Raw genomic sequence first — 72,089 nt, forward strand, 5'->3', positions numbered from 1 at the left:
ATAATATTCCATAAAATCATGTTTTCTTCGTTATTGATGACGGAATATATATTTGTTCCTTGCAGGGGGAGTATAGAAACATATTTGCAATTATTATATTTAAGGTGCATGTATGGTTGAAATTTTTCTTGAGGGAAAATGAAAATTTTAGATTTTTTTAGTACTGAGCAAATGGAAGTTGAGCTCGCATGATACGTCATAGAGTTGCCAATTTGTGTTTGATTGATCACAACTTCAATAATTCATAACTTTCTTATTTTCATTCAGAATTTGCTCAAACTTTCACTCACCTGATTTTCTTATTATTCTGCCTCTATCGAAACAAACTTATTTCGGGGGTGGACTTTCCCTTTAATTGATTTGAATTGAACACTTTTACCGAATTATTCTGTTTTGGAAAAAGAAAAGGTAACAATATTTTGCTCTATTATTCATTCCTTCATTTTTTATTTCGGACATTAGAAACTTCGTATTGCTAAAGAGCATCTGTGTACACAACTTTCCTCTCGTTTTTCTTGTTATTTTCTTACATTTCAATGAATGAACATATTTGTGGTAGAGTACTTGGAGAGTACTCCAATCATTGAAAAATTTGATCAATTTATATAGAATAGACCATTAAAACTTGGTCAGCTTAAAAAATACCCCTCCCTACGATTACCATAATAAGACTATTCCCGTGATTTTGATACATTTCGATGGATCTATTTCAATTCATATTTTATTTTCCATCAGCATTTTCCGTCAGCCTCTCATCCGGCGATCCTCCTTTACCTTGTGTTTATCATGGAGTGCCGTATCTTCACTCCGAAGTGTGGCGCGTTGACGAATGCACAACCTGTTCGTGTGATAACAGCACTACAACATGCGCAATTGAACCTTGTCTACCGGCATTCTGCGTTGAACCCCTTAAACTGCCAGGAGGATGCTGCTTTATCTGTCCGTACCGTAAGTCTTCTGAGAGTCCCCTCCCCACTCCTACCCGCCCTCTCATATGACCACACCTATGTAGGACTGTGTCGTAAATTCACTACTACAATACATACAACAAACTCCAAAATGGCAGCAGGATTTTTAATTGATTTAAATTTGCTAGTTTGCCTAAAACCGGCCTATTCAACTTTTACTGTCTTACAAATTTGGGGTTTCCAGGTTGATCCGGGGGGGGGGGGGATACGAAATTATCGCTTTTTCCCTTTGTGATACTCTCTAACCCCCCTTTCTCCCCTAATTTTCTGCTATCTTCTCTTAAGTTTTTGTTGGCCTCTCTTTTTCAAGATTACGTCATCTTTTTTCCCGAAGTGCTGCGTATAATTTGAGAACTCAAATGTTTCAGCATCCAACGTTTATTCACCACCCCCCTCTTTCCCCCCTATTTTTTTGTATTATGATATTATGACTAGTCATCAAATCTTTTTCTTTAATCCTGATTCATGTCAGACGTGACACGTTTTAACGTCACACCCACCATACAAACTAAACACAATGTGACGACTAACGGTGACGCAACACTAGTTCTTGCAGTAGAAGTCAAATTTAGAAATGCCCAAGACAGGACAGGAGTGAGAGGTGAATCTCTCTGGGAGTTGTCTGCCTGGATTGCTCCTGTAAACACTACTCACAGGTATATGAATACGACCTCCTTATAACAAAACTATGAAGAGTCATAACCTGCGCTAAAAAAAAGTTTCTTTTGTTACCGTAATGTACTTTTTGTTTTGCTTTTTACAACAGTATCTCCCATGTGTTTCAATTCATAACTGTATATTAAGCGTATGTAATCTTACATATTCAAATCAATGTTTTATTATATTATTGCAAAATTAAGTCCCGAAGTAAGTTAAACTTAAACTGATGTGTATCTTGCCTACCTTCTTTAATTCATTGATAGACGTTTGCCCTTCAATCATGCAATTTTCTCACAACTGCGCCAGGAGTATTAATTTTGACATACAGGGCGCATTACAACTGTCTAGTATTATTAGGTGGTCTGTTGAAAACAGATCACCTATTGTTTTCGTCAGAATTTTCTTTATTAGGTGGTCTGTTGAAAACAGATCACCTATTGTTTTCGTCAGAATTTTCTTTATTATTATTATTATTCTTTATTTTTATTTATTTCCTACACTTTTTTGTGCCTAGGATAACTCAAGTTCGGTTTCGTCAATTTCATTCAATTTTGGCACAGTCATAGGTCATTGTCATGAGACGTGACAGGAACCTTTTCAAGGTCATCACGTCATCGTGACGTCATCCAGGCGCCATTTTGTGAAATCACGTTATCCATCATATCTTCATGATGCATAAGCAAAGGTCATTCATATCCATATCACATATATTTCAGGTCAAGGGTCAAAAGGTCATGTCATCAAAGGTCACATAAAGGTCATGACGCGCGCGTACGTGCGCGTCAAAATTTTAAAATGCTCAAAATCACTTAACTATTAAAGGAGAGTACGAATCAGGTCATTTTAAGCATTTCAAAATTTTCCGTCCGTAAGTGTCACCGCGCGCGTTGCGCGCGCTCACAACGCGCGGAAAAGGTCAAATTCAAATTGTTTACATGATTTAGATTCCTCTTACCGTAAATGACAATTTACATTAATTTCAGTCACCCTTGACCTTTCAAAAGGCCGTGATCGCGCGTCAAAGTTCAAAATCCGCGCGTGCTGCTATGGGCAATATAATGCAAATTTGATCAAAAACATGACATTTTAAAAATCAAAATAGCTCTTCAGATAATCAATTGTTTCCATTTTTTATATCATGGTTGGAAGAAGCATGAGTTGGAGATATGATTTCATGTGTCATTTGACCCTCAATTAACTCATGACGTCATCATAATGGCCTCCAAACTCAAAATTTCAATTTGCATATTATGACGTCAGCAGATTTTTGGAAAATTGATTGTATCTCTGTAAATATTGATCAATTTTCTTTCAAATTTGGATATGTTCTACCTGAGAATATTTTCTACAAATGCAGTCAACACGCTATTTCATTTTGACAATGGTATCATGGTGTATTTATGCGATTAAAGGAGGCATGTCAATTTTTCACATTTTGCGTGTATTCTCTATGGGACATGACTTTTTCTCAAAACTGGATTCTACATTCTGGTCTTTCGCGAGCCATATCTCCGTTGTTTTATCTTTGTTTACGCTGAGCTTTGAGTATGTTGTAGCTGAGACAATAAGCTATCACAAGTGTGCCCTTTATTTTTCGATCAGATGCCGGGATCATGCTCATATTTCACTTACAAAGTGGGATTTGATAATTCCATTTTCCGTTTACGTGTAATCTCTATGGGAAATGTTTTGGTATATCGGTAACGCACTTGACTTCCGACCTCGAGGTCCCTGGTTCGAGTCCGGGCGTCTCCAACAATTTTTTTTTTTAACTTTTTTTTCTTTTTGACCTTTCACTGTACCATCTCCTTTGAATATTAAAACACGTACAATCGCAAATAATGTAATAAACAACCATATTTACTTTATTATTACCCTATTATCACTTGATCCATTACTTTTTGCGTGTAATCCTTATGGGAGATGACTTTTTCTCAAATCTGGATTCTACATTCTTGTCTTTTGCGAGCAATATCGCCGTTATTTCAGCTTGATTTTTGTTGATTTTTGAGTGTGTTGTAGCTGAGACTTTATACTATCTAAATGTTCTCTCATTTTGTTCAGTCTGATGTCATCATGGTCTGTTGATGATAATCATCAACATCATCATGATCATCATCATCATCATTATCGTCATCACCATTACTATCAAGATCATCATCATCATCATGATCATTGTTTACATGTCTTTATAACTTCTCCCTTTCTCAATACAGTAACTATTTTAATCTATCATAAGACTTGAAGACAGACCACCTTATTCGTCTTCGTGACGAATTAAATTTCTAGTTATTATTATTATTCTTTATTTTTATTTATTTCCTACACTTTTTTGTGCCTAGGATAACTCAAGTTCGGTTTCGTCAATTTCATTCAATTTTGGCACAGTCATAGGTCATTGTCATGAGACGTGACAGGAACCTTTTCAAGGTCATCACGTCATCGTGACGTCATCCAGGCGCCATTTTGTGAAATCACGTTATCCATCATATCTTCATGATGCATAAGCAAAGGTCATTCATATCCATATCACATATATTTCAGGTCAAGGGTCAAAAGGTCATGTCATCAAAGGTCACATAAAGGTCATGACGCGCGCGTACGTGCGCGTCAAAATTTTAAAATGCTCAAAATCACTTAACTATTAAAGGAGAGTACGAATCAGGTCATTTTAAGCATTTCAAAATTTTCCGTCCGTAAGTGTCACCGCGCGCGTTGCGCGCGCTCACAACGCGCGGAAAAGGTCAAATTCAAATTGTTTACATGATTTAGATTCCTCTTACCGTAAATGACAATTTACATTAATTTCAGTCACCCTTGACCTTTCAAAAGGCCGTGATCGCGCGTCAAAGTTCAAAATCCGCGCGTGCTGCTATGGGCAATATAATGCAAATTTGATCAAAAACATGACATTTTAAAAATCAAAATAGCTCTTCAGATAATCAATTGTTTCCATTTTTTATATCATGGTTGGAAGAAGCATGAGTTGGAGATATGATTTCATGTGTCATTTGACCCTCAATTAACTCATGACGTCATCATAATGGCCTCCAAACTCAAAATTTCAATTTGCATATTATGACGTCAGCAGATTTTTGGAAAATTGATTGTATCTCTGTAAATATTGATCAATTTTCTTTCAAATTTGGATATGTTCTACCTGAGAATATTTTCTACAAATGCAGTCAACACGCTATTTCATTTTGACAATGGTATCATGGTGTATTTATGCGATTAAAGGAGGCATGTCAATTTTTCACATTTTGCGTGTATTCTCTATGGGACATGACTTTTTCTCAAAACTGGATTCTACATTCTGGTCTTTCGCGAGCCATATCTCCGTTGTTTTATCTTTGTTTACGCTGAGCTTTGAGTATGTTGTAGCTGAGACAATAAGCTATCACAAGTGTGCCCTTTATTTTTCGATCAGATGCCGGGATCATGCTCATATTTCACTTACAAAGTGGGATTTGATAATTCCATTTTCCGTTTACGTGTAATCTCTATGGGAAATGTTTTGGTATATCGGTAACGCACTTGACTTCCGACCTCGAGGTCCCTGGTTCGAGTCCGGGCGTCTCCAACAATTTTTTTTTTTAACTTTTTTTTCTTTTTGACCTTTCACTGTACCATCTCCTTTGAATATTAAAACACGTACAATCGCAAATAATGTAATAAACAACCATATTTACTTTATTATTACCCTATTATCACTTGATCCATTACTTTTTGCGTGTAATCCTTATGGGAGATGACTTTTTCTCAAATCTGGATTCTACATTCTTGTCTTTTGCGAGCAATATCGCCGTTATTTCAGCTTGATTTTTGTTGATTTTTGAGTGTGTTGTAGCTGAGACTTTATACTATCTAAATGTTCTCTCATTTTGTTCAGTCTGATGTCATCATGGTCTGTTGATGATAATCATCAACATCATCATGATCATCATCATCATCATTATCGTCATCACCATTACTATCAAGATCATCATCATCATCATGATCATTGTTTACATGTCTTTATAACTTCTCCCTTTCTCAATACAGTAACTATTTTAATCTATCATAAGACTTGAAGACAGACCACCTTATTCGTCTTCGTGACGAATTAAATTTCTAGTATTTTAATTGAATTTGTACAAAAACACAATTCAATTAAAATAAATTTGTGACCACTTTTTTGTGTGCACGATTACTCAAAATTGAACCGTGCAATTTCAATTAAATTTGACACAGTCATAGGTCATCTTATTAAGACGTGACAGGAACATTTTCAAGTTCATTAAAATATCGTGACGTCATCCAGGCGCCATTTTGTGAAGTACTCTAAAATACAACTCATGATCATATCTTCATAACCGTAACTCATTTCTCATTCATATTTATAACGATTAAGGTCAATATCCGTCCGATCAACTTAAGGTCAATAAACGCGCGCGAAAGCGTACGCCCGCGCGTCGGTGCGCGCAAAACTAAAAAATGTTCATAATCACTTTTTGATCAAATTAGAGTACGTTTTAGGCCATTTCAAGCATTTCGAGAATTTTGCGTGCGCACACCTTTCCGCGCGCATAAATTTGCGCGCACGTTTTTGTTCGTAATGGTCGAACGCAACCTAAAAACGCCATTTGTTGTCTTACATAGTATTGCCCATTTTTTTCCGAACAATTTGATACCATGTTTATCTCTTTATGACCATTAATAACGAAATGAGCGTCCGTTCAAGGTAAATGTCTGTGCGTGCGAGCTCTTTTGATACATAGCATATGGGCAAAAACATGCCTATACGAAATACATTATTAACCGTATAGAACAAATATTATTGCTCGATCTGAAAAGTCAACGGCAAAATGCGTGGGAAAGTAGTGAGCAATAATCGAGCCAGTTGTACATTTCATCGCGCACCAGCTGCTGGTGACCATGACAATGTATATTACGCATATAACAAAATGCGCACTATGAGCGAACTCCATTGTGACGTAACAATCACACCCTAGGCATACTGTTTGCAGTGTATCTCTGTAAATGTTGATCAATTTTCTTCCAAATTTTGATATGTTTTAGCTGAGACAATTTTCAACAAATACCGTCGCCACGATTTTTCATTTTGACAAAAGCATCATGGCGTATTTTTGCGATTAAAGGAGGCATGTCAATTTTTCACATTTTGCGTGTATTCTCTATGGGACATGACTTTTTCTCAAATCTGGATTCTACATTCCTGTCTTTTGCGAGCAAAATCGCCGTTTTTTTCGCTTGGTTTTTGTTGATTTTTGAGTATATTGTAGCTGAGACTATATGCTATCTAAATATTTCCTCACTTTTTTCAATCAGATGTCAGGATCACGCTTATGATCATCATCATCATTATCATAATGATGATAATCATCCCCATCAAAATCTTCATGATCATGATTATCATCATCAATATCATTATCATCGTCATCATCATCACCATTATCATCATCATTATCATAATGATGATAATCATCCTCATCAGCATCATCATTATCATGATTATCATCATCATGATTATCATTATCGTCATCATGACAATAATGATAATCATGATTAAGTAGTTTATTTTCAATACTTTGTGTCATATTCATTAGGCCTACTTATTTTAATATTTGTTTGCATTAAATTTGATCATGATCATTATGAATTATCATGATAATTTCTCAATATTTCGTTCATCAGTTCAGCACATCAGTTTAGTTCAGTTCATAAGTTCATCCGTTTAGCTCATCAATTCAGATCATTTCACGACAGTTCAATCTATCACTTCATCAGTTCATTAGTACTTCAGTCATTCATTCAATTCATATCTCAATACATCATTTTACATTAACATCATTTTATTGGGTAATTGAATTGAAGATGAGCATGATCATAAGAATTGAAGACAGACCACCTAATTCGTCCCCATGACGAATTAAATTTCTAGTTAGGTGGTCTGTTATCAACAGACCACCTATTGATTTCGTCAGAATTTTCTTTCTTCTTTATTATTATTATTATTATTATTTATTTATTTTTATTTATTTCTTCACTTTTTTGTGTGTCGGATAACGTAAGATTGGTTATGTCAATTTGATTCAATTTTGGCACAGTCATAGGTCATTATCATGAGACGTGACAGAAACATTTTTAAGGTCATTAGGTTATCGTGACGTCATCCAGGCGCCATTTTGTGAAATCACGTTATCCATCATATCTTCATGATGCATCAGCAAAGGTCATTCATATTCATATCACATATACTTTAGGTCAAGGGTCAACAGGTCATGTCATCAAAGGTCACATAAAGGTCATGACGCGCGCGTATGTGCGCGTCAAAATTTAAAATTGCTCAAAATTACTAAACTATTAAACGAGAGTACGAATCAGGTCATTTTAAGCATTTCAAAATTTTCCGACCGTAAGTGTCCCCGCGCGCGGTGTGCGCGCTCACAGCGCGCGGAAAAGGTGAAATTCAAAATGTTTACATGATTTTGATTCCTCTTAACGTAATTGACAATTTACATTAATTTCAGTCACTCTTCATATTTCATAAGGCCGTGAGCGTGCGTCAAAGTTCAAAATCCGCGCGTACTGCTATGGGCAATATAGTGCAAATTTGATCAAAAACATGCCATTTTAAAAATCGAAATAGCTCTTCAGATAGTCCATTGACCCCCAATTTTTATATCATGGTTGGAGAAAGCATGAGTTGGAGATATGATTTCATACCACCCTGACTCGTACAAAGTGAAATAAAGTCATCATATTGGCATCTAAACTCAAACAAATGTATTTTGTTGATGACGTCATTCTTGTCTTTGTTTATTTGAGATTATCTCACTTATCGGTGATCGATCTTCTCCCAGATTTTGTTATGTTGTAGCTGAGATAATTCTCTATCAGAAATATGTCATTTATTTTTCATTTAGATGACGTCATCATAGTTAAATATTCGATTAAAGGTGACAATGCATAATTTGTCATATTTACGTGTTATGTCTATGGGAGGTCACTTTTTTCAAAACATGAATCTGCATGACAAGGTGTTTTAACCAGGATCTCGATTGTTATTCAATAGTTTTCTCCCAAATTTTAGTATGTTGTAGCTGAGACTATTAGCTATCTAAATATTTCCTCAATTTTTTTAATCAGTTGTCAGGATTATGCTTTTGCTCATCATCATCATTAACTTTGTCGTTTTTATCGTCATATAACATTATCATTATCATCATCATCATCACCTTTACTATCATGATCATCACCATGTTCATCATGATCATCATTGTTTACATGTCTATATAACTTCTCCCATTCTCAAATCTATCATAAAACTTAGACAGACCACCTTATTCGTCTTCGTGACGAATTAAATTCTAGTATTTTAATTGAATTTGTACAAAAACACAATTCAATTAAAATAAATTTGTGACCACTTTTTTGTGTGCACGATTACTCAAAATTGAACCGTGCAATTTCAATTAAATTTGACACAGTCATAGGTCATCTTATTAAGACGTGACAGGAACATTTTCAAGTTCATTAAAATATCGTGACGTCATCCAGGCGCCATTTTGTGAAGTACTCTAAAATACAACTCATGATCATATCTTCATAACCGTAACTCATTTCTCATTCATATTTATAACGATTAAGGTCAATATCCGTCCGATCAACTTAAGGTCAATAAACGCGCGCGAAAGCGTACGCCCGCGCGTCGGTGCGCGCAAAAACAAAAAATGCTCAAAATCACTTTTTGATCAAATTAGAGTACGTTTTAGGCCATTTCAAGCATTTCGAAAATTTTGTGTGCGCACATCTTTGCGCGCGCATAAATTTGCGCGCACGTTTGTGTTCGTTTTTTTTTTTTTTTGTCTATCATAGTATTGCCCATTTTATTCCGAACAATTTGATACCATGTTTATCTCTTTATGACCATTAATAACGAAATGAGCGTCAGTTTAAGGTAAATGTCTGTGCGTGCGAGCTCTTGTAATACATAGCATATATGGGCAAAAACATGCCTATACGAAATACATTATTAACTGTATAGAACAAATATTATTGCTCGATCTGAAAAGTCAACGGCAAAATGCGTGTGAAACTAGTGAGCAATAATTGACCCAGTTGTACATTTCATCGCGCACCAGCTGCTGGTGACAATCACAATGTATATTACGTGTATAACAAAATGCGCACTATGCCCGAACTCCATTGTGACGTAACAATCACACCCTAGGCAAACTGATTGCAGTGTATCGAAAATTCGTCAGCATATTTTTGGAAAATTGATTGTATCTCTGTAAATGTTGATCAATTTTCTTCCAAATTTTGATATGTTTTAGCTGAGACAATTTTCAACAAATGCCGGCGCCACGATTTTTCATTTTGACAAAAGCATCATGGCGTATTTTTGCGATTAAAGGAGGCATGTCAATTTTTCACATTTTGCGTCTATTCTCTATGGGACATGACTTTTTCTCAAATCTGGATTCTACATTCCTGTCTTTTGCGAGCAATATCGCCGTTTTTTGCGCTTGGTTTTTGTTGATTTTTGAGTATATTGTAGCTGAGACTATATGCTATCTAAATATTTCCTCACTTTTTTCAATCAGATGTCATGATCATCATCATCATAATGATGATAATCATCCCCATCAAAATCTTCATGATCATGATTATCATCATCATTATCATTATTATCATCGTCAACATCATCACCATTATCATCATCATTATCATAATGATGATAATCATCCTCATCAACATCATCATGATCATGGTTATCATCATCATGATTATCATTATCGTCATCATGACAATAATGATAATCAAGATTAAGTAGTTTATTTTAAATACTTTGTGTCATATTCATTAGGCCTACATATTTTAATATTTGTTTGCATTAAATTTGATCATGATCATTATGAATCATGATAATTTCTCAATATTTCGTTCATCAGTTCAGCTCATCAGTTTAGTTCAGTTCATCAGTTCATCCGTTTAGCTTATCAATTCAGTTCATTTCACGACAGTTCAATCTATCACTTCATCAGTTCATTAGTACTTCATTCATCAATTCATATCTCAATACATCATTTTACATTAACATCATTTTATTGGGTAATTGAATTGAAGATGAGCATGATCATAAGAATTGAAGACAGACCACCTAATTCGTCCCCATGACGAATTAAATTTCTAGTTAGGTGGTCTGTTATCAACAGACCACCTATTGATTTCGTCAGAATTTTCTTTATTATTATTATTATTATTATTATTATTATTATTCTTTATTTTTATTTCTCCCCGTTTTTTGTGGCCCGGATAACTCAAGTTTGGTTTAGTTAATTTCATTAAATTTCGGCACAATTATAGGTCATTGTAATGAGACGTGACAGGAACATTTTCAAGGTCATTAGGTTATCGTGACGTCATCCAGGCGCCATTTTGTGAAATCACGTTATCCATCATATCTTCATGATGCATCAGCAAAGGTCATTCATATTCATATCACATATACTTCAGGTCAAGGGTCAACAAGTCGAGTCATCAAAGGTCACATAAAGGTCATGACGCGCGCGTATGTGCGCGTCAAAATTTAAAATTGCTCAAAATCACTTAACTACTAAAGGAGAGTACGAATCAGGTTATTTGAAGCATTTCAAAATTTTCCGTCCGTACTTGTCCCCGCGCGCGGTGCGCGCGCTCACAAAGCGCGGAAAAGGTCAAATTCAATTTGTTTACATGATTTAGATTCCTCTTACCGTAAATGACAATTTACATTAATTTCAGTCACTCTTGACCTTTCATAAGGCCGTGAGCGCGCGTCAAAGTTCAAATTCCGCGCGTGCTGCTATGGGCAATATAATGTAAATTTGATCAAAAACATGCTACTTTATAAATCGAAATAGCTCTTCAGATAGTCCATCGACCCCCAATTTTTATATCATGGTTGGAAAGAGCATGAGTTGGAAATATGATTTCATACCACCCTGACTCGTACAAAGTGAAACAAAATCTTCATATTTGCATCTAAACTAAAGAAAATGTATTTTGTTGATGACGTCATTTTTGTCTTTGTTTAATTGAGATTATCTCGCTTATCAGTGATCAATATACTCCCAGATTTCGATATGTTGTAGCTGAGATAATTTTCTACCAGAAATATGTCATTTATTTTTCATTTAGATGACGTCATCATAGTAAAATATTCGATTAAAGGCGACAATGCATAATGTGTCATATTTGCGTGCTATGTCTATGGGAGGTCACTTTTTTCAAAACATGAATCTGCATGACAATGTGTTTTGACCAGTATCTCGGTTATTATTCAACAGTTTTCTCCCAAATTTTAGTATGTTGTCGCTGAGACTATATGTTATCTAAATCATTCCTAATTTTTTCCGATAAGATGTCAGAATCACGCTCATACTCATCATCGTCATCATCATCATCATCATCAATATCATCATCATCATCATCATCATCAATGTCACCATCATCATCATCATGGTCTGAAGATGATCATCATCAACATCATCATGATCATGATCATTATGATCATCATCATTAACATTATCGTTTTTATCATCATATAACATTATCATCATCATCATCATCACCTTTACTATCATGATCATCACCATGTTCATCATGATCATCATTGTTTACATGTCTATATAACTTCTCCCATTCTCAAATCTATCATAATACTTAGACAGACCACCTTATTCGTCTTCGTGACGAATTAAATTTCTAGTTATTATTATTCTTTATTTTTATTTCTTCCCGTTTATTGTGCCCTGGATAACTCAAGTTTGGTTTAGTCAATTTAATTCAATTTTAGCACAGTCATAGGTCATTGTCATGACACGTGACAGGAACATTTTCAAGGTCATCATGTTATCGTGACGTCATCCAGGCGCCATTTTGTGTAATCACATTATCCATCATATCTTCATGATGCGTACTCAAAGTTCATTCATATTCATATCACATATACTTCAGGTCAAGGGTCAACAGGTCATGTCATCAAAGGTCACATAAAGGTCATGACGCGTGCGTATGTGCGCGTCAAAATTTAAAATTGCTCAGAATCACTTAACTACTAAAGGAGAGTACGAATCAGGTCATTTGAAGCATTTCAAAATTTTCCGTGCGTACTTGTCCCCGCGCGCGGTGCGCGCGCTCACAACGCGCGGAAAAGGTCAAATTCAATTTGTTTACATGATTTAGATTCCTCTTACCGTAAATGACAATTTACACTAATTTCAGTCACTCTTGACCTTTCATAAGGCCGTGAGCGCGCGTCAAACTTCAAATTCCGCGCGTGCTGCTATGGGCAATATAATGTAAATTTGATTAAAAACATGATACTTTATAAATCGAAATAGCTCTCCAGATAGTCCATCGACCCCCAATTTTTATATTATGGTTGGAAAAAGCATGAGTTGGAGATATGATTTCATACCACCCTGACTCGTACAAAGTGAAACAAAATCTTCATATTTGCATCTTAACTAAAGAAAATGTATTTTGTTGATGACGTCATTTTTGTCTTTGTTTAATTGAGATTATATCGCTTATCAGTAATCGATTTTCTCCCAGATTTCGATATGTTGTAGCTGAGATAATTGTCTATCAAAATTATTTTATGTATTTTTCATTTAGATGACGTTATCATAGTTCAATATTCGATTAAAGGCGACAATGCATAATTTGTCATATTTGCGTGTTATGTCTATGGGAGGTCACTTTTTTCAAAACATGAATCTGCATGACAAGGTGTTTTGACCAGTATCTCGGTTGTTATTCAACAGTTTTCTCCCAAATTTTTGTATGTTGTAGCTGAAACTATTTGCTATCTAAATATTTCCTCATTTTTTTTAATCAGTTGTCAGGATCATGCTTATGCTCATCATCATCTTAAACATTATCGTTTTTATCATCATATAACATTATCATTATCATGATCATCATCACCTTTACTATCATGATCATCATCATGTTCATCATGATCATCATTGTTTACATGTCTATATAACTTCTCCCATTCTGAAATCTAGCATAAGACTGAGACAGACCACCTTATTCGTCTTCGTGACGAATTAAATTTCTAGTTAGGTGGTCTGTTATCAACAGACCACCTATTGATTTCGTCAGAATTTTCTTTCTTCTTTATTATTATTATTATTATTATTTCTTTATTTTTATTTATTTCTTCACTTTTTTGTGTGTCGGATAACGTAAGATTGGTTATGTCAATTTGATTCAATTTTGGCACAGTCATAGGTCATTATCATGAGACGTGACAGGTACATTTTTAAGGTCATTAGGTTATCGTGACGTCATCCAGGTGCCATTTTGTGAAATCACGTTATCTATCATATCTTCATGATGCATCAGCAAAGATCATTCATATTCATATCACATATACTTTAGGTCAAGGGTCAACAGGTCATGTCATCAAAGGTCACATAAAGGTCATGACGCGCGCGTATGTGCGCGTCAAAATTTAAAATTGCTCAAAATCACTAAACTATTAAACGAGAGTACGAATCAGGTCATTTTAAGCATTTCAAAATTTTCCGTCCGTACGTGTCCCCGCGCGCGGTGTGCGCGCTCACAGCGCGCGGAAAAGGTCAAATTCAAAATGTTTACATGATTTGGATTCCTCTTAACGTAATTGACAATAAACATTAATTTCAGTCACTCTTCATATTTCATAAGGCCGTGAGCGTGCGTCAAAGTTCAAAATCCGCGCGTACTGCTATGGGCAATATAGTGCAAATTTGATCAAAAACATGCCATTTTAAAAATCGAAATAGCTCTTCAGATAGTCCATTGACCCCCAATTTTTATATCATGTTTGGAGAAAGCATGAGTTGGAGATATGATTTCATACCACCCTGACTCGTACAAAGTGAAATAAAGTCATCATATTGGCATCTAAACTCAAACAAATGTATTTTGTTGATGACGTCATTTTTGTCTTTGTTTATTTGAGATTATTTCACTTATCGGTGATCGATTTTCTCCCAGATTTTGATACGTTGTAGCTGAGATAATTTTCTATCAGAAAAATGTCATTTATTTTTCATTTAGATGACGTCATCATAGTAAAATATTCGATTAAAGGCGACAATGCATAATTTGTCATATTTGCGTGTTATGTTTATGGGAGGTCACTTTTTTCAAAACATGAATCTGCATGACAATGTGTTTTGACCAGTATCTCGGTTATTATCCAACAGTTTTCTCCCAAATTTTAGTATGTTGTAGCTGAGACTATTTGCTATCTAAATATTTCCTCATTTTTTCAATCAGATGTCAGGATCATGTTCATACTCATCATCGTCATCATCATCATCATCAATATCATCATTATCATCATCATCATCAATGTCACCATCATCATCATCATGGTCTGAAGATGATGATCATCAACATCACCATGATCATGATCATTATCATCATCATCATCATGGTCTGAAGATGATGATCATCAACATCACCATGATCATGATCATTATCATCATCATCATTAACATTATCGTTTTTATCATCATATAACATTATCATTATCATGATCATCATCACCTTTACTATCATGATCATCATCATGTTCATCATGATCATCATTGTTTACATGTCTATATAACTTCTCCCATTGTCCGTGCGCGCGAGCTCTTGTAATACATAGCTTACAATTTTAGTATGTTGTAGCTGAGACTATTTGCTATCTAAATGTTTCCTCATTTTTTCAATCAGATGTCAGGATCATGCTCACGCTCATCATCATCATCATCATCATCATCAATATCATCATGATCATCATCATCATCATGGTCTGATGATGATCATCATCAACATCATCATGATCATGATCATTATCATCATCATCATCACCATTACTATCATGATCATCATCATGTTCATCATGATCATCATGATCATCATTGTTTACATGTCTATATAACTTCTCCCATTGTCCGTGCGCGCGAGCTCTTGTAATACATAGCATATATTGGCCAAAACATGCCTATACAAAATCCATTATAGCTCTTTAGAAAGTCCACAGACCCCCCAATTTTTCTCCATATTTGGATAGAATATGACTCGTAGATTTCATTACAGGTCTCATTTGGCCATTATTTATATCCGGACATCATCAAAATAGCCTCGGGTCTCAAAAAACGAATTTGCAAATTATGACGTCAGCAAATTTATGGAAAATTGATTGTATCTCTGTAAATATTGATCAATTTACTTCCATATTTTAAAAATGTGGTAGCTAACACATTCTTCTACAAGTTCAGTATTCATTATTTTTCAATTTGGTGACGTCATCGTAGTGAAAATTTCAATTAAAGGCGACATGTCAGAATTAATTTGCGTGTTTTGCCTATGAAAGGTGAATATCGTTCACATCATGAATCTACATGGCATTGTTCTTTGAGCAGTATCTCGCTTATTGTTGCTGTTTTTATCCCCAATTTTAGTTTGTCATAGCTGAGACTATGGGCCATAGGAGACGTTTCGTTTTTTATCAGAGGTTGGGATCATGTCGAAATTTGGGCATGTTTAGCAAGTTTACCGAATTAACAATCCTCTATCGAATACCTGAAGGGGGCGCTATACCACTTTTAATCATGGCCCTATATCGTCATTATCGCGTACATTATCATTTCATTATCATCGGCACACTTCATGATCGTAATTCAAGAGCCTATTTATGCTAGAAATATTGAAGGCATCGTTCTCAATTTCATCTCTCCTCCCTCTCTCTCTCACTTTTCTCTTGTTCTGTTTCCCTTTTCCTCTCTTGTTCCGCCCCTCTCTTTCTTTTGGTCTGTCTCTGCATCTCACTTTCTCTTTCTACACGTTCACGCTCTCCCGCTCCCTCTCTTGCCTTGCCTCCCTCCTATTCTCTTACTCTGTATCCCTCTGCATCTGCCCTCCCCCCTTTTTTTTTTTGTTACTTGTCTCTTATCCTCTCCCTTTCCCGCCTCTGGTTCTAGTTCTCTTCTCTATTATGTATTGTAATGTTCCTCAATAATTAAAGGCGACATGTCAGAATTTTCTTAATTTGCACGATTTGTCTATATAAGAAACGTGTCTTTTGTTTTTTGATCAGATGCTGGCATCATCTCGAAATTTGAAATCGGTGGGTAATTTTTGTTTGTTTTTGTGACTATCGTCTTATATTTGATTGTATCACTTTCTTCGACAATTATAACATATTATCATATAAAATCACAAAGTAATAACATGGCTTATTTTGCGTGGTATATCTATTGGTGAGTAATGTCCATAGTTTGCGTACAACCTTATGGAAAACCTGATTCCTTGCTTATTCTATATAGGGATAATTTCCCAACTTTGCTACAATATAAGATCGCCTACGTGTATGATGCAAGTCTCCTTCCCAGACGTTTATATTTTACCAGTTTTTCAGCCCAGGTTTATGCAGTGTTTATGTCTCTCCCATAACTTGTCTCTTAGTTTCTCTATATAGTAAATATTCAATTTTATATCCTGCATCAAAAATTTGTTGGCTTTTGATTGGTTGAGAGCTCGTCACATGACCAGAAATATTTGACCTATTTTTAGAAAGTACTATATGAGAGTAATATTTTGGTTTACTATTTGGGAGTTGAAAAAAAAAATGTGAATCTTTTTTTTTAATTGAATCAATTTTTTTTCTTCAAATCTTAATTTAATGAAAACAAAATATTTCTAATCTTTTTAGATAAAAATTGACATTTTTTTTCTTCCAAAAAATGTTGTTTTTGTTTTAAATAAATTGTTGATGCAGGATATAAAACAAATATACCATGCCTTCTATTCGAGGTACTGGTTAAACTATGGGCCTCGGTGACCCCAAAAGTACCATTTGCTTCGGGGCTGTGCCCCTCAGCAAATATTACTATTGGAGTCACCTCTTGCGCATAGTTTTAACCAGGACCTCTCAAGGCAGTGTATATTTGTATACTATTTATGCTGGAAATATTGAATGCATCGTTCTCCATTGCATCCATCTCTCCCCCTCTCTTGCTCTACCTCCCTCTTCTTCTCTTGATCTGTCTCTCTCTCTCTCTCTGCCTCTCTCTCTTTATCTTACTCTCTCCCTTTCTCGCCTCTGACTTTCGTTCTCCCTTCATTATGTCTTTGGCTGTTTCTCAATTTTCTCTTGCTCATCCCTTTGCACTTAATATTTGTATTACTATGAAGTCCCTGTCACGGAAAAATGACAATCATACTTGATAGTTTTAAGTCATGACTCAAAGAGAGTTTATTCACCTTTGTTATGGTGTATATGCATTTCGAATTCGAAAAGAAAATCTCACTTCCGTCAGGGTAACATAGTAATGAAATAATTCTCAATTTCTCATATGACAATTAGCCTCCCAATTTTTAAGAACAAATTACTCAAATGAATTTTCTTCACAAATCGAGAGTATTATAGGCAATTACAATAAATCACATTCCACATACCTGACTGAAATAAACTTACAAAGTCAACCCGACCAAAAAAAATGTTATTACCATCTGTCTATGTAAATTACATTCATGGCAATTGTCACCTGTACAAATAAAATCTTTCTTGACCTTGACCTAGTAATAGCTGTATATTAATAACCATTAAAATTATCCATTTAAGCTTATCTTTGGTCAATTTCATGACAAAGTGCCTTTTCTAGGAATCACATAATCATAAAGCAATCATGACATCTTCCCATTTGTTTACATAAACATGACGTTGTGTGTCATAAATGGATGTTGATAAAAACTATTCCTCTTAAGTCGTGAAAACTTTTACCATAAAAATGAAAAATTATCTTCTCAAAAATAGTTCCTAGGTACCGAACTTTGTTCTCAAATTCCTAGATACATACTTTTAAAACAGTTCAACATACAAAAAACGCTGGGTCATACATATCTCATGAAAATGTTTAGTGCAAACTGTTTTAAATATTTACTGCACATTAATTATCATTAAAGCTTTCTCAAGGCAAAACTTCAAACATAACATTCTTCATCCCATCCATCATTACATGATATCAGAAGGTCATGACACAACATAGCTCATATGACTAAATTCCAATCCTAGTCAATGTAAATGTACTTGTATATCCAGGAATCTCAGTTCTAAACCTATGGTTTAATCAACTAATTTTAGAATCTACAATAAATAATATGACATTCTTACTTTTATCACCTAATTCATGAGGCTTAGATGCATTTCATTTCCTTTGTTCATGAGTTGAAATCTGCAAATGCAATTCTAAATGCAATTACTATAACATGTTTTCAATAATATGATTTGTTATATTTGTTATGATATTATACAGCACATGAAGCTCAGAACTTTAATATCATGGTAAAGCTTGAGCTTGGTTATAAGTGTACAAACACCTTTGAATAAAACCTTTCAATAAAAACAATCCCAACATAGCACAACAATATCATGCTATGGGATAATAAGCATTAAACAAACCCATGTATAAATATAAAACTTCAACTTTGTGCTGAATATGTCATATGTATGACATATTCTGCACAAAGTTGAAAAGCTAGAACATGAGTATACGTAAATGTTCATGCTACAGTTCATATTAGAATTTGTGAAAAACCTGTTAAAACAAAGTAGAGATTATCAAATGTTCACATCATCACCTGAAGACAATTTCTTTGACTCAAAATTAAACAATTATCGAGCATTAAAGAGCACAATCCATTGTGTTAAGCATCAATAAGTCCTCTCTGATATATTTAGATTCATAAGGTGGCTGTGTAATTATCAGTCTCTTTCTGTGATCCAATTTATCAGTCCAAGTTGAAAGTAAACATGTATGCTGAAAAGTTGAAAACATAGTCTCTGTGGTAACAAGGAGTATTGTTTTTCATGGAAAGTTCATCATCTCGGTCGACAATATCATGGTTTGTTTTTTTATTCCAACATTTGAGATCACTGAACACTTTAAAGATGACCGTCGACAGAAGTCCAAATCTAATTATGGCAAAACTCACATTTAAATCTGTTTCAATGTCCACAATGGCATAGCTCCACATTAAAGTTCAGAACGAGTATCATACGTAGACATGGTTCAGAATAAACATTGGCAAGGTTCAAAATTGTAGTGAGTAATGTTCTTGCATTTGCATAAACTACAATGCATATATATATACTGCTGTAATATCTTCTTCTCCATATCAAATCCATGATACAAATCCAATAATTGACAATGGTAGACAGACAAAAAAAAAATCCATGTGTAGTGTATTTTGCATTCTGCTATTGTTGTATAATTATCTTCCCATGGTAATAACTTCTTACTAGCATAAGCAATTGGACATTCCATTTCTGAATGCTATTGCATAAGCCCAGCACCCACACCCCTGTCAGATGCATCTACCTTCAATACAAGCAACTGATTCTCGACATCTTCTGCAGAATCCCCACACACTTTCCTACTCTCTGTACACAAATCAAAGCAGCCAGCCACTGACCAGTTAACCTCCTCCCTCAGAAAGTATTTCTTAAGATTAATGTGATATGTCTTAGGAACACAATTAACATCTACAATGTAGTCATAGTTATACTTCACACCAACCTCAGGGAATGGACCCATCCATTTCAGCACAAACTTGTTCTGATCAGCAGAATTTTAAATTGTTGTTTCATGACTTTTCCCCTCAAGTCACTATCTTACACACAAGTCACATGTTTGGATATCATTTTCATCGAAATCGGATATACCTGTAAGGTGTTACATATCAATTAGTATGCTCATATCATCAAAAAGTGCTATAATTGCATATATTCATATAATTTATGTACATGTACAGGCAGAAATGTGAATACTGAAATAGATGTATAAGTGAGAGATATGAATTGATATCAAATTGCTTTGATATGTTTCCAAAAGCAACTCGATATATTCCAGAACAAAAGAATACATTAGAAATAAAAAATTTGATCGAGGGCTTAAAACCAGAACTGTCTATGTCCAAAAAAGCAAATTTGAGTCAAATACATTTGAAAGTTTGATTGCATGCATAAAATCTGAAAAAGGTGAAGTAGTTATGTTCAATGTGATCAACTTATAAATAATACTTGGTCACACATTATACATGGAGGTCATGGCATGTGAGTCATGATCCTTTTCATGGCTTAAATGTTCCTTTATACCCCACACTATATGTCCTTTATTTACAAGATAATTATTTAAACATAACATTGAAGATTTGACAGAATTTTAGGAGCATAACGTGGTGGATTAATAACAAAGTACTTCCAGAGCATGTTAATTGTTATTTAAATGACGATCTTGTCATTTTTTATGTCTTTCCTTGAATGTAATCAATAATTATGCAACATCATTGTCATCAACTCGTCTTGAAGATGGGAGTGCCAAATACCATCCACGGAACTCTTCAGGAATGGCTAGGCCATTGCACAGCTCGATGAGATCCTTCTTTTTAAGGTTCTGATTTGAAGCTTCTCTTGGTAGGCAAGGTCCAGATTACGTGGAACTGATGGTGTCCCACGCCCATACACGCATATCTTCTTGTAGTCAACTGAGTACTTATACTTGTAGCAGATGATGCCTGGCTCTTCCTTCCTGTATTAGAAGCTCTCTACATGTAGCCAGTTGAAGACATGTCCATCTTCGTCTCGCCGTTTGTTCTTCATGGTCTGCTTTGAGAGATTCTGCAGATCATGAAAGTCTCCATGACACATGTTTATGACCTTGTATGGAGGCCAACGTCTTGCTTTGTGGAAGATATTACCCAGTGGTGCATTGTAAAGACATTGACGTTCTTTTTCAATTGCAGAATGCATGCCATCGCATTCCATGTGGGAATGCCCGCTCTCCAGAAAATTGTGCGTGATGACTTTGAGATGTGTGTTCTGGACGGCATAGAGGAACATTGCAGCCATATTTTGGTTTCGATTTTGTCCCCTAATGTGTTAGAAAATAGTGATACTTCATCTACCATTTCAGATAAATCATTCAACCATTTGAAGTGGCATGTGCCCATATCATTACTGCCATACTTCCCTTCTGCTTTGGACCAACAGTATAGCTGCTTGCTTCATTTGGTGGGGCCTGATTGTATATACATAGATGGTAGACACAAAGCTTGCGGCTGTAATATATTCAAGAATGTTCACTGCTTGGGATCTGTAGCACACTTTGCCAATCAGAAGAAGCCAAGACAAAAGTCCCATTTTCAGCAACTGCCTTGGCCTTGTCCCTTGCTTTGGCATCTTGAGCCTCTGTTTTTTCGCATGAGATGGGCTTCATACTCTTCCTTGAAATTCTCCTTCTGCTCTCCTGACAACTGGTCACACTTCGTACATTTTGCACATTGGTCTTTTTTATTTATCATAACAGCTTTTCTGGGCAATGAAATGATGTTGCTTGGCCACAATCAGTGAAAGCTGCATGGGGTATCCCATCTGCTTTAATAGTAGAAAACTGCAAGTATTGTGCAATTCTTAATACTGCAATGAATGCGTGACAGTACTTGTAACAGTCTGGACATTTCTGGCATGAAAAGTAAAATGGCTAATGGACACACATGGGACATAGACAGTTCTGGCACACAAACCTACATGAATATACAGTAATTTGGTGGACTTAACTCAATTTCACCCAAAATGGACATAGACAGTTCTGGCCTTAAGCCCTCGAGATATAAAAAATAAAAACAATATAATACATATTAAAAAAAAAAAAAAAAATGAAATTTGCGTATTGATAAGTTATGCAAATTTACCTTTGCATTTTCAAATATCAACGCCTCCCCCCCCCCCAAGTCAGTACAGAAAGGGTTAAGTATCATGTGAACATCATTGATAGTATAACATTCATTTAATCCTAATCATCACTATCATACTCATTGTTATCAATGAGACATTATAACCCTCCAATTTTCATTAAATCAGAACAACTTACATCATAGTGAATAACCTATTACTAAAACATAGATCACTACCAAACAAATCATCTTTCAGAGAATAACATTCCAGCATTACATCCCGATGATAATATTCATTCATTATCATAAACCATCCTCTTCTTTACTTTAATACTTGCATGTCTCATTGTCACATTCAAGCTTGATCTCTGATTTGAGTGTCTTCTTCAGAGAGATGGCTGCCATGTATGCTGTCTCCTACTCCAACCCAGTTGAAACATGAGCACTTAGCAAGGTTCATGGAATGATCCAACTTTGATATACTGATCAGGTCGACAATCATTAAACTGAAAAAGAAAAGCATGGATGTATGATCTTGTTATCCATCTATTATAAATGTGTACCATTGTTTTAGATTTGTAAAATTGCATCTAAAAGTTAAAAATACATATACATTTCATGATGTGAGTGATGTTTAAAAACACTAAGGTTTGAAAGGCAAGGAGTGACAACACATAAATCTTTCAACACACACCACCTTAAAACAGATTTTACCAAGTTTACAACATGCTTTCAAGGTGATGTCCATGGCAGATGGTATCATTGATATTAGTGTAAGGTAAGCCTAAAAAAATATGCACAACTCTCATGAATTTTAAGAAGAGGTAATATTCATTTTCATTTTTGCAAGAATGAAGACATGGTAAATGAAAATGTTATTTATCAACAAAAATATTATGAATTACTCTTTTATTCCTCTCGTTTTACTACAAATATTAAAATGCAATCTTAACAGCTTCATGGTAACTATAATATGTAGGGATGACCTCTGTTTCCAATAAATCTAGTCCCTTGCTGTACACATGATCTATCAATGTTCCCTTCTCAGTAGTAGCATTAAGAACATGCTGTTTGTAACCTTTATTACACATTAGCTTGCTTACCTGTGAAGAACCTTTAAGCAAATCCTCGTTAAAATCTCCCATCACAATACATCTAATGCTTATTTTGTGTAATGCATCTAGCAAATTGTCTAATGATTCACAGAATGATTTGATACTATATGATGGAGGTCGATAAACAACTGAAATCACAACAGAAACTGGTTTGGTGACAAGAATTGCAATAAACTCTAAGTTGTCGACAGATATGTCTAATCTACTTGAATATGTATTCTTGATATACATTGCAACACCTCCATGCGATTGTTCTTTGAGTACATTTCCAACTCCAGAATTACAGTATGAAAGATGTCGTGGCTGATGATAAAATCGAAAGTTATCTAAAACAACGTCACAGAGATCATCATCATTAATCCATGTTTCGGTCAAGCAAATACAATCTACATTCACAAATTGGCACTGGGATTTGAAATCGATAAAATGCTGTTTTAATCCTTGTACATTTTGCATTATCAAAGAAAAGTTATAATCATGAATATCCTCAGAAGTGCTTTTCTCGATAAACGGCTTCATAATCTCAATGCGTTCTTTAATTTCTGGATTACAATATATACGTTTAGGATCGAAATGTTCTATCACAAGTCCAGATAACGAAGTAACACGACTGAGCCCAACATATGCCTGTCCAGATTCAAACACATTTTTTAATGATACAACAGCTTTTTCTAATGTCGAACCTTGTACTTTATGTATTGTGCAAGCATAAGCAAGCTTAAGTGGAAATTGTTTTCTCACATATTTCTTACCAATGGATTCTTGGGACATTTCGATTGAATGAATACCAACATCGGCCATCTCAAAATTAACTTTGATGCATACTGGATTTAAATTTGTATGATCCGTTAATATTTCTGTTACATTTCCAAAACATCCATTTGTCAGGCCTTTACTAACATCAATGTTCTTGAGCAACATCACTCTAGCATTAACTGCAATCCACAGATAAGGAGGCAGCTGGGTTTGCATACCTGTATAAGGTTTTTCTCGTATTTTGTTTCCTTTTTTACCATCTTTATCCATGTCTTGTGCTTTTACGCATATCACATCGGCACATCTTTTATGCAATAATTTCTTGTTCCAAGCATCTACTTGATTGTTACATGAATAGATATGCAGAGCATTTTCACATTCTTCACCAGTTTCACAAGACTTGAGCATTGCTAGGTCTTCATCACAGAGAATCTCATCCCCTTCTTTTACACGTAATCTATTTAAGAGAAAAGCGAATTGGGTATCGTCTTTTTGTCTCATAATGTCTTCAAGTTCTACTTTCTTGAAATTATCATTCCATAATACACCATTGAGTGTGTCTTTATATAAAGGAATTCCAAAGACTGGAGGTAACTGATACATGTCTCCCACAGCAATAACTGAAACACCAGCAAAAGCTGTTTGATCGCGTGATTGTTTTATTTGTCGTAGGCGACCGTGAATGTAAGACATCAACTTTTGATCTACCATTGATACTTCATCTATGATCAAAATTTGTACTTGAGCCAGCTTATTTCGAAGGACATTTATTTTCTCATCACTCAGCGGTTGATACAGTTTTTGTGCATTGATTGGAATAGAAAGAATACTATGTATAGTATGGCCATTGATATTGTATGCAGCTACTCCAGTTGGAGCCATTTTCAATACTGAGACATCATCGGGATGTGGCAACATTCGGGCTAGTATACGTGTTGCTTCATAGTTGAGACATTTAATCAAATGACTCTTTCCAGTGCCAGCACCACCAGTTAGAAAAATATGAAACGGTTCGACCGATTTTCCATTTACTCTATCTAAACACCACTGTCGTATTTTGTAAAAAACAGTCTGTTGCTTCTCATTCAAAGACCTCATCAAAGAATGTCCATCCTGTTTGGAAATCTTTACAGATCGAAATTCGATGCTATAGTCATCTTTTTTCTTTTCATGCTTTAAATCCGGGATATCAAGATCTCCATCACAATCTTCGACATCTACATTTTCTTTGGGATGTTCAAGTCGTTCTACTTCCTTTTCCGGACATAAAAGACCCCATGCATCTTCGTGTGGACCAAATTTGTTAAGATGCTCCTGTGCATGATCAATTGCATCAGCATTCATTTCAAACTTGTTTCGGTTAGTACACACAATTGACCAGACTTCCTCTAATTCACATCCACGTATTTTCACAGAACCTGTCTCATAGAACTCTTGATGTGTTTCAAAGGTTGGCGGCTTTAATTGTTCATCTTCAAAATATGGCAGAAAGAGTTGCAAAATGCTCAAATAATATTTTTCAGGACAGATGATGGGTGAAAATCGGGGATATCTTACAACTGCATCTGCTGTACGTGTGCGCTTCTGAATATATCCCAGATCATTATCTAATTTAAAGACATTTTTACTTCTTGCACTTGGCTTTTGGGATGCAGTTAAGATTCTAAACTGAGAAAAAAACGTTGCAAGACACATATTACTGAATTCTGCATTTCTAGGTCGAGCTTTGTATCTGTCGAGCTTGCTAGTCATCCAAACATTCTCATCATCATCATTATCGTTATCTGGTCTGCTTTTTATAACGCTTAATGGTAAACTCATTCTGACAGGGTTGGGTCCAACAGGAATGAATTCCACTTTCCTAGAACATTCTTTCAATCTGAGACTGCAAACACGATAGACGCTTTCTTGAGCAGATACTTCACGATTTTGCATGTACACCTGGCCAAGTTTTTTCATGCTTTCCTTTGCGTTTTCATTTCCATCCTTCATTTCAGATAGTGTATGACTCAATAGCATTCCGATTTCTCGTTCAGCTTTTGACATGTAGGATACAATATAAGCTACACATGCAAATACATTTGTTACATACTGCAAATCCATGTTGGCGTTCCAGCTTCTAAGGAGACTTGGATTAAACTGATTTACCCATACATCTTGTATCTGTCTCTTGATGATTATACTTTGTTGTGATGCTAATTCATTATGTGCATTTTCAAATTGATTTTGTGTAATGTCAAGCTCTTCAAAGAGATGGTTTACATTGTTGTACTCCATTCCATTGGATAATGCATCTTTAACTGACTTCAACAATTTCTCTGCATCATCTTTAATCTTTTTAGAAGCTTTAATTTGATCATTGTCTTTTCCCTTATTTTGCACTTTCCCACAATCTTTAGCTGGAATCTCTTCAACAGGTGTTACAATGAATGTTTTTTCAGATGGTGGTCTTGGGAAATTAAATCTACATGCTTTTCCTGTTTTTGTGCAAGATTTAGAATGTTTCTTACTGTGTTGTTGGACCTTGCTTACTATTTCATGTAGTTCTCGATCTTCCTTTTCATCCGGCTTCTGGCAAGAAATGTATTTATCTACGAATTGTACGACATCATCATCTTTATCGATACCCAACTGTGGAGCATTTTGAACCCAGAACAAGGCATGAATGTGAGGGGAACCTCGAGCTTGATACTCTACTCTCCAAAATGAATCAACTATTTTACCGATCGGTGCAGCTGGAGATAAAATTACTGTCTTCATAAAAGTGTGAAATCTTTTATCAAACATTCTGGCAACTGTTACTGGATTCGATCTTAAAAGATTACATTTTTCTTTATAGTCTAATTCACTCGATTCCCTGGTGTCTCCTTTTTGTCTAAGCAATGTATTCATTAATTCTGGCCATCTCATATCGGCAGATGAGAAAGAAGCAAACCATGTCGGCTTTCCAAGCTGTCGTACCATTGCAAGTACATCTTTTTGTGTCTTTTGCCAGAACGGAGGTGTTCCACGAATTTGCTTTAAAAATTTATAGCCCTTGTCTGATTTTAGTATTTTTTTAACTTTCTCTGCATCTTTCAAATCTGAGGCAGTTATTGAAGACGAATCATCTTTTTTGTTTGGACTTTGCCTTAATGCGATAGAAACTTGCGATATAACCTGTTGAATTTCATAAATATATTGTGCATAAAAGATGTAATCCGTATTCTGAGCAAATCTATTGTCCACGTGCATCAGTCGGTTATGCAGATAACGTCCTAATGTTATTTTTTCATCTCTTCTATCATGGAATGTTGGTTGACCTTTAGGAAATAATACTGGGAAACATTTGGCCTCATTGCTTTCATCTTGTAGAATTGATACAGGGCTTCTTCCTTCACAAGGAGCACAACATATTATGTCTTCAAAATACTGATCTAATATTTCCTGTCCAATATCTACTGGCTGGAGACACGAGTCTAACTGAATACCGCATAATCGTTCTTCCATATCGTCTTCAGTGTCATTGTCATCTATTTTTGTTTGTACTTTACTGTTGTCTTGCATGTTTTCATTAGCATTTTTGTCTTTGGACAAAATATAATCAATTTGTTCTTCCATTTCCTTCCAATATTTTGCTAAACGAGCTTTACCACCTATTTCCACTGCTTCTTCCTTTTCATTATTTTTTTCATTTCGTTCAAGTGAGTTTTCCCATTTATCATTTACTGTAACATCAAAATACCACTTGTTACTTGCTTTTAAATACTGCAGAGCCTTAAGCAAGTTAGATTTATCTACAAATTTGTACTCATAATAGCTTTTGTACGACAATTTTCTTTTGAGTTTAACACGGATCAATTGATCTTCAGTCTGTGGTCTTGGCAACATATGTACTGTTTCATAGGTGTTTGAAGGCACGCACACGACTGGGCCATGGACTCCATTTTGACCACCTTTAGGCAAGGCCATCAACTTCATGAAAGGGATATTCAATGCAATCAAATGCTGTTCTAAATTGTTCAGATTGGCAAGTTCTTCTGGAACTTCATGTAGTTGTAAATTGTTCATATTTGCTTCTGCAGGTACTTTCCCAGCTTGCAATTTTCTATGACAGGTGAAGCATATCCATAGTGACGATCTGGCTGACTGGCCTATTAAACATTTTGACCGGCATTCTGAATTGCAAACATGCAAATATTCTTCACTTATGCATGTCTGAATTTTATAATTACTCTTTTTACATTTCATTACTTGGTTCTCAAAGAGAAGTTTTAAACATACACAGCACACATATTCTGGGCCATGAGAAATTATCTTTCTAAATTCTTCATGTACAATATCAAACTCGGACAATTTTACTGTTCGAAGTACAGACCTTTTTCGGTTTTGTTTTATTACATTTTGCCTATATTTTTCAATTCTTTTATATTTCATTTTTAAGCTCATCAATTTCTTTTCCTTAAATTCTTTGCCTTTATATCTAATTATGGACAATATTTTCATATTTGCCTTTTTTATCTGCTTAAAATTTTCATTGTTCCGATATTTACTTCTAATTCTATTCTTGTGCATTCCTTTGAATTGTTCATCGTTCTGATATAATTCCTTCATTCGTTTTTTCATGGTATCTCGTTGTTTTTCCTTGAATTGTTGATCGTTCGAATATTTACTTCTTATTTTGCTTCTGTGAATTCGTTTGAATTGTTCATCGTGCTGGTATTTACTTCTTATTTTGCTTTTGTGAATTCGTTTGAATTGTTCATCGTGCTGGTATTTACTTCTTATTTTGCTTCTGTGAATTCGTTTGAATTGTTCATCGTGCTGGTATTTACTTCTTATTTTGCTTTTGTGAATTCGTTTGAATTGTTCATCGTGCTGGTATTTACTTCTTATTTTGCTTTTGTGAATTCGTTTGAATTGTTCATCGTGCTGGTATTTACTTCTTATTTTGCTTTTGTGAATTCGTTTGAATTGTTGATCATTGCGATATGATTGCTTCATTCGTTTTTTCATGGTATCTCGTTGTTTTTCCTTGAAATGTTCATCGTTCGAATATTTATTTTTCATTTTTGTCCTCATAGCTGTTTTAACATTTTCTTTGAATCCTTCATTTATCAAATATTTCTGTTTATTTCTATACACAATTTTCTTTTTATAATGTAAATCAGAATGATATTTGGTTCTCATAATATTTAGCTGTTTGTTCCTGAAATTTGAATCCTCTTTATACATTTCTTTTTGCCTTTGTTTGACATAAGCTCCTTGCTTTATTTTGTGTGATAAATCAGCGTTGTAATTCTCTTTTTGTCTTTGTTTTACTTCATTTATTTTTTCCATTTTGTAGGTTAAATCATTTTGAAATTTATTCTTTGATTTAATTTTCCTCATTTGCGCATTGTGGAGACATTTTTCCTTTTTCTTAATGATTTCATCTTTGGTCAAGGCTCGTTTTTCTCTCATATGCTGTCTATTGCGCTTCCTTTTTTGATTAGAACTTTGTCTGGTTTTACTCTTTTTTTTTCCATGGTCTACATTTCTAACATGAACTTCTCCAATTATTATTAAGTCGTCTTTACTATCAGCACAATCGCTTGCGTCAATTCTTAAGCTGTCGTTCTCATTCATTTTCACCAATTTGGTTTTTCGAATGTCCTTGCCAAGGTCAACATTAACTTTCGCATCGCTTTCGAAGTTACTCCATTTTCGTTTCCTGCTTAAGATAAAGTTGGAATTCTGAACTTCGTTCACTAAATTCAATTTATCAGAGTCATTTCCACATTTAGTACAGTTGTTGGAGTCTCCCTTTTGTTTATTTTCATATTCTGTTTTTATAGAGTCATTTCCTTTCAAAAGACAACTATTATTTAGCTGTGATTCTTTTAATTTGGTTAAGCCAATTGTCACACTCTTCAGTTTTAATTGCTGACCGTTATAATGTAAATCATGAATGATTGTTTCATTTGCTTTTTCAGGAAAGAGAAATAGATTTGGGCTATCAATCATTTTTTGTGGGAAAACACTCTCATCCAATTCAAGTTCCAATTGAACTTCATCAAAGCTTTCACAATGTATGGAACATCCAGAGCTTTCAAACTGACTTTCACTGTGACTATTTGACGATGGAATCTGACTACAAAAAACATCCTGTAACTGTGGATAGCCTTTCAAGGTTTCATTCTTACCGGAAGTTGCTTTTGCACATACACTAGTTACCTCATATTCAGTGTGCATGGGACATCCCCTTGTTTTTGCTAACCTCATGCAATGCTTGTACACACCTTGCCAACTTGGAGTACTAAGTACAACACTGTGTCCGTTATCAATCTGAAAACCTCGACTGCTTCTGGAATGTGAATCAAATACAAAGAAACCATCTTGACCAGATAATACAATCAAAGTACTTCCAGCAAATGTCACAAAACATGCATCAGAATCAGTACAGAGTTCTTGTTCGATTGCTTGCTTCAATGTCATCGAAAGAGACTGGGCCAATATCATTTCATCTCCATCTAACAATCCAGTGACTGGTTCACGACATTTTATGTTAAACAATTCATTGTACGCATCCAAATATTCAAATAGATCAGATATCAATAAGTATTCGTTTTCGAGTGAAGTGGATCGTCGTATGTAACGATATAATTCATCACCGTTGTTCAAAATCCTGTCTAGATCTGTACTTTTCCAATCATTGGCATTTTTTACTTTGCTATACAACAGTGCAGATAGTGAATTGGGAACACACTGCTTTCCACTTGAGTAACCAAATCTTGTATGACCTTGATTGAATGTCCCTTGGGCAACAAGCGTTATGTGTGTATTGACTCTTGCGCATTTGTCTTTGTGATTACTTTCAGGGGTTTCATCCTTGGTGTTACGTTTGTTGTGAACGACTGATTCAGACTGATTACTTGCACACTGTTCATATGTCATGTCAAAAAGATTTGCAGTACCTTTCCTCTCATCGTGATTTATCGGAGACTTATCCACCACTTCATCAATTTCAACAGATTCAACAGCATTAAAATGAATATTTCCTGTGTATAGTATATAAATTCCCTTATCAGAGGTTACAATATTTATTCTTCCAGGTTCTTTTGCAGAGAACAATTGCCAACATGGTACTTGGTCATTGTATGAATAAATATCGGTATCGATTAAATTTGCTAAAGCACTAATTTCAGTATCTGTAGCCCACGTTCCGTCTTCCATTATTCTACGTTTCGAAACATATTCTCTGACTGTTCTATACTCTTGCCTCAATGTATTATTAAACATGTCCTTAGTTTGCAATAAATGTTTTACCGTGGCATTTCTTAGAATTGCATGATTATGCTCAGTTCCAGAAATTGCATATGAAATTGCACGAAAGAAACAATTGCCGTCACCAATAATTTGTTTACTATGTAAAGGAATTCCGATAAAGCTATCTCTATCTAACCTTGAATCACAGCTTGTACCTATATATCTGATATTCAATTTTGTACAAATGTTCTGTTTGTCATTCTTCGAGAGGGGTAAGAATTTGAAATATTTATCCGGTCTATCACCTAATCCAAGATTTGCTACAAATTCAACTTCTGTTTCTGTTTCATCAGTACATGTGTACATATTAGCATCTATTGCCTTTTCAATGTCTTCATCTTTGATGTTTGAATCTAAAGAAGATTCTAAAGGATTTCTTGAATGAGCATGATCATTTAGTGACATATCAGTATCATTGTCTGTATCATGTTTACCTGTATCAAAGCTTTTATTCTTTAATTCATTATCAAACATTGCATCTTCCTCTAGACCATCTGAAACATCTGTCAAATCAATTGTCATCATATCATCATTTTTCAATACTGATTCACAGACATTGTCTACTTGTTCATTTCTGGGCATATCTTTTGGTTGATCAGAAACATTCAAAGACATATTGCGTTCTGGTGAAACGCTTTTATCGAATATATCATATCCAGGACTTGTGTCTGTATCAGATTCTATACAAGTTCTTGCACACGAACGTTTCACTGGTATATGAATATCACTGCCACTATCATTATCTATTTCAATTTTCCTATTTTCATCAAAATTCAGTTTCAACAGATTATTCTTTGAATCAGCCTGCACAACTCCATCTGAACCTTTATCGTCTTTGATATTGTAAATATGCTGGTCTGAGTTTTCATCATTTTCACCTGCATTCATAAATTTCTTTGTATCCAGCTTCTCATTATTTACTGCTAATTCTATTCCTTCATCTTTGTCAAATCTAATCTCTGATTTATCAGAAGAGTTATTTCCATCATGAACTTTTTTTGCTTTGGTGAACTGACCTTTCTTGTTCCTTGCTTTACCCTTTTTTTGGTTTTTGCCACCAGCATGAACTCTGTAGGATTTGAGATCAACATCTATTTCATCAGTGGGTTTGGTAGGTTTTGCTTGCACTTTCCTGTATGATTTGAGATCAACATCTATTTCATCAGTGGATTTGGTAGGTTCTGCTTGCACTTTCCTGTAGGATTTGAGATCAACAGCTATTTCATCAGTGGGTTTGGTAGGTTTTGCTTGCACTTTCCTGTATGATTTGAGATCAACATCTATTTCATCAGGGGGTTTGGTAGGTTTTGCTTGCACTTTCCAATTGAGTGTTACATGTACTTTATCTTGGCTTGATTCAGGTTTAGATACGGAACGATCTTCAGTTTGGATTACCATCAGACTTTCATCTACCTTATCCTGTGAAATTGTATCTGTTGGGATTGTGTGTTTCAATGCATCAGTACTTGATCTGTGTGCAACTGTCACCTGTGTCAGCTTGTATGTCTCCTCACACGAGAGCTTCATAGAGTTCAACAATTGTATGCAATAAGTGTATATTCCGAGCCAAGTTTTAGTATGCATGAGAATGCTTTTTCCTTGCTTACTTTGACACCCTTTTCTACTTCTGGAATGTGCATCAAAGATGTAGTAACCTGTTTCATGTGACATTATGAGAAAAGTCTGCTTACCAAAGTTCATAAGACAACCATCACAATTCTTGAGTGATTCTTCAAGGGTGTTGATCAGTGAGTCTGGATGTGCGTACTTGGTAAGAGGTCCTGTCTTTGGTTCGCCAAGAGATGTGCCATCACCTTTCTTACAAATACTCGCAGATACGTCATCAGGGCTAGTAGAAAACATATCAATTGAACATGTTACAAGAGCATCAAGATCTGAAGAAGACCATTCACTAGGAGATTTCTGTTTACTGTACAACATAGCCATCTCATTCGACTTCAAACAATGTTCGTCATTACCATCTTCACACACTTTTGTCTCTTCATGAGAAACCGTTCCTGTACGTGTTACCTTCAAATCATTTTCACTGATCTCCGGCACCTCTATTTGTTTCTTTGTGCTTGATACACTTGTTTTTGATTTTTCGTTGTCTTGTGTCATTTTTGATTGGTTTTCAGTACTTGGAACTTTGATTTTTGAGTTTGATTTGCGGTACAGATGCTTCATTGCTTTTCCTATGTATGTCACTCCCTTTTCTCTTTTGTTCACATGTGAACACTCATCCTTATGTCTGTATTTGTTATCTACAGAAATCATTCCTTTTCTTTTCTCCAAGAGTTTTGCCTTTCGCGATCTTATCAAGTCCCATCTTAAACCAGATTCCTTTTCCTTGCCAACTGTATTTTTTACATTTTCTGACTGGTCACATGTAGACGCATTCCTACAGTCATCAACGTACCTTTCATTTCTCCCCTTTTTTGCATTTGTTTCTTTGGGGGATCTAGATCGCTTATGTCCTTTGTTCACATACCTTTTCATCTTTGTAAAGCGGCCTCTTTCAATCTTTCTCGATGTAGAGCATTCATCAGGTGTGCCGTCAGGCTCTTCCATGACCTCCTGATTCGGACTGATGCATTCATATTGGTTGACATCAATAGGGATACCTAGATGGTCAAACATACGTACAGAAATATTGTTATTTCCGCATAGGCAAATCCATACAAGTGTAATGTCACTAAATTTATCTTCACGAGAGATATTCATACATGCCACATGGTAAGAGTTGGGACAACTTTCACACTTCACTTCATTCTCCTTGCCATCAAGATCTTTTCCACATATATAACACTCTAAAGTCTCTTCAACATGGGGTTCTGCATTTCTATCACCGACCTTCATTTCGTCTTTCAACATATGGCCTTTGTTTATAATTGTTAAAATGTGAAATTGTTAGCTATCTTGGATATCTCAAGACTGTGCTACTTTTTCAATACAAACTACGATATTGTGAGACAGTGTTCAAAGAGGTTTGTTAATATATTCAGCAGATACCAATCAGTGCAATAAAGCTCGCTTACATTTGTATACCTCTGTACACTCAATATCCAGACACAAATTTCTTTCTTTCTCTCTCTGCAATCAAGCTCACTTATATTTTTATAAATCTGTACACTTTATATCCAGACGCAGATTTCTTTCTTTCTCTTTCTGCAATAAAGCTCACTTATATTTGTATAAATCTGTACACTTTATACTCGGACACAAATTTCTTTCTTATTCTCTCTGCAATCAAGCTGACTTATATTTTTATAAATCTGTACACTTTATATCCAGACACAGATTTCTTTCTTACTCTCTCTGCAATCAAGCTCACTTATATTTTTATAAATCTGTACACTTTATATCCAGACACAGATTTCTTTCTTACTCTCTCTGCAATCAAGCTCACTTATATTTTTATAAATCTGTACACTTTATATCCAGACACAGATTTCTTTCTTATTCTCTCTGCAATCAAGCTCACTTATATTTTTATAAATCTGTACACTTTATATCCAGACACAGATTTCTTTCTTACTCTCTCTGCAATCAAGCTCACTTATATTTTTATAAATCTGTACACTTTATATCCAGACACAGATTTCTTTCTTACTCTCTCTGCAATCAAGCTCACTTATATTTTTATAAATCTGTATACTTTATATCCAGACACAGATTTCTTTCTTCCTCTCTTTGCAATCAATCACGCTCACTTTTCTACAACTCTATATATCCTGACACAAATGTTCTTCTTACATGTACTCTTTGCAATCAATCAAGCTCACTTATATTTCTAGAACTCTCTATATCCTGTCACAAATTTCCTTATTCTCTTTCCAACAATCACTCACAATCACATCTATTCATAGAATTATTAAACTTGTTTCTCTTTTCAATGATATAGCTCACTTTCTTTGCATTCAATCAAGCTCACTCTGTACTTCTTCTCTCAATCAAAGTCACTTTCAATCAATCTTCTGCTATGCCCTCATATTCAAACAATTAACCAGGAAAATAACAATAGAAAGTCAGTAAATAAGACAGAGGTAAAGAAGAAGCTCAAGATGAAAATTTTTCAGATCTGAGTTTTTTTTTTTTTTTTTTTCTTGTTTATCCACGAGTTTCTCAGTGGCTTTTCATTTGTTTATCCACGACCATCTCAGTGGCATTGAATTTGTATGAAATGGGATGAAATGGTTAAAGACACACACCTTCTGGCGTGCGGTACACTCTTTTCTGAGAGCAGAATCTCTTCTGAGATAAAGAAAGATGCAAGATGAAGTTTCAGTTCAAATGAATACAATGAAAAGATGTAAACAAAAAACAAGTATTTTCCTGAAAAACAAACTTCCAGGACACAAAATAAACATACAATCAGCACAGCCAGACACCTGTAAGTAGAAAGAATTTTTTTTTTTAAATAGTTACACGCAAAACTGGCATTTTCCATTTTTCAAAATACAAAGTTCTTGACTTTTTTTTACACTGTGCTAAAAAGAAGACTCTATCATGACATTTTAGTGACGTACTATGCCCGCCCGCTCGCCGTAGGCCTGAATCATTACGTTTTTGGGGCTAAACGTTTAACCGTTAACTTTATACGGGCGGTTTGACTTATCCAAGTTCGACTTAGGCAAGGTCACATGTACAATATGTATTGTATTAGACTAAAATCAAAATATATGTGCATGTTTGCACTATGTGTTTTAAAAACACCCCCCCCCCCTTTTTTTCTTCATCTTGACTAACTCCCTACATGTTTGATGGATTCTATTCAAATTTTGGCAACACGTACCCAATGGAAGAGTCTACAATTGATGCTTAATATGATGGCTGAGACATATTTCATTTAATTCGACTGTGTGCAGTCTACTGGTATATGCCTCCTTCTTCCCATGTGAACCACAGTATTACCGTAGTCCTCAATTTAATTATTTGACTTGTCAAGCAGAAAATTTCTATGTAAACATAACCTTGATATATAACACCAAAAACTATTCTTCCTTAATTTTGTACCAAGTTTGAAGATCTTGAAAACACAGGTACTATTGCACATTAAAAATGTTGAACAGTGAAAAGTAATATAACCATAAAAAGCATAAACCGTGGTCTAAATCTAAACCACCTTTGTGAATTCCAGCCATGACTAATAGCAGAATACCAAGTAATCAGTTTAGTACAAATCCTTTTGGATAGGATATCAAAGCTACAAGATTAATTGTCACAAAAGTCTAACCACTTTCCCCTATTCTGACAGAGGTATACACAGAATGTACAATACAGGTTTGACAAATAAGGTATTTCAATGTGTATTTTTTTTGGTATTCTTTAGTCTTGCAGGTATGCCATAACATTTGACCTACATAAGTGACCTATGATCTCAACACAACATGGAGGTTTCCAATGAATGACTAATATCCACATTTTGGCCTTAAACAATCCCATGGTTTGAAACTTATTCACCCTATATGCCAACTGGTTTATTTGACCTATTTCTAAGCTTAATTATTTCACCATGTAATCTCATTTTGAAAATTTGCTGCAGGTGCAATCATAATCATAGTATTTGCTTGAACAATTGTTCATTCTGTGCCTTCCTATAGAATCAGCTCAAAACATAAGTAAGATTAAATCAGTGCCACTACATGGCATAACATAATTAATCCTTTTTGAAAAGTCACTACCATGACCATATGCTGCACACTTTCAACATAAATCCCCTAATACTTACTTAAACACCACTACCTCCTTCCAGCAACTCCAACACAGAGCAATCCAACACTCGTTCTACATTGAAAAGAAGAAAAAAAAGAAGGGGAAAAAACTATCAATAAAAGTGATTAATACCTACACTATCACATTGTGGTTTATAATGTTAACTAATTACTCACTATTCACATAACTGTCTTGTTCATGTACATCTCAAACTCATCAAATCTATCATGTTTCATTTCCAATCATTTACATACTCCGAAATCAAATCAGATCGTATACCAATGATGATACCTTTTTCAATCTTAATCTTATTATTCAATTCATTAAAAAAAATCTTTTATACTTCTTTTCTATAATCATTGGGATCTTTAATATACAATAGTCTACATTTTTTCTTACTCAAATTAATAATTTTATTTGTAATCCAAGGTTTATTTTTACGCTTATATTTCAAACAAACTTATCTCACAGGAAAACACAAATTATACAGTTTTTGTGAATTTCAAAACAAAGCTATTATAACTACTATTCACATCACTAGATAAATACCATTTAGTTGAATACCTCAAGTGCAAAAACATTCTCATGTTATTTTTGTTTAAATCACGTCTATAAAAAGTCAGTTTCACAGTACTTTTGTGAATATCAATTTCACAAATACAATAAAACCGAGAAGTGGTCAGAAATGTCAGTTAATAATATTCCAAAATAAATATGGCAAGAATGATTTGTAAAATTATTATCTAATAACAATGAAGATCTGTCAGTAACACGAGTTAGTTCATTTATTAAAAGAATCATATAGTGTAGCATTAAAATGGTTACAAAATCATTCCCAACATTTAATAAATCAATATTAAAATCTCCCATTAAATAGAATAATTTCTTTTCCACATTTAAAACATAAAAAAAAAAAAAACGAGAGACATTAAAAAATCATCCACTGGTTGACTGGGTGGCCTATACATAACACATTAAAATATTTGAATTAAATGTTCAATTTCAATAAAAATACTTTCTAAAAACGATTATTTAATATCCAAATCAGTGCGGCGTTTAAAATTAATGTCCTTGCCAATAAAAATACCAAACACCTCATCCACGTCCAAGTCTTTTAGTATTTCCCACAAATTCATAATGACCGAAATTGCACAGAGAATATTGCGAATTTTTATCCCTTAGCCATGTTTCCAAAACACCAATAATTGAAACTTGCATACATACATCACAAGTACAGACGATGCATCAAAATTATGTTGGAGGCTTCTACAATCAATATTAATAAATGATAATTTGTTACTGACATCATTATCAAGTAATTTCTGTGATACAAACGTATTGAATCCATCTGGTGTATAATGCGACTGAGTGAAGTTATTAGTACTTTGAGGATCTGATGGTGACAAAAATTCTCTCAAAGTTGATACAGATACATGTTTTCTCATTGAGACATTAAACACATCGACATTTGAAGATAATTTTTATCTTCTCCAAAGATCAAAGGAATATAAATTATACACTTAAAAACAAAACTATGTATAAAATGTATACAACTTTAATGGATAAAATGTAAAAGGTCCCCCTCTTTTCTCTCTCATTCCCTATCCCCACCCCTCTCACTCCCCTATCTCTCTCATCTTTCTTTCTATCTTCATCGCTCTTCCTCTCTCTCTCTCTCCCTCACTCCCTCTCTCTCTTCCTTATCTCTCCCTCTCTCCCTTTCTTTTTCTCTCCCTCTCCCTCCACATATTCCCTTCCCTCTCTTTCGTTCTCCGCTCCCTTTTTCTGTTCCTCTCTTTCTTTATCCCCACTCACTCTCTCTCTCTCTTGTCATTTCTCTCCTTCTCAATTTCCTCGTCATCTCTCACTTTGGTCTTGCTACAGTACATGTAGCCAGCCTGGCTTCACTCCTTGAATGTTGTATTTCTTATTTTTCAATCTTAATCTTATTATTCAATTTATTACAAATTTCCTATATACATTATTTCTATAATCATTGGGATGTTTAATATACAACTTATATACAATGTAGTCTACATTTTTTCTTACTCAACTTTATAATTTCATTTGTAATCCAAAGTTTATTTTTACGCTTATATTTCATACAAACTAATTTCACAGGGAAACACAAATTATACAGTTTCATGAATTTAAAAACAAAGCTATTTATAGCTACTATTCACATCACTAGATAAATATCATTTAGTTGAATACAGCAATTGCAAAAATGTTCTCATATTATTTTGATTTACATCATGTTTATAAAAGTCAGTCAGTACTTTTGTGAATATCAGTATCACACATACAAATACCGGGAAGTGGTCAGAAATATCAGTTAATAATATTCCAGAATAAACATGGCAAGAATCATTTGTAAAAATATTCATATAATGTAGCATTAAAGTGGTTACAAAAATCATTAACATTCTCAACATTTAATAAATCAATATTAAAATCGCCAATTAAATAAAATTATTTCTTTTCCATGTTTACAACATTAACGCGAGACATTAAAAAATCATCCACTGGTTGACTTGGTGGCCTATACATAACACATATTAAATATTTCAACTAAAATGTTCAATTTCAATAAATACTTTCTAAAAATGATTCATTAATATTTAAGTCAGTGCGGCGTTTAAAATTAATGTCCTTGCTAATAAAAATACCAACACCTCTTTCTACATCCAAGTCTTTTATTATTTCCCACATACCAGTCATAATGACTGAAATTGCACAGAGAATATTGCGAATTTTCATCCCTTAGCCATGTTTCCAAAACACCAATAATAGAAACTTGCATACGTAATGACATCATAAGTACAGACAATGCAGCAAAATTATGTTGAAATCTTCTACAATTAATATCAATAAATGATAATTTGTTATTGGCATCATTATCAGGTAATTTTTGTGATACAAACGTATTAAATTCATCTGGTGTATAATGTGACTGAGTGAAGTTATTAGTAATTTGGGTCTTGATAGTGACATAAATTCTGTCAAGGTCGATACATATACATGTTTTTCATTGAGACATTGAAAAAATCAGGGAGGTGAGACATACAAATCAAGCATGACACGACATTTGAAGAAGAAAACAATTTAAAAAAATGGATCAAAGGAATATGAATTCTACACTTAATACAAAGTAGTAAAAACGAAACAACTACATGTATGTACAAAATGTATAGAAGAACTTTAATATCGTGGATAAAATGTAAAAGGTCCCTCTCTTCTCTTTTTCTCTCTTTCCGTCTCCCTACCCCTCTCTCTCTCCCCCTCTCTCTTTCTATCTGCATCGCTCTTCTTTTTTTCTCCCCAGGGAGGTGAGACATAAAGTAGAGAAAACTGGATTAGGGTCTTTTGAACCATCCCCGATGCCGCACTCCCCAAGCGACCAATCCACTAAATTGGAATTAATGCTGCCTGGTCGCACTGGTCTTAAAGATAAAGACCAGTTATGGTCATGCGATTGCATTGTGAAAGAAACGTTGTGAAATCGATCAGAAAAGGATGATCATCTAGCATAGATGTACTGCAAGGTTCTGGAATCATCAAAATGACAAAAAATTTGGCCCAGTCTTCATGAAGTTACAAGCACTGTACACAGAAAGATGTATATGGGACTATGCACACGTGCGCGACACATGCGTTTTTATCTCTCACACACCAATAGATAAACTAATTTACCAAATATATCAATTAGTAGGCGGTTTCCCGGCAACATTTTTATCATAATGTATTATTCAAAACATTCTTTCACATGATTGGTAATAAGAGCTTCCATTTCATTTTTTTAAATTGGGGCGTTTCCAATACTGGTCTTTACCTTTAAATAAGATCACATAACACATGCACAAGGTCGGTTGATCAATCCACTAAATTGCATTAATGTAGCCTGGTCGCACCGGTTGTAAATAAGATCACATAATGCATGCGCAAGGTCAGTTGATCAACAGGAGCCGCTTGCATGTGCAATGCATTGTAGGATATGTTTACATCCCATAACATGGCAGCTTTTAAATACTCGTGTGATGATTATTATTTGGAAGATGATATGGATCTTCTTACAGACATATTGAAGGTTTGATACTAGAATCTAAAGAGGAAAGCCCATCTTCTGTATGCATATGTAGCCTTCCTTCTATGGTCGATATCATTTCATGTAATGGACCAAAATGTCCAGTTGAATTCTACCACGAGTGTACTGTTAGTCTTCCGTGCAGTGCAATATAACGAACGATAACAAACAGTGGAGTCATACATCAAAATAAAGAAGAAAATCTAATTTGTTTGCCTAAAAAAATGATTTCCACCTGGGCTAGACAGGGTCTACCACTACTATTACGTTAAAATATAAATATAAATGGAACAAAATAAAGAAAATTTCAACAATAATCATGTTTTAACTCACCTTGTTGTTGTTCTTTGCACCCGAGAGCTAAATTCCTAGACTATCACAACATCTGAGTGTATGTAGCATGTGATGATGCTAACGACATGTATAGAGCTAGCTATATGAACACGCGATCCCTTATGACTGGACTGTTGATGTTCTCACCTAGAGAGAGCCAGTTTAGAGCAGCATCCCGCATGGGACACCAGGGTGACCTCGTCGCGTAAGGTGTCATTTTGTTTTTCCTTGGACCCCTAATCCCGCATAATCCCACTCTGAGTGATAGGAAAAGCCCTAGGGGCAGAGTGCTCACTTATCTATGTCTCACCTCCCTGCTCTCTTTCACTCTTCATTCTCTCTCTCCCTCTCCCTTTGTATCTCCCCTTCCCTCTCTTTCTTTCCTTCTCCGCTCCCTTTTTCTGTCCCTCTCTCCCCACTCGCTCCCTAGACATTTCTCTCCTTCTCGATTTCCTCGTCATCTCTCATTTTGGTCTTGTTACATGTAGCCAGCCTGGCTTTACTCGTTGAATATTGTATTGTAACCAGAATTTTTCTTAAGTGTATATATTTTGGTTCTATTTTGTTTACAGTATTACATTTTATTGTAATTTAATCAATATGAGTTCCTGAACTTTACGTGTTCATGATTTTTAACCAAATAAATAAAAACATAACAAATATGTCTAGTGAATATATTACTGTACCAAAAGTATACAAAATGCAGGACCGAAGGAAATCGTGATCCTTCAATTTCAATGTTTGTGGTCATATGTTGTCAGGTTCGTTCTTGTCATGAACCTGTTTTTCACGCTCTTACCGTGTGATGTCTTCACAGAGACGATGATCCCTCAGTCCATCGACCATGCTGCCTCTATCTCACTGTTCTGTTTCTTGCTTGCGATGAAAGCATCATGTAAGAGAGTACGATTGGCATCAGTCAGATCCTCGCAGCTTATTCCGTTCCTTTTCAGATTAGACGATCAGCCGCTGTCGATGTTGATATGATGTCAGCTTCATGATGATGGCCGCTGGTTTTGGCCGTGATCCTGGATGGGGAGGTGGTTTCCGTCTTCGAACACAGTGACATCGGTCAATATCTTCCGGTTTTAAAGTGATGCACAGTTTCTCTTGCACAATCTTGCAGATCGTTGTAGTTGTGTCTTCTTGAGGAGATTCAGGGACACCAAACACCCGGATGCAGTTTCAGCGAGAATATCGCTCCTGGTCGTTCAGCTACTATTTAGCTTTTGTAGTTTTGTGTGTTATAAATTGCACCCAAAAAAATATATACATGTATAAGTTCAATGTTCAAACCCCATTTTACAGAAAAATGTTATCCCAAATGTTTTTGTGTATATAAATCCCATGTACTTAATGTCATTTAGAGATAATATCTCAATCAATTTTCTGTCCCTAAAATGTTAAAGCCCCTCTAAAGTGTTCAAACCCAAAATATACCCAAATTGATATGGCAAAATTTCACTTAATACAGGGACCATCCCCCTACCCATTCCCCCCCCCCCCTCAAAAAAAAATCCATAAGCAACAGGTTAAGTAGATCAACATACTCTATCAGCAAATACTGCAGCTCCAGCTCCAACTCCAACAGTCTGAAAACCTGAAATATAAAAAAGAAATACAATCAACTCTATTTCAGTTCATAACAACATTTACCAAGTATTGTGAATACGAATAATTAATTATCAAAGAAAATAATTAGCCATTATTATATGGTAAAAAATACAACTACAAATTATTGAGTACCCCGTAAATCTCTGTGTATAAGATGCACGGAAGAATTTGAAAGTCGTCGGTGCGTCTTATAGTCAGGTATAGGATATTTTTGGGGGAAAACGAGTATGGTAAAACCGGTAACTCAAAGATTTTTACTTTTTTGAGGCACTTCTTGATATTTTGAAGCGCAATTTTTTTAGGGCTTCAATATTGCACAATGTCACAGACACTGATAACACAGAGGGCCGTGCATCTCAGATTTAACATTGTTAAACGAGAATATCGCTCCTGGTCGTTCAGCTACTATGTAGATTTTGTAGTTTTGTACGTTATAAATTGCACCCCAAAAAATATATACATGTATAAGTTCAATGTTCAAACCCCATTTTACAGAAAAATGTTATCCCAAATGTTTTGTGTATATAAAACCTATGTACTTAATGTCATTTAGAGATAACGTCTCAATCAATTTTCTGTCCCTAAAATGTTAAAGCCCCTCTAAAAAGTGTTCAAACCCAAAATATACCCCGAATTGATATGGCAAAATTTCACTTAATACAGGGTCCATCCCCCCACCCATTACCCCCCCCCCCCCTCAAAAAAAATCCATAAGCAACAGGTTAAGTAGATCAACATACTCTATCAGCAAATACTGCAGTTCCAGCTCCAACTCCAAGGTAACTCACCACTAACAGTCGGAAAACCTGAAATATAAAAAAGAAATACAATCAACTCTATTTCAGTTCATAACAACATTTACCAATATGTATTATGAATACGAATAATTAATTATCAAAGAAAATAATTAGCCATTATTATATGCCAAAAAATACAACTACAAATTGTTGAGTACCCCGTAAATCTCTGTGTATAAGATGCACGGAAGAATTTGATAGTCGGGGGTGCGTCTTATAGACAGGTACAGGATATTTTGAATCCTCAAAATGCTACTTTATAGTGGTTTACAAAAAACTCTGAGTCTCAACATAAATTATATAATGCGAACAAAGAATAGGATCTACTATTTGAAGTTAACCTACGTTCCGAATTTGAAGGGAAGAGTTTTTTTTTTCTTCTCAATTTATGCCCCTTCACATAGCACTGTGCCGGCCGATGCTCACCCGTGCCCGGAAGAGCGACGGCATGGTCCCAGCTCACTCACACACGGGATATCAACTCACCACTCAGAAACTAGAACCAAAGTAGCGTACTATGTCCGAATTTCTCTTTGGACTCGGAGGAAAATCTGTCTGTCATCTTTAGTTTTTAAAACGACATTGTTACTATTAATTATTTGTGACAAGTTCACAAGTACTCATCGGCGCCTTCAAACTAAAATGAAGGATCTTCCCTGCATGGGTTTCCAAACGCTGAAATAAGACGCAATCTGGCTTGCTGCCTACAGAGTCAGCAAAAGTGCAAACATTGTATCAATAAATAGGGATGCGTCTTATACACAGGTCACAAAACACAACATCAACAAATTTGTATACAACTTGTTAATGTAATATCACTCTGGTATTTTTTTCTTTTTCTTTCATTAATTTTAAACTTGACTGAATTTGGTATCATTGCAATCAAACAATTTCACTTATTACATTTGTGTAAGTTCGAGGGAAAATTTAAAAGTTGATTAAACATGACGAAAAATCAACCCACTCAAAACCCCGAAAACATTGTAATTCAGCTGATTTTTCAGTAAAGTCACAAAATGAGCGTTGAACCGCTCAGCTGAAATGATCTACGACGGTGCGCGATGCTGTTTACGTGCAATTAACATGTATTGCATTGACTCTTGAGTACCGTACCTGTTCATACCCAACGTTGTTTACCTTCATCAAAATCCCCTGGAAATATCGATATGGACAAAAATATACTCGACTTGAGTTTTGAGGAGATAAAAAAGGAAGTACCTCGGACATCGACAACGACAATGGAGATTTAGGAGATCTCTAGAATCTAGACTATAGATCAATTTCTTAACTTCCAAATAGCGAGTGGATATAACGTTGATGTAGTGGTCAGTATACCGTAGGCCTGTCTGTGCATTACGCGTATGTTTAGATCCCTTTAAGGGATTGGGTAACTTTGTCTCAGATTCTGAAAAAAAATCCTGGATCTAGCTCATGATAATTATAAACCTTTAGGTCAGTAATGAACCTCATGACTTTTACAAGCCGATAGCCTGTCTGATTATCAAGATATTTATGATTGGAAATCGAAACCAAAAACGGTTTTCATAACACTTCAGTCTATTAGGGAAAACGAGTATGGTAAAACCGGTCACTCAAAGATTTTTAATTTTTTGAGGCACTTCTTGATCATTTTGAAGTAGGCGCAATGTTTTTAGGGCTTCAATATTACACCATATCACAGACACTGATAACACGTAGGGCCGTGCATCTCAGATTTAACATGTTTAAACGATGCCTTTAATGTTTAGCTTTCATACATGTATGTGTAAGTGATATTATTGAATGACACACTGTAGTTTATAGCAAAGAACAAAGCAAGCTGACACTAGACTTACAATTTGATTTTTTAAATTATTCTTTTTAATATCAGTAAGTTAAAAAAAATGTATTTTACTGCTATTTAGGTGTCATCAATTGTCACTAAAGTACCGATTTTGAGTGAAATCAGTTGAGTTTTGTGCAGTGGTGTTTGAAATGTTGAGGTTCAAGAGCACAGCTTTTACTACACAGCCAGGATAGTGATGCTCCTATGTGTGGGCCTATGTGCATTATTATTCACTCTCTAATTACTTCTTCCAAATTATATTTTCAATATCAAATCAATTATATAACGAGTATTTATGAGACTCTAGAATAAAAACTGGCTGAGAAAAGGCATTTTGCCTAAAATTCCTCGTCACAATAAACAAAAAAGTACGTATTGATAAACTATCACATTACGGTATCCTTCAACTAACTTTTGATTCGACTGTCGAAAAAAAACACTCGCCGGTTTTTCTTCAATTTAAGAATCTTTACAGAAATATGCAAATCGGTTGATGATCTACATTTGATAATGACACCATTTATTATTTATTTTAGGAGAATTTATATGTATATATTTCTTTTTGAACAATTTTAGCCCCAAAACTTGTTTTGCGTTATTCTTGATAAATCAAATGGATCGTGACAAAGACTATCTTCTTGAGCTGCTAGTATCGTGATATATCGATATCATGTCTGTCATGGCTTTGTGAAACGGTTTATCCACTTCATGACATCTCCGTAGGTCGGCGACAAAGATATGACTGTCATGGAGTTGGTTTCGAGAAACGGCCCCCTAGACTCTAGGTATAATAATACCCGCCTCACAGCAAGCATGCAGTGCTAGAGGTCAATACGCATTAGCATTGACTCTATGCTTAGCTGGAGTGCCCGCAACCCACCGTCGGTATGTACGGTATGCAATTGTATTGTGCAGTGCTCAATTTGCCGTGAATCCCGTGAGCAAGAAATCTCTACGCCGGAGTTACGGGGTCAAAGTAGGGATATGATTCTGAATAAGCATGATAAGCGCTAGACAGCAATAACCATCTGATTTGGGTCATTTCTTTAATAAAACTGACATTTGTTGTCATTCCCCAATACAGATGGCAACCCAGAGATCTCGTACCGTGGGGATGGCTATGTACATATTTTCGTCCACGACATTTTCTCCCCGATTTTCTTTATTTAGATCTAATTTTCTGATTTCTAAATCAGATGTAAATTAGGTCGGTATGTCATTTGTCCTAATTACAGTTATCAAAATTTGATAACTTAATATTAAATACGTAATTTACGGACTTACTTATATGAATTATCCAATTTGTATCTCAGATCCGCGAAGCAGTACGTTCATGCATTCGAAATATTACCCGGCGGCCGACATATTTCCGGGTCCACCTACCAAAACATAGCCAAATGGCCAATCAGAGTACTCGTTTCGTGGGAGTTCGTTGGTCAAGCTGGGCCGACTCGTAGCGTAGCTACGGTAGCTATTGGACGTTCGAAAAGAAAAAATGAATATTCATCAACTAAAACCAAGACGGATAATGTTGACGACGAGACTTTCTCGGATTAATCATTAATTTAGGATCTAAATGAGCAAGCTATCGTAAGTCAAATAAGCTATATAGTCTATATGTTATTTTTAATTTGTGTTGTAATTGCAGCAGTTATGAGGATGTAAAGAGTGAAAATCTCGTTGCATATCTCATTCATCGCGGTCCAGTCGAACCGAACTATTCGTTACGTACAGTGCCTCACAGAAAGAGGTCCCCAGACTTCAGTCTCTATAATCGGAGGTCTAGTGGAGCCAGACGTAGTCTCAGTGGAACAACCGACGATTAGAGAGACTGAAGCTTTCGGTCTAGATAAGCGCCGGCTCCAGTTCTGAGGGGGAAAGTTTAAGTTTTTTTTTTCTCACTCTTCCACATTGTTCATGCTATGTATACTACCCTAGACGTTTTCTGAAGGAATTTCTTTCCAACTAATGCGATATAGACTACTTCACTATCATACAATTTAAAGGTAAAGACCAGTATTGGCAACGCCCCAATTTCAAAAAATGAAATGGAAGCTCTCATTACCAATCATGTGAAAGAATATGTTTTGACTAATACATGATGATAAAAAATTTGCCGGAAAACCGCCTACTAATTCATATATTTGGTAAACTTATTTCTCTCATGGTCTGGTGAGAGAGATAGGGTAGTCCCATATACATCTTTCTGTGTATACTATAGTGCTTGTAACTTTACGAAGAATGGGCCAAATTTCTTATCATTTTGATGATTCCAGAACCTTGCAGATGCTAGATGCTAGATGATCAACCTTTTCTGATCGATTCCACAACGTTTCTTTCACAATGCAATCGCATGACCATTACTGGTCTTTACCTTTAAAATACTAAAAGAAAATGATTTTTCGAGAACAACTTACCAAATGTAATTTAGCTCAGCTCAGCTCCACATACGTATGATATGTGTATGAATGTCTATGGTACGGTGTCTCTAAAAAGCCCGAATCAAAAAGAAAAAATAAAGTCTGCAAAACTAGGAAGTTATGACAAACAGGTTCGTACGAATCTCCCTGTCAGTTTTCCATAATTGTCTTCCCGAAACTGTTCCATTGTCTGAAAATCGTTCGTACGGCGTTCGTAGCAATTCGTAATGGCATTTGTGACCGAGGCTTTAGATAAGATAAGATAAGATAAGATATTTCTTCGTCTTTCTTTCAAATGACACAAAGAGCATAACATTAGATAATTACACATTTGCAATACAAAAATCAACTTATGTTATGGCAAGTTAACGAAAAGAAAGACAAGGAGACCCTGGTAAAAGCAGAACTTTTAAATTTCGCCGGACATCGTTATTAACACATGTATATGGATGATTGAATGATAGATGTTTATTCGTCAAGCTTTCAACAATATACAATAATGATATAATCACAAATCAAAATTAAGTCAGCTTTGAACAACAGGATAACCCACGAAAGCTCGAGAACATATTTCCAGTGGGGTCCTCATATGTAATACACACAAACCTGAAGGGGCGCTATGCAACTAAGGCACTCTACATGCAGTTAGAGTTGATAGGAAAAAAGTTAAAAATAGATAAACTTGTATATGACATGATGCATCATCATGATTATCATCAATATCATCGTCATCATCAATATTAACGTTATCATCGCCATCCTCTTGTTAAATTGAGCATGTTCCTCGATCGGGAACAGAGGAATTGATTTTATGAAACCATGTTATATCAAGATAACCGAGAAAAAAAAAGTAAAAAAGGAAACTTGTAATTTGGGATCACATGAATTACCTTGTTTAAATGAAGCCTTGTCATATCAGTGCTCTTAGTACCAGGTCTAAAAATTTGCCCGGGGTCTAAGCAGGTCGTCCTGGATTAATTATTCATATCGTAAATTTATGAGATGTTGTTTTAGTGTGTACGGGTGATCAGTATTATAAGCAGATTTTTTTCTTTCTCCCAGACTGAATATTCTTTGTTGTTCCTCCCTCCCTCTCTCTCTCTCTCTCTCTCGAGTCTCTCTCTCGTCTATCTTGCTTTGTTTCCCTTCCCCTCTCGTTCTGCTCCAGCACCGCTTTGCATCTGTTTCACCCTCTCCCTCTCTTCCTTTACTTCTCCCTTCTCAGTGCTTTTTCTCCCTCTGTCTCTGCCCTACTCTCTCATCCTCTCCCTTTTTCGCCTTTGGTTTTCGTTCTCGCCCTCTATTATGTATTCAGGAAAGGGAACTTGATTCAAACATTAAGGATTAAGAGTCGAGAATATAGTACATGTAATCGCATTCTTTCTTTTATAATCTAATGAAACGTTAGAGCTTCCGCGCTATGCGCGGAGGAAGGGGAACTTGATTCAAACAAGGATTAAGAGTTGAGAATAGTACATGTAATCGCATTCTTTCTTTTATAATCTAATGAAACGTTAGAGCTTCCGCGCTACGCGCGGAGGAAGGGGAACTTGATTCAAACAAGGATTAAGAGTCGAGAATGGTACATCGAATCGTCTTCTTTCTTTAATAATCTACTGAAACGTCAGCGCTTCCGCGCTACAGCGGAGGAAGGGGAACTTGATTCAGACATTAAGGATTAAGAGTCGAGAATAGTACATGAAATCGCCTTCTTTCTTTTTTAATTTAATGAAACGTCAGAGCTTCATCGCTACGCGCGGAGGAAGGGGAACTTGATTCATACAAGGATTAAGAGTCGAGAATGGTACATCGAATCGTCTTCTTTATTTAATAAACTACTGGCTACACGCTTGGGGAGGGGGTGCAACCTGCCATACGCTTCTACCTCTTGGTTGCTTTGATCCATTGCCGAAAATATTTTGGCACCTATCACCCCCCCCCCCCCCCCAACCACGGATACGAATCGACACCCTTGTAAGAGAGGCATGCCCAAAACTTATGTTCATGATCGAGACATAATTAACACTTGTGTCTAAGATTATACATAAGTTGCACACATAATATTGTTGTGTTTATAAGGAAAAGATGGATTACGAGGATAAACCATTCATAATTATGTCAAAAATAATGTCCTCTCCAAAAGTTAATGTAGCGGCGCGAAACTTGTATAGCGCCATCGGTGGCGTTAAGAAAATTTGTGCAACAGAAAGCCTAGTCAAAGGCATCAGACTTGATGTTTGTTACCACAGAATTCATGACTTGGCTCCGGTCTCCGGATGAACAAATAGTTGGTAAGCTATGATACATGATTCCTGTAGATAACTGATTTACTGTCAAATATAGGAAACTAGTTGTTTCATACGATTGTTTATTTCCTGTGAATTATGTGCAAATAGTGAGTTGATTTGGGATGATTAACGCAACGTTATGTACAGAAGGCTATGTGTTGCTATGTGTTGCTAAGGGGCATTGCATGAACAGGGTTGGTTGTACCAAGGAGTGAACAGAGTGTATATGATCAGACAGTTATGGTTAATGATTTAGTATGCTACAAGAAGCATTTATATGGTTTATAATATATACATTGTACGTGTGATAAGATAGAAATGCCAAGGGTATATGGCAGTCAATATGTTAATTCATGTAATTTAGGTCGGATAAGGGACCGTGTTGTTGTGTTGAATTCATGTTTCATTGGAGAAAGGTGCAATATGCACAGTTGGGTAATCATTTAGTTTAGTTCATATTTACCAGTTGGGTTACAGTATAAATGATTACAGAAAAGCTGTGATACGTTTTGCATGTACCAGTATGGGTATATAGTAATGGATTAGTTTAATTTGTTTACTACATTAATGTATTGTAGTGCTGGAAAGGGGCCCCAGGTCCTTTGTAATTTACACGTTATCATTTAAGAGCGTTTATGATGTTGTTTGTGGAAAAAATTCATTAATAAACAACCAGGATGTAATAGCCTTGATGTATGTGATTCAAAAGGTTCAGTTTCAGAATAGTAGGTATACATGATTCAAGTTATGCTAGTAGAAGAAACAGAATTAATTACTCTGATATAAACAGGTTAATGCATCCATTTGAGTTTATTACAGACATGCATGCTCCAAGCAGATTACAATAGATGACATATATATTGTTGTTCATTGCTTTAAACATACAAATAGTCTTTGTTCTAACTAGAGCATGTTATATCTTTTCTCTTAGTGAACCGCTACAAGACTACGCTACAAATCCAAAGTTGTCATTGTTACGACACTAGCTAGTTGGATTGAACATTGAATAAAGATCTGAAGAAAGGAAACTAAGTAGTGTGAGTCATTTTATACAGTGCGTCCCAGAAAAAACTAAACCGAGAATTATCAATGTTTTATCATAACTTAATCACAATTATAATTAATAAATGATACATACATTTTGTAAAGTTTATAATTATCCTCTTCTTTCATTGATACAACTCATATGATGTATATTTTACGCATGAGTGCTTAAAAACAATTTGAAGAGAGGGTACCGAAAAGTCATTTGGCGGACGTTCAAAAAAAAATCACATTTCTAAAAAAAAAACGATATAAAGACAACAAATTATCAGGTATTACACCTCTGCCTCCTCGGCGACGACCGGCATCACTGCTATCGATTGGACGATGCCGCTGGCCGTCGCCCTGTATGTTACTCTGAGAGGGAGCACCACCTCGTAGTCGAAGGCCACTCCCTCGCCCACAAAGAGGGATTCCCCACTCTCTAATATCAGTTCGATAGGATATCTGAAAATGAACAAAACATAAAAAAATAAATTCAGCAATCATCATCACAAAATGATGAATAAGAACCATTTCTCATACATCACAGCTACGTGAAATATTCAGTTTTAATAGCAGTGTCAGGAAATTCATGCCAATCACTATCTGATGACACACAAATTTCAATTTCTCATGAATATTAAGGACATCAAAAAGCTTAAATCCCCCCAAAACGAAACGCTCTTATTATTAAGTTAACACACACTAATGGTAAAGACAAAATAACGGAGTAAAGACAATTTCCCCCCAAAATGGATGTAGTTTAGAAAATGTGAATAGGCAAAGGGCAACCAATGAAAATGGGCTCACTCTTGTGACCTACAGTAGATGCACAGAGCGTGTTTATTACGATTCACGCAGGTAGGCCAACAACAACAAAGCATTTGGTTGTCCTCGATTGCTTTTCTGGAGTAGGGGCGGGCGGTCGGATTTTGTTCCCCCATTTTTGTTATTAATTTTTTTAAATAAATATTTCTCCATAAAAATAAATATATATCATTGGGATGTCAAACATTTAAACAAACGAAGTGAATAAAACATTTTAATATGGTAAAAAGACTATTTTAATGTACAATGAATATCAAGACCAACACAGAAAGTATTTTTGGCTTTGAAATACAGCACCTTTAAACACCACTGTACTACTTATAGCTATTTGCGCCCTCTATATAGCAAACAATGCCTAATCGGTGATCATTGGTCCCCCAATACGAGCGGCCCGAAAATGACGAGCGGGCGGTCGAAGACAACCAATTGATTTGTTTTTTGGCCTTATCGCCAACATGCATAAAAAATTATACAGCGTAAAACATTGATTGAGAAATCTGTATTTACAATATTTTATGCTTTTTTTCACTACTTCTAACATTTAACTATCATACAATAAAGCCTGACATTGTAGTTTCTGTGATTCTGTTTTTTCTGTTCATTACCATCGGGAATTATCTGACTTGTAACAAGTCCAAAATAACAACAATAACTTATTCACCCTCAAAAAAGTAAGCTACAGTGTAATACACAACATCAACTGTCATCCATGAGCAAACTAATTGATAACGCTAAGAATAACAGGCTTTTTCATATGTCCAATCTTATGATCATTCAGTATTCATCTTTCAAAATACAGGTTGTCTAATGAGCTTAAGAAATTCCATGCAAAAGTGTTCCTCGCCGACCAATTACATGAGCTTTAAAATAAATTTAAAAAAAAACAGGCAAGCAGAATTTAAAACAAATCTCAAATTTTGCATACAAAACCGACAATTTCCAAAAAATATTTAAATTGTTATGACCTCCATGAAACAAAATTGAAACTTTTCAAACTTTAACTTTGTCTTTAAATTCGTTCTCTCTGTGCTCTTTTAACATCTACATTGATACATGTATATTTCCTTATGATATTATATTGTTTAATTGCATCAGCAACAGCTCAAATTTTATAACAATTTTCAAGTCAAACAATGACGACTTAATTCCGTTAAATCATATAAAGAAGAAAAAAGTGAAAACATCCATACCCATTCTCAGTGTCCCCGATTCCGATAATTTCACCCTCAACTTCTGTCAATACTGACATCTGAAAAATAGAGAAAATAGAAGAAAAAAATATATTTCAAAAGACGCATTAAATACCTATCTATCTATGTGGAAGACAAAATAGATAGACGAAAGGAACTGAGAGACTTCAAGCGACTAGCCGCCGCCGCCGCCCCCCCCCCCCCCGGCCCCCGTGTTTCAAAGACAATCTCTGGTCATAAGTGGTCACAAGGTGGCGCTGTTGTTAAAACATCTCAAAATTATTCGCGTGCCAGTGTGCTGTATATAGGCCTACAATACATGTACCAAAACTTATAAACAAAAAGAAAAATATAAATTTTGCAATATTACAGTGGCAAATTTGCACCCCATAACAATACACAGTGTGTATGTGAGTACACATGTTTAAACCAGACATGAAGGCTCGATCAGAGGAGCTCCTGTCTCATGAACAAAAGTAGAAAGTTCAAACCCCGGCCCGCCCAGTCATACGAAGAACTTACAAAAATGGGACCTTCTACCTTCTTTAGAATGGATGAGGGTAACTGTAATAATAACATAATATGTTATGCAGGGCCTGCTAGAAGACCAGCTTAAAACCCGTAATGGCTTTCCTGCGTAAATAACATATAGTTCAAAATTACATGCTCCTGCAAAAGGGGAATGTGCCTTTCACAAGAAGTGATCATGTTTAATCAATCTGGTAATTCCGCAACCTTAATGCAATCAGAATTTCTGGATATTGCATCATCTTTTTAAAATTACTTTCACACAGTTTCTTGTCAACTCATTGTAATTATTATTTTAAAAAACAGGTTAGAACTTCAATGCCTATAAAACAAAACAAAATCAAAAAGTATTACAGCAAAAAACAGTCGTAGTTCATGTCAAAACAGTCCAATTAACCTAGCTGTTATAATGTCACATTTAATTTGACTTTTTCTCTACAGAACATGTATTTTTTACCGAAAGAAATATAGATTAATTATCCAAATATAGCAAAACCTACCTCAATGCTGGTAGAAGGAGTGGACGATAACCTCCGCTCCTCTTTTACCAAGGCGGTGATTACAATCTTCTTCGATATGGCATAATCCCTCACCGCTGCCTCTCCCCAGAGTACAACCTCGATTTTGCTCCCCGCCCCTTCGATCTGGAGCGATCTTCTAGAATATTCGGTGGTTGTCACACACCCTCCGACCTAATATATATCAAGATGAATAATAAAAACAAATTATGATGAAAATAATACTTTACCCCACATTATTTAACAACATCATTTATAACTGAATAACTCTATACACTTGAATCGTTAAGCTGTACATCGAAATCCACACAAAATATAACTTAAACTCAACACATTTTGACAAGTATAGCATTACAAGTTTCAATTGGATGTAGAATATCAAAGTTACAACATTTTTATGATTGGCATTATATCATGAAACAATATCAAGTTATCAACAGCATGCAAATAAGTGAGCTATAAATAATATCACACACTTACATTTTCCTATGTTCAGAGTGTAGTATTATATTCAATTTCAAATATTTCATATTTTTCTACAATAATGTATAAGTATACGGTTTCATTCCACGTGAATTTTAGAAAATTACCAAGTTAATGTCATTCAATAATGATAAGGAGGTTCTGTATTGTCTAAAGTAAAAAAAGAAAGAAATATCTTTAATATCACCGAAAAGTGACAAAAGCCACCTAACATATTTCCATATACTGCCAATGCCATGCATATTCATTATAATTATAGCCTAATTAATTTGTCAACGCGTCTGTTGAAATGTATGCATGGTACAGTATTTGTATTCAGACTACGGTCGATCGCACCGAGACGTTCTTTAGACAATCTATGCACAGTGCACTTTACGTGAATAGGTATATAGGTTTTATGCAGTGACCATAATTATTATGCACGCAAATTTGTTCGCCACTGGCTGCGTGGGAGCGCAAAGTGCATGTGCAAGACAAAATGGATAGACGGAAGAAACTGAGCGACTTGAAGCGACTAAGGGGTCCATGTTTCAAAGCCAGTCTCTGGTCGTAAGCGGCCACGAGGTGGCGCTGTTGTAAATAAATCATCTCACAGTTTTTTGCGTGCCAGTTCACTTTCCCTTCTATATTTTAAAAAAAACTCAACTTTTACACTTTTCCTGATGGCACATATTCATCAAAATTAAATGTGCGATACAGTCACCTGTATTTGGTACTGCCATCCCCCCCACCCCACCCCTTCAAACAAAAAACATACATAACAGACCGACACATTTATTACAAAGTGTAACATAGGCAATTCCACGATTACGGTTTCTTACAAATAGCCCACTGGTTCTATCTACTATTATAATAATCATTATTACCTCTACAACGTCTCCTTCGACGCTGAGTCGCCGTTTTTTGGCAGAGCCTCTCGCCTCTGCCACGGTTACCGTGGCCGGCCGCACAAACTCATTCATTGCCTCGACATCGTATTCGAAAGCCGCTACATTTGAGATGACCTGAAAGAAATCAAACAAAATAAAATCCTCATAAAATATAATACTATTTAAGCCAAACTAAATAAAAATGTCTTTAATCACAACAAACGCTACTATAAAACCACGAAAAATAAAAATTATAATAATCTTCATGTACATGTACACGACATTTTTAAAAATTATACAAACACAAATCAAATACACGTTCAGCAAAAAATATATGTCGATATGAACAATAATCAAATACAACGAGTACTATTCAAGCTGATTTAATCGGTTATTTGGGTATATTGTAATTTGTTGTATGTTGGAGGCTTGGCGAATAAAAGTCAATCAATAAATCAATCTATGATTATTATTATATATACTAGTAGGTTTAGCATTGGGTCCACTTACTTTGGATTTGGGGGTCAATCTAGCACTCCCAGGATACTTGAGAACTTGGGTTATGATAACCCGTTTGCCCTTTTCCATATTTAAGATGGATTGTCTAAGATTCTCGTCCGTCACATTTCCGTTTATGAACACACGGAAGAAGTGCGCTTCTACGTTCTCTGGGCGTCCTCCTCCTTTTGCCTCTAGCACCATACCGGAGATTGTCGCCTCTCCCTGCCTTTTTCGAAGGTAAAACTTTTCTGCAACGACTACTTTTAGTGTACACGCCATTTCTCAAAGTATGATATGCGTTATGATGGACCCTACTACTTATGGACTAATAATGAGAGTCTTGAGCTATGGATGTATAATTTTAACCAATCACAATGCAGGATACTATACAGCCATTCACAGCGTAACACGACTTTACATGCGTTCTAGTCACCATTTCTCTCTATCTGCTCATCTATCGTCTCAAACTCCTCCCTCGCATAACTCACACTCTCACCTGCTCAGCTCTTTCAAATCTTCGAACAAGTGGGAAAAATACCAAGAATGAAATTAATTGGAAAGAGAACAAACATTCATCTCAGCTAAACTATTTATTTTTTTGTCAGCAAAACAACTATTATCTTTAGGAAAATAACTTGCTATGAAATATGAATAGTGCAAGATGGCAAACATAATGGATGTATAGTTCTCATGTGTAGGGCAACTTCCGCCATGGAGCTCGCACCTTTGAATGTTTTTTTTTAAACAGATATATGGCGCCATACATATGCTGTTCATTATCATCTGGCCAACTAATTTTGAACATTTAATTAGGTAACTATACATGTAGTAAACGGCTGGGAGAAAACAACCCAACATTAATATGCTCAATAACATTACCCAATTATTTCATCGGTAACTACACGGTTGATAGAAAATAACCCAATTATAATTGGACAATATTTTAACCAATCACAATGCAGGATACTATACAGCCATTCAGAGCGTAACGTAACGACTTTACATGCGTTCTAGTCACCATTTCTCTCTATCTGCTCATCTATCGCCTCAAAGTCCTCCCTCGCAACCTAAACTGCTCCCTCGCATAACTCACACTCTCACCTGCTCAGCTCTTTCAAATCTTCGAACAAGTGGGAAAAATACCAAGAATGAAATTAATTGGAAAGAGAACAAACATTCATCTCAGCTAAACTATTTATTTTTTTGTCAGCAAAACAACTATTATCTTTAGGAAAATAACTTGCTATGAAATATGAATAGTGCAAGATGGCAAACATAATGGATGTATAGTTCTCATGTGTAGGGCAACTTCCGCCATGGAGCTCGCACCTTTGAATGTTTTTTTTTAAACAGATATATGGCGCCATACATATGCTGTTCATTATCATCTGGGCAACTAATTTTGAACATTTAATTAGGTAACTATACATGTAGTAAACGGCTGGGAGAAAACAACCCAACATTAATATGCTCAATAACATTACCCAATTATTTCATCGGTAACTACACGGTTGATAGAAAATAACCCAATTATAATTGGACAATATTTTAACCAATCACAATGCAGGATACTATACAGCCATTCAGAGCGTAACGTAACGACTTTACATGCGTTCTAGTCACCATTTCTCTCTATCTGCTCATCTATCGCCTCAAACTCCTCCCTCGCATAACTCACACTCTCACCTGCTCTAGCTCTTTGAAATCTTCGAAGAAGTGGGAAAATACCAAGACTGAAATTAATTGGAAAGAGAACAAACATTCATCTCAGCTAAACTATTTTTTTTTTGTCAGCAAAACAACTAATAGTTGTTTTGCAGTCCTCCCTCGCAACCTAAACTGCTCCCTCGCATAACTCACACTCTCACCTGCTCAGCTCTTTCAAATCTTCGAACAAGTGGGAAAAATACCAAGAATGAAATTAATTGGAAAGAGAACAAACATTCATCTCAGCTAAACTATTTATTTTTTTGTCAGCAAAACAACTATTATCTTTAGGAAAATAACTTGCTATGAAATATGAATAGTGCAAGATGGCAAACATAATGGATGTATAGTTCTCATGTGTAGGGCAACTTCCGCCATGGAGCTCGCACCTTTGAATGTTTTTTTTTAAACAGATATATGGCGCCATACATATGCTGTTCATTATCATCTGGCCAACTAATTTTGAACATTTAATTAGGTAACTATACAATAGTAAACGGCTGGGAGAAAACAACCCAACATTAATATGCTCAATAACATTACCCAATTATTTCATCGGTAACTACACGGTTGATAGAAAATAACCCAATTATAATTGGACAAATTTTAACCAATCACAATGCAGGATATTATACAGCCATTCAGAGCGTAACGTAACGACTTTACATGCGTTCTAGTCACCATTAGGAAAATAACTTGCTATGAAATGTGAATAGTGCAAGATGGCAAACATAATGAATGTATAGTTTTCATGTGTAGGGCACGTTCCGCCATGGAGCTCGCACCTTTGAATGTTTTTTTTAAAACAGATATATGGCGCCATACATATGCTGTTCATCATCTTCATCATCATCATCATCATCATCATCATCATCATCAGTCTTAGATGTCCAGCCAGTCGGGCTATTTTTTAAAGATGGCCGCCAGCTTTTTTTTTTTTTTAATACAGAAAAAATATTTTTTTTAGCAGTATATTTTTCATATTTTAAATATAAAGTGTTTCAATTCCAAAAGCACTAAGTCCACTTTGGGGTTTTCCGAGTAAATCACTTTTTTTTATTCTACCACTTTCCCTTTAGTAATGTATGTTCATATTTACAACAACAAAAAATTCTTCATGGATTTAGCTCATTTTGGGATAAAACATAATTTGATAACTAATTTCAGAATGTGATATAGTGCATTTTATCCCATAAGAGAAATGAGTATTTAAAGACATAAAAACTAAATTTTGATTTTAGAAAATAGAGTTAGCTCCTTTTTTAATCAAGCTCTTCATTAAATTTATTCATTAAAAAAAAAAAGAAGAAGCGTGCGGGAACGGTAAACATGATTTTTGTTAAATTGCCAAAACAATGTATTCTGATAGGGGCATTTTGGCTGCATTCCGAATGCCACTTGAATAAATCCGTGGCGCCTTAATATAAGTAGTCATTTTACATGTTTCGTCTGAGTAATATTTTAACCATGACCTCAACATCCCAAAACGACTTTGCATTCGTTCTATAGCTGTATAGTTACATAGATGTATGGATGCATGGTTGTATGGATGTCCGGTTTCCTGCGTTCTGATTGGTTAAAACCATACATCCATTACAGCAACACATGACGCCAAAAGCACCGTCTCTAAATTAATCCCTTCAGTATGTTAACACGTGTAAAAATATGACTTCATTAATTTCCCAATTATATCTCCAAACTTGAGTTCTTCGGCCCTCCACATTTTTCTACACAATCAGACACACTCTCTCACACACTCTCTTCTACTCTCTATCACCATTTCTCTCTCTCTGCTCATCTGTCGCCTCAAACTCCTCCCTCGCAACCCAAACTCTTCCCTCGCATAACTCAATATCATGTGTTACAATGTAACGTAATCTGGTATATTTAAGACGCGGTTAAATTAAACAAAATATACAGGTGTACTTCCAAGACACGAACGGTAATTTATTATGTAAATTATGTTAATCTTGGTTACGGAAAATAACCAATTACAACTCGCCCTTTTAGGGCGGTTCCGTCTCGGTTCAGTGTGTTAACTCCTAGGTTGTATTACGTTTAGTTCAGAGCAGAGCAGTATCCCGGTTGTTGATACATTATCAGCTATACTTAGTGTGTAATTTGGTTACATCTTTCTCCACGGAGAATCGAACCAGTTTCTCCCCGAGATCTTCGGCATAGCTCCCAACAGCTACCATCTTCACTAGTCTGTCTGGGCAGGTTCACTCTTTTGTAGAGTAGTAGAAATTGATGCATGTAACCTTGTTTGCTGAGAGCTGCTTTGTAACTCATCTCTACGTTTTTTCCTAGTTATCGGGTATGTACTTTGTAATTCATGATAGCCATTCTTAGCAAAAGAAACAAGTTATAAGTAGTTTCTTGTCAAATTTATTGGACTTAATTAATGATGCTAAATACGTTTGTAGACGACTTTATTTTCATTTATTAAAAGAAACAGTCATTATATGAAAACAAAAATAGTAATGTCTTTGAATTTTAGCGATATTCAGTTGTCAATATTGTGAATTTCTTTCCGATATGTTTTGATAGTCATGAGTGGGCATCCGTATTTCAGTGTCCTTGACATTGTGAGTCACTTTGCCGAATTTCTCGAAAGTATAATTTCACTCTAAATGAAATTGGGCAAAAAATAGCCCCATTTTTACCCAACATGAGGGCGATTATGTTGGGCAAATTGAAGATTTTGCAGGATTTACCAAGTGTTTAATAAAAAGAAAATACCTTTAACCAACACAAATTTACCCTATGAGAGATTCGCCCAATTCTCACCATAATGTATAGCATATTAGACACCTAGTTAGGGCAACTAAGTTGAATAAAATATTATATATATAAATATAAAAGGACATTAGTGCCGCGGCGGGACTCGAACCGCGAACCTTTATAAACTCAGTCCTGTGATATATCCGCTTGACCACGACGCCTTTAATGTAAGAAGAAAACCCTATTGTTACATTAAAGTCGTTGACTTACGTTTGCCCAGTAACATCTGCCCAACTAATTTTCAACATTTAATTAGGTAACTATACATGTAGTAAATGGCTGGGAGAAAATAACCCAACATTAATATGCTCAATAACATTACCCAATTATTTCATCGGTAACTACACGGTTGATAGAAAATAACCCAATTAGGACAATATTTGCCCAATATCGATTTGCCAAAAAACACATACCCAACCTATTTTTTTTTTAAACCTTCCATTAGGTAACTTCATATAGTAAATGGTTGGGAGAACATAACCCAATTATCGGACAAAATTTGCTCAAATTCGATTTACCCTGTAACATCTGCCCAACTTTTTGTTACAGCATATGTAGTACTTGTATTTCTTGCTTAAATGCTACCTAATAGTTATGACATTTGTAATACCATTGATTATGAGATGACATTATATGCTGCTATACATTTTTAGAAGTCGTTTGACCTTGTTCGACGATGATAGTTTTTATCGCTGTATTTCGGACAAACTATGTCTATCTTATTTTGGTAACAATAGGTTCAACTGGCCGAGATTTACATGGTTGCAGAGTTTCTTTTACCGGTATCGTCAATTTCTACCATGGGTCTTCGCTCCTAGACTACACGTAGTTCATCGAAGTTCAGGACGCCGGACATTTCAGCATCTCTGAAACAGAACATTGACAGTCGTCGCCACGTGTCTTCCGTCGACAAGTCTACGCAGCGTTTTTGAAAGACATTGCAGTTTGATATCCCATTATTTATATCTCATATGTTCTCAAATCAAAAGTTTATTCTATTCTTATTCAGGCAAAACGGAATATCTTTGTTTGAACTAATAAGTGTAAGAAATATATACATTGGTACTTTGGTATTGCGTTCAAGTAATTGACCAGTCAGGTTTTTCTTCATTTATAATTACAGGCATCTTCACTTTAAAATGACGATTTTATTTTCATGCATTAAAAGAAAAATCGTTTTCTTTTAAATTTATAACAGTCATTATATTTAAAACGAAAAAAGTAATGTCTTTGAATTTAAGCGATATTCAGTTGTCAATATTGTGAATTTTCTTTCCGATGTGTTTAGATAGTCATAAGTGGGCATCCGTATTATTTTGTCCTTGACATTGTGAAATTCATTCTTGCCGAATTTCTCGAAAATCACTCTAAAAAATATTGAGCAAAAAATTAATGCCAGAAAGACACTGCGTGTTTTTAATTTTTTTTTTTACACATTATTTACACACGCTAGTTTCTTTAGATCTTTTGCATGTGCCCATTTCATTTCTTAATTTCCAACTTTTTCATATTTGCTAATAGAGTTTATTATTTTTAAAACCTGTAAATCCCATATTATCACCATCACGTTTTATCTATCAAGTTATGTTAATTGTGTTTAAAATGTAAATGATCAAAATCTAAATGTTACAAAAAAAGGAAATGAAATGCTTTGTCCATTCTCTCTTGTTTATCTTCTTTTCCCCCCACTCATCCATGTATGTAAATTCGATTTATTTTATGTATGATGTGCAATATATTTAAGTTTCCATTATTGTTATTGTTATTTTATTCCTTGAACTAATTTGTGATCGTTTCCATATTGATGTACATGTATTTTTAATTTCTCTTTATTTCTTTGAACTTTATTTTCAATCATTAAAGAAAAACATCGTTTAGTCAGGTTTTTCTTCGTTAATAATTACGTACATTTTCACTTTGTAAAATGTGAAACCAGTTAAATTCCGGAATGATAAATTGATTTCACTGAACTGATTTCGTTTCGAAGTGCTTATTTATTTTGAGACATCACGTAGTTAAAAAGTTGGGATGCTGAGTCGCCGTGTTTGATTGATTGGTGTGTTTGAATTTGTACTTGCTTTAAAAACATCAATACTTTCACTCCCATAATTTAGAAAAGTCGGTTACGTCCCAACGCTTTAAAAAAAAAAAAAAAATCCAGACACTCTCTCACACTCTTCTGCTCTCTAGCACCATTTCTCTCTCTCTCTCTCTCCTCTCTTACTGTTTTCCTTCCCCTCTCTTGATCTGCCCCTCTCCTCTTTCTCTGCATCTCTTTCTCTTTCCCTCTCTCCCTCTCTCTCTCTACTCTTTGAACCTCTCTCTCTCTTCCTCTGCTTCTCCCTTTTTCTATTGCTCTTTCTCCCTATGTTTTTGCCCTACTCTCTCATCCTCTTCCTTTCCCGCCTCTGGTTTTCATTCTCCCTCTATTATGTATTCGGATGTTTCTTAATTTTCTCTTGCTCTTCTCGTATCTCTTTGCCCCTTGTATTATAATTTCACCCTATCATGTTTCCGTACTGTCCTCGCTGCCTCCTTTCAAGAGCATGCAGTCTGATTCCTCTTCTATCTCTCTGTCCAGCTCATTTATTTTTACATAACTATATCCCGTCTCCCTTTCTCCTTTATATCTGTCTACTGCCATTTCTCTCTCTCTCATAGATGATAGACATTGATCTTGTAGACAAATGTCTTAGCTACAGCATATTACATCAGGTTTGTCATGATTAAAATCACTGCCTCATGCAATAGTTTTACCAATCCACTTTACCAAAGCTCAAAATTACATGTCATTCATAAGCTTCAAAAGGTATAAGGAAAATCAAGAGGCTTTTTACAAAAAACGAGCAACAGTAGTTTGTAATTTGTTTCAAACGAAAACACTTATTTTAATCTATAAGAATTAACAAAATATATATATATATCTATGGTGAAATAGTTAATAGATCAAAACTTTCTAAAAACATGCACGATCAAACAATGTCTTGAAACTTAGTTTGCATATGCATTAGATAAAGTAGTAACAAGTAGCCATAAATAACACGTGACCATAGCAGGCACGTAGCCAGAGCTTGATGTTTTTTTTTTTGTTTTTTTTTTTTTGGGGGGGGGGGGGGGGGGGACATACATGTAATCGATCGCTGTCCTGGGGAGGGGTCTAAAAATATTCAACCGATCTTGGAAATTGTGGAGGGCACACACCCCCCTCCCCCCCCCCACCCCCCCCCCCCCCCCCCCCCCCCCCCTTCTCGTGGCTACGTGCCTGGACCATAGCACCGTATATCTAACTGGAATTCCGCCATCTGCGCCGAAGATATGAGGAAAACGGATTAAGACAAGTAACTTTCTTGATTCCAAACATAGCTACCTACAAAATAAAACCAATGTTGGAAAAATGTTATGTCAATAAAACATATTAATTTTAGGGAAGAATTTTCAAAAAGACAGATAAAGCCAAAAGTTTGCAAATCCTACCAATCATAAATTACAAATAATTGTGCTTTAAAAAAAGCGATATCAAGACAAAAAAATTACACGTCTTACTCTGCCTCCTCCACAACAGTCATTGTCTCCACTATACCAGAAGATGATGCCCTGTATAAAACTCGGAGAGGGAGTACCACCCCAAAGTTGAAGGGCACTCCCTCGCACACAAAGAGGGATTCCCCACTTTCCAAGATAACCTCGATAGGATATCTGAAAACGAACAAAACGCGCAAATGAAACCTATCAGAATATAGATCACTTGATCTACATACACATTCCTTAAACATTTATTGTTGTGGTTACGTTTGCAAGAATTATACAAGCATTAGTTATAATTTCACTTTCCAATTATTGGATCTAAATGAATCATATACCAAACGAAAACACTTATTTTAATCTATAAGAATAAATAAATAAATATATATATATATCTATGGTAAAATAGTTAACAGATCAAAGCTGTCTAAAACATGCACGATCAAACAATGTCTTGAAACGTAGTTTGCATATGCATTAGATAAACTAACAAGTGACCATAACAACGTAATATATATAACTGGAATTGCGCCATCTGCGCCGAAGATATCAGGAAAAAGAAATAAGACAAGTGACTTTCTTGATTCTAAACATAGCTACCTACGAAATAAAACCATTTTCGTGACAATATTGATAATTTTTCTCCCAATTTTTGATATGTTGTAACTGAGACAATTCTCTACAAGAAAAGTGGTCACCAATCTTCATTTTGATGACCTAATTATAGTTTAAAAAATTGCCATTAAAAGCGACATGTCAGAATCTTCTTAATTTGGTATTATGCGTAATAAACAAAGGTGAGTTTCATTCAAATTATACCATGTTCATCTCTTTATGACCATTAATAACGGAATGAGCGTCCGTTTCAGATAAATATCCGTACGTGCGAGCTTTTGTAATACATAGCATACATGGACAAAATCATGGCTATACAAAATCCTTTATAGCTCTTTTGGATGCCTGGTGACCCTCAACTTTTTTTCATGTTCAAACAAAGTATGTGTCGGCAGATTTACTTTATCTCTTATATCATGACATCATCATAATGACCATGGAACTCAAATAACGAATTTGCATATTATGATATCAGCATATCTTCAAGTTCAAGTTCAAGTTCGTTTATTTACACTCATCATTAAAAAAAATACAAGAACATATACAATTAAATGAGGAATAATCACACATAAAATATCATACATTCAACAACAACAAAATAACATAACATAATGGGAGTGAAGGGATGAGCTAAAAAGGAGTGTGGTCCTTATGCTAGAGCCCATCCCTCAGTATAATGTAAATAAAAGGTAAATTAATTGTTGTACGATTGGAAGCAAGACAAAAAGAGGGAAAACAAGGGGGGGGTAAAGAGCCTGGTGAGTTATATCTAGGGACAATTGATTGTATCTCTGTTAATATTGATCGATTTTCTTCTAAATTTCGATATATTGTAGCTGTGACATTTCTTCACAAGATCAGCGTCGTCAAAATGTAATAACAGACCACCTAATTCGTCTCAATGACGAATTACATTTCTAGTATTTTAATTGAATTTGTACAAAAACACAATTCAATTAAAATAAATTTGTGACCACTTTTTTGTGTGCACGATTACTCAAAATTGAACCGTCCAATTTCTTTCAAATTTAATACAGTCATAGGTCATCATCTTAAGACGTGACAGGAACATTTTCAAGTTCATCAAATTTTCGTGACGTCATCCAGGCGCCATTTTGTGAAGTGCTCTGAGAATCAACTCATGATCATATCTTCATAACCGTAAATCATTTCTCATTCATATTTATAACGATTATGGTCAATATCCGTCCGGTCAACTTAAGGTCAATTAACGCGCGCGTATGCGTCCGTCCGCGCGTCGGTGCGCGCAAAAATAAAAAATGCTCATAATCACTTTTTGATCAAATTAGAGTACGTTTTAGGCCATTTCAAGCATTTCAAGAATTTTGCGTGCGCACACCTTTCCGCGCGCATAAATTTGCGCGCACGTTTTTGTTCGTAATGGTCGAACGCAACCTTAAATCATCATTTTTTTGTCTATCATAGTATTTCCCATTTTTTTCCGAACAATTTGATACCATGTTTATCTCTTTATGACCATTAATAAGGAAATGAGCGTCCGTTTAAGGTAAATGTCTGTGCGTGCGAGCTCTTGTAATACATAGCATATATGGTCAAAAAGATGCCTATACGAAATACATTATAGCTCTTTAGGATGCAAGTTGACCCCACATTTTTTTGCGTGTCAAACTCGTGAGAAATAATCGAGCCAGTTGTAAATAACACCGCGCACCAGCTGCTGGTGACAATGACAATGTAATGCGCACCATGCACGAACTCTATTGTGACGTCACAATCAGACCCTTTGCACACTATTTGCAGTGTATCGAAAATTCGTCAAGCACTGGATGCACAGTGCTTGTTTGACGATGTTTTTGCAACTTTTAATGCTAGGAAATCCTGTGGAGTGTAGGCTACATAATTTATAAGATAATAATTTATAATTGATAAGTATAAGATAGTAAGAGTTTCTTGTTTGCTCTAGATATCTGATGTGGTTAATAATAGTATACAAATATTGACTGCTCATGAGGATGATGGTGGGAACTATCACTCCCAAGGTGGTGTTCACACCGGCCCTTCTATCACCCCGAGGCGAAAGCCGAGGGTGTGATAGAAGGGCCGATGTGAACACTACCGAGGGAGTGGTAGTTCCCCCTCATCATCCGATTACAGAGCAGTCCATATTTGTTTTATATACCTCATCCTTTTTATTGATTCATGATTAGATCTAGCTGTAGGTCTAGATCTAGCTCTAAAAAACAGGAAACGAGATCAAGAGGATTTTACTCACCAGAATAAGAAAAATCCAACATTAAGTCCAAGGCAAGAGTATTGAATTCCTACGCGCTGCGCGTAACCGCGCGATTGCGGTAGCCTAGCAACTCAAAAAAATTGTGTGCGCAACTAAGTCGCGGGAGGGGTTAGGGGTCCTATCCCAGGGTTTGATAGTAGCTATCAAACCCTCTGACGTAATGATACTTGATAGATCGAAATGCTCCTTGACATGTGATATAGTGTTGACCAATCAGTGAATGACAATCTATGTATGAGGTATATAATAATATTTACTGCCTAATTCAGGGCAATACGACTTGCCATATATCATCCTTACCTTAGGTTCAGGCGATATACGTCATATTGCCCAGAAGGCAGTCAATATTACTTAATTATGCATCATCATAATTGCTCAATATTTCGTTCATCAGTTCAGCTCATCAGTTTAGTTCAGTTCATCAGTTCATCCGTTTAGCTCATCAATTCAGTTCATTTTACATCAGTTCAATTTATCAGTTCATCAGTTTATCAGTACTTCATTCATCAATTCATATCTTAATACAATAAATACATCATTTTACATTAACATAATTTCATGGGGTAATTAAATTGAAGATGAGCATGATCATAAGAATTGAAGACAGACCACCTAATTCGTCCCCATGACGAATTAAATTTCTAGTATTTTAATTGAATTTGTACAAAAACACAATTCAATTAAAATAAATTTGTGACCACTCTTTTGTGTGCACGATTACTCAAAATTGAACCGTCCAATTTCTTTCAAATTCAACACAGTCATAGGTCATTATCTTAAGACGTGACAGGAACATTTCCAAGTTCATCAACATATCGTGACGTCATCCAGGCGCCATTTTGTGAAGTGCTCTGAGAATCAATTCATGACCATATCTTCATAACGGAATATCTTTTCTCATTCATATTTAACACGATTAAGGACAATATCCTTCCGGTCAACTTAAGGTCAATAAACGCGCGCGTATGCGTCCGTAAGCGCGTCGGTGCGCGCAAAAATAAAAAATGCTCAAAATCACTTTTTGATCAAATTAGAGTACGTTTTAGGCCATTTCAAGCATTTTGAATATTTTGCGTGCGCACACCTTTCCGCGCGCATAAATTTGCGAGCGCGTTTTTGTTCGTAATGGTCGAACGCAACCTAGAGTCGCCATTTTTTGTCTATCATAGTATTGCCCATTTTTTTCCGAACAATTTGATACCATGTTTATCTCTTTATGACCATTAATAACGAAATGAGCGTCCTTTCAAGGTAAATGTCTGAGCGTGCGAGCTCTTGTAATACATAGCATATATGGTCAAAAACATGCCTATACGAATTACATCATAGCTCTTTAGGATGCAAGTTGACCCCACAATTTTTTGCGTGTCAAACTCGTGAGAAATAATCGAGCCAGTTGTAAATAACATCGCGCACCAGCTGCTGGTGACAATGACAATGTAATGCGCACCATGCACGAACTCTATTGTGACGTCACAATCAGACCCTTTGCACACTATTTGCAGTGTATCGAAAATTCGTCAAGCACTGGATGCACAGTGCTTGTTTGACGATGTTTTTGCAACTTCTAATGCTAGGAAATCCTGTGGAGTGTAGGCTACATAATTTATAAGATAGTAATTTATAATTGATAAGATAGTATAAGATAGTAAGAGTTTCTTGTTTGCTCTAGATATCTGATGTGGTTAATAATAGTAATATTTACTGCCTAATTCAGGGCAATACGACTTGCCATATATCATCCTCACCTTAGGTACGGGCGATATACGTCATATTGCCCAGAAGGCAGTCAATATTACTTAATTATGCATCATCATAATTGCTCAATATTTCGTTCATCAGTTCAGCTCATCAGTTTAGTTCAGTTCATCAGTTCATCCGTTTAGCTCATCAATTCAGTTCATTTTACATCAGTTCAATTTATCAGTTCATGAGTTTATCAGTACTTCATTCATCAATTCATATCTTAATACAATAAATACATCATTTTACATTAACATAATTTCATGGGGTAATTAAATTGAAGATGAGCATGATCATAAGAATTGAAGACAGACCACCTAATTCGTCCCCATGACGAATTAAATTTCTAGTTATTGTTATTATTATTACTATTATTATTATTATTATTGTTATTATATAGTATTAATGACTGCTTTGAGAGAAATAGTTGTTTTTATACGCTCAAGGGAAGGTTAGAATTGTGCTATTACCCGAGGCGTGCCGAGGGGAATAGCCCAATTGTAACCTTCCCGAGAGCGTATAAAAACAACTATTTCTCGAATATTAAAGCAGTCATTAATACTTAAATATGCCGAAAAAAAAAGAAAAAAAAGAAAAAAAAAACTTTTGTTGAAGATGGGATTCGAACTCTTGCGTACAAAAGGTGATGTAATTACAGTCAGCGCCTCAAACCGCTCGGCCAGCGCGCACTGTCACCATGTATTGCAGTTTTCTTTAATATATACATTAAAATGAATTGAAAACGGCTTTGCGTGGTCGATGCTTCGCCGCTGCTCCATTAAACGGGCCCTTCTTTTACTTTTGCAATGCATATTGGCACGAACTTAGATCAAGATCTATCGGCAGATGTTGTTTTTTTGTTTTTGGAAGTTTATTTTCGTCTTCATGTCAACAATGCAAGATAAAATTGTCGGTAAGATCGATCGAGATTCAATTGTATTGAAATTACCGACCAATTCTTCGCACACGTATGGTATCCTCGATCGCTCAGACCATTTTTTAAAATGTAAACCTATGGGGTAACCATGGAGACTGACCTATTTTCCCAATAACCATGGTTATTGGGATTTTGAACTGTTTTTTAACCATGGTTACCGGGAATTTTCGGGAACAGTTAAAGTTTATGAATGCAATTTCGACCAATCAGATTGCTGGATTACTTAAGTGAGGTATATAATTGTTATTATTATTATTATTATTATTATCATTATTAATATTTGTATTTGAATTTGTATTAATATTCGTATTCGATATTCCCCAGTTATGTACGTAGGCCTTTATTCTACAATCTGTTTTGTAAATGTTTAATATTTACGTTTATTTATATATGTTATTCATTCTATATTGTAAACATGTTATCTTTACTCTTTGAATTACAATCATGTACCATACTTTTTTTTATTTGTTTTAATAAAACCCGATTTGAATCGAGTTGTCAGTACAGAAATCGGGAATGAAGGCCATTCTTGTCGCGTTATCTTCATTGCATTTGCGAGAGAAGTGTATTTTTTAGTTAGTTTATTTATTGAATTTGTTAATGACTTTCATTATTGATTAAATCATTAGTTAATTCATCTATTTATTCATCTATTTATCTATCTATTCATTTACATATTAATTATTATTCGTTTATTTTTTTGTTCATTTGTTAATTGTCGGATGGTTTGGCGTCACCTGAGCCTGGGATGGGAAATTCAAAGTTAATCACTGTAATCCTCGCTCAAATCAAGCCAGTGGATGCATGCAACCAGGTCATATACCAGTAATACTAGTCAGTTTGTGAATTGTTCATTTTGATTTCACTTTGGTCACTCTCAGTCACACCAGGATAGGTTTCACCAAGCAAGTTCTCAATGTTGATCAGGCATCACAGAGGTACATCAAAGGAGATCAATTCATCTTCCTGGACGTCGTGTATACCTTCGTTGCTCCGTCTATAAACTGCGACGAGGCCAACGTCTGTGTTGAGCTTAATAGGCCGTAACAAAACTTGGAGGTGGTCCGTAATGGAACGGGAAGCCCGCACATTCCCCGGCATCTTACAGTCTTTTCAAGTTTTGTTACGTTCTGCCACGTTTATTGCACGTTTTGTCACGGTTGCTCCACGGTTGCTGCGCATTTGTCCCGTTTTGCCACGTTTTGCCAAGGTTTACGCTGGTTAGCACGGCAGGTCAGGGTGTATGTTAGCCGTTTTGTCGCGTTTAAAGGTATTACAAAGTTTTGGGAAATTTTGAAAATTAACTGGATAGTGATTCTTTACAAATTTGAAATATTTGGATGCCCCTGTGGATGTATTATAAGCACTAGAAAATTTTGCTCCTAAAACACTTCTGCTTTCGAGAAAAATCGATTATCAAAATTTACCGGTGCTCCCGGTAAATCTCGATAATTTTCAAATAGCGCCTACGGCCATACAATAGTAGCTGTGACCATGAAAATCTCAGAATATGTAGTTGCGATATATAATATCCAAATGGGAATAGCCAATTGGGTCGATTTGAGTCAAGGAACATTGTTTTATATCTAAATTAATATATTGAACTTGAGAGGGAGCTATACAACGAAAAGAGTTTATAATTTACAAATCCATCACTTTAGGCACGATTTCGACCGCGACAACGATCACTGAATATTGTAGGATCGCATATGCTTCCAATATGTTCATTTGAACCAAATTCATGACCCCATACCAAAACTTTGTAATACCTTTAATCACGGCGCATCCCGGCGTCTGACGAATCACGGGCGCGGCGCGCTGCGTTCTAGTCTGAGCAATCGCCGACACATTACTGCATCTACAATACGAAGAAAGAAGGCCAAGCTATGCCACCGAAGAAGCCAAGACGTTCGAAGGACCTCCGTCCTG

The 72,089-nt window shown here is 35.4% G+C and overlaps 1 protein-coding gene across 13 annotated transcripts; it reads right to left on the reverse strand.

The window, feature by feature from the left end:
* Positions 1 to 17,897: 17,897 nt before the first annotated feature.
* LOC105445600 lies at positions 17,898 to 48,508 on the reverse strand. Of its 13 annotated transcripts, none has more exons than XM_030999438.1 (7): positions 48,344 to 48,501; positions 44,045 to 44,110; positions 43,241 to 43,290; positions 37,290 to 37,345; positions 34,050 to 35,949; positions 32,575 to 33,407; positions 22,927 to 30,596 (listed from the first exon to the last, which is right to left on the reverse strand). In XM_030999438.1, exon 7 carries the CDS (start codon positions 30,512 to 30,514, stop codon positions 23,336 to 23,338), a length of 7,179 nt encoding a protein of 2,392 aa, XP_030855298.1. In that variant the 5' UTR covers positions 30,515 to 30,596; positions 32,575 to 33,407; positions 34,050 to 35,949; positions 37,290 to 37,345; positions 43,241 to 43,290; positions 44,045 to 44,110; positions 48,344 to 48,501; the 3' UTR covers positions 22,927 to 23,335. The 13 variants fall into 13 exon arrangements, with proteins under 13 accessions (XP_030855337.1, XP_030855343.1, XP_030855298.1 ...); XM_030999448.1 differs by having other exon boundaries at positions 32,575 to 32,753; positions 33,250 to 33,407; positions 34,050 to 37,345; XM_030999445.1 differs by having other exon boundaries at positions 32,575 to 32,816; positions 33,250 to 33,407; positions 34,050 to 37,345.
* Between the last annotated feature and the right edge of the window lie 23,581 nt (positions 48,509 to 72,089).

This window comes from Strongylocentrotus purpuratus, unplaced genomic scaffold (genome assembly GCF_000002235.5).
Source record: "Strongylocentrotus purpuratus isolate Spur 01 unplaced genomic scaffold, Spur_5.0 spur5_contig_861, whole genome shotgun sequence".
NCBI classification, from domain to species: domain Eukaryota; kingdom Metazoa; phylum Echinodermata; class Echinoidea; order Camarodonta; family Strongylocentrotidae; genus Strongylocentrotus; species Strongylocentrotus purpuratus.

What these genes read in the sequence shown, in the direction of transcription:
- LOC105445600 (XM_030999450.1), bottom strand. Translation starts at nt 30,514, where the DNA reads ATGAGGTTAGCAAAAACAAGGGGATGTCCCATGCACACTGAATATGAG.